This window comes from Triticum urartu, chromosome 4 (assembly GCF_003073215.2).
Source record: "Triticum urartu cultivar G1812 chromosome 4, Tu2.1, whole genome shotgun sequence".
Classification (NCBI taxonomy): domain Eukaryota; kingdom Viridiplantae; phylum Streptophyta; class Magnoliopsida; order Poales; family Poaceae; genus Triticum; species Triticum urartu.
In genome coordinates, this window is record NC_053025.1 from 156,087,048 (window position 1) to 156,157,338 (window position 70,291).

Sequence of the window (70,291 nt, forward strand, 5' to 3'; positions counted from 1 at the left end):
TTATATGTGGATGACATATTGTTGATTGGGAATGATATAGAATTTCTGGATAGCATAAAAGGATACTTGAATAAGAATTTTTCAACAAAAGACCTTGGTGGAGCTGCTTATATATTGGGCATCAAGATCTATATAGATCAAGACACTTAATTGGAATTTCACAAAGCACATACCTTGATAAAGTTTTGAAGAAGTTCAAAATGGATCAGTCAAAGAAAGGGTTCTTACCCGTGTTACAAGGTGTGAAGTTGAGTCAGACTCAATGCCCGACCACTGCAGAAGATAGAGAGAAAATGAAAGTCATTCCCTATGCCTCAGCCATAGGTTCTATCATGTATGCAATGCTATGTACCAGACCTGATGTGTGCCTTGCTATAAGTTTAGTAGGGAGGTACCAAAGTAACCCAGGAGTGGATCACTGGACAGCGGTCAAGAACATCCTGAAATACCTAAAAAGGAGTAAGGATATGTTTCTCGTTTATGGAGGTGACAAAGAGCTTGTCGTAAATGGTTACGTTGATGCTAACTTTGACACTGATCCGGATGACTCTAAGTCGCAAACCGGATACATATTTATATTGAATGGTGGAGCTGTCAGTTGGTGTGGTTCCAAGCAAAGCGTCATGGCGGGATCTACGTGTGAAGCAGAGTACATAGCTGCTTCGGAAACAACAAATGAAGGAGTTCATATCCGATCCAGGTGTAATACCTAGTGCATCTGGTCCAATGAAAATCTTTTGTGACAATACTGGAGCAATTTCCTTAGCGAAGGAATCCAGATTTCACAAGAGAACCAAACACATCAAGAGACACTTCAACTCCATCCGTCATCAAGTCAAGGAGGGAGACATAGATATTTGCAAAATACATACGTATCTGAATGTTGCAGACCCGTGGACTAAGCCTCTTCCACGAGCAAAACATGATCAGCACCAAGACTCCATGGGTGTTAGAATCATTACAATGTAATCTAGATTATTGACTCTAGTGCAAGTGGGAGACTGAAGGAAATATGCCCTAGAGGCAATAATAAAGTTGTTATTTATATTTCCTTATATCATGTTAAATGCTTATTATTCATGCTAGAATTGTATTAACCGAAAACTTGATACATGTGTGAATAGATAGACAAAACAAAGTGTCCCTAGTATTCCTCTACTTTACTAGCTCGTTAATCAAAGATGGTTAAGTTTCCTAACCATAGACGTGTGTTGTCATTCGATGAACGGGATCACATCATTAGGAGAATGATGTGATGGACAAGACCCACCAGTTATCTTAGCATAATGATCGTTAAGTTTTATTTCTATTGCTTTCTTCATGACTTATACATATTCCTTTGACTATGAGATTATGCAACTCCCAAATACCGGAGGAACACCTTGTGTGCTATCAAACGTCACAACGTAACTGGGTGATTATAAAGATGCTCTACAAGTGTCTTCGAAGGTGTTTGTTGGGTTGGCATAGATCAAGATTAGGATTTGTCACTCCGAGTATCAGAGAGGTATCCCTGGGCCCTCTCGGTAATGCACATCATGATAAGCCTTGCAAGCAATGTGACTAATGAGTTAGTTACGGGATGATGCATTACGGAATGAGTAAAGAGACTTGCCAGTAACGAGATTGAACTAGGTATGAGGATATCGATGATCGAATCTCGAGCAAGTAACATACCGTTGACAAAGGGAATAACATATGTTGTCATTGCGGTTTGACTGATAAAGATCTTCGTAGAATATGTCGGAACGAATATGAGCATCCAGGTTCCGCTATTGGTTATTGATCAGAGTTGTGTCTCGGTCATGTCTACATAGTTCTCGAACCCGTAGGGTCCGCATGCTTAACGTTCGATGATGATTTGTATTATGAGTTATGTGTTTTGGTGACCAAAGATTGTTCGGAGTCCCGGATGAGATCACGGACATGACGAGGAGTCTTGAAATGGTCGAGAGGTAAATATTTATATATTGGACGATGGTATTCGGACACCGGAATGGTTTCGGAGTGTTTCAGATATTTATCGGGGTACCGAGGGGTTACCGGAACCCCCGGGGAAAGTAATGGGCCAACATGGGCCATAGGGGGAGAGAGGGAAGCCCACAAGGGGTGCCCTCCCATGGGAGTCCGAATTGGAGAAGGGGAGGGGGCGCGGCCCCCTTTCCTTCTCCCTCTCCCTCTCCTTCCCCTTTCCCCCTCCGAAAGAAGGAAGGGGGCCGACTAGGACTAGGAGTCCTAGTGGGTCCCCCCCCCACTTGGCGCGTCCCTAGGGACGGCCTCCTCCCCTCTCCTCTGTTATATACGGGGGCAGGGGGCACCCCAAAGCACATCAATTGTCTCTTAGCCGTGTGTGGTGCCTCCCTCCACCGTTTACTCCTCCGGTCATATTGTCGTAGTGCTTAGGCGAAGCCTTGCGTGGATCACATCACCATCACCGTCACCACGCCGTCGTGCTGACGAAAATCTCCCTCGACACTTTGCTAGATCAAGAGTTTGAAGGACGTCATCGAGCTGAACGTGTGCTAAACTCGGAGGTGTCGTACGTTTGGTACTTGATCGGTTGGATCGTGAAGACGTTCGACTACATCAACCGCGTTAAACTAACGCTTTCGCTTTCGGTCTATGAGGGTACGTGACCACACGCTCCCCCTCTCGTTGCTATGCATCTCCTAAATAGATCTTGCGTGATCGTAGGATTTTTTTTTGAAATTGCATGTTACGTTCCCCAACAACATGCACTTCACACATGAGGTTTTCAAAGGTTTCTCATTATGCGTCGTCGTGTGGGGAGAGTCCCGCACCACCGGGTCGCTATTGTGTGGGAAGAGCGTCGCGCCGCCGCGTCACCATTGTTGGGCACCAAGGTCCCATCGCATTTGGCGGCGCTACCATGGAGCGAGGCATTTTGTGTGAGCAAGCCCGCGGGGTCGAGTAAATTGAATTGATTAAGAGCATCTCTAGCAGACCCCGTAAAAAGCCCCAACCCACAAAATAACCGCTAAAATACGGGTCTGCACGGAAAATCCTGCCCGAACAGACCCCGCAAACGCGTCCGACCCGTAAAAGTTTTTGCGGAGCGCGGCAAAAGTTTGCCCTCAACCTTTAGATTCACGGGGTAGGAGGCCAAACCGAGCTCGCCCCTTATCCGCGGCGAGATTTGGCGCGAGGGAAATGTTCACGCGACCGTTCCCGCTCCACCCCCCCCCTTCCCAGCCGCCATTGCCCCGCCACCACGCGCTCCGGTCCATCTTCCCCGCCATTCTTCGCCGCCATGGAAGCCTCCCAGCCATCCCCCATCACCGTGGAGGTCGCGCATGCGCAATCCCCTCCGGCGAATCTCGTCGCCGGCCATGTCGGCCCCGCCGTCACCTAAGGCCCCAATGTGCTTGCCCGCAAGTGGCAGGGCAACATTGTCGTGCAGGGCGGCAATCCGGCTGGTCCTGCCGGAAAGACGCGCGCGCCGGGCGCCGCTTACGCTGCGCAATCTGCCCGGCCGCGGGCGGAGAAGGTGAGCAAGGTTTCAGACGTGAAGCGGAAGAAGGTCCCTACGAAAAGGTCGACGCCTTCGTCCACTCCCTCCGCCCCTGCAAGATGTTCCCCGATGATGCCGTTCAACGGCGCTGCTTCCACCGCAAGCGAGGTGTTCGACGAAATGTCCGCAAGATATGCATCTTCGACCTCTTGTTCTTGCTTAGCTTTTTGGCATTGTGGTTGTTCTTGACTTGATGTCGCTCAATGTAGCAGTGGTTCGAACAATGCCATTGCCGAGTTCGTGAACTTGTTGGACACCAACACCGTCGACATCGATAGGGCCCCGTTCGCTAGTTCGATTACAATGAAATGGAGGGTGGCGTGGATGATCACGGTGGTGAAGATGAAGTGGAGGAAGTAGATGAGGGGCGTATGAGGAATCACAAGCAAAAAAAGCGTGAGATCGAAGAAGTACACGATCTTGGAAGATCAAATCTTGATCAAGGCTAGGAGTGTGGTGTCTCCTGATGCTTGCACGGGTAGATCTCAAACCTCCAAGATATATTGGCAAAGAATCGAAGATCAATACTTCCGCATGATGGACAAGCATCCCAATAGGACACCACAGACCTTTCGGTCACTCCAAGGGCGTTGGGACGTGATCAAGCCGATTTGCAGCCGTTGGGCAGCTTGCTTGGAACAAGTATGCAATGCACCTCCAAGTGGAACCGTGGAATTCGACTATGTGAGTTCGTTTTCACGTCCCAAGTTGTGCATATCATTTTGCATCATATGAAGTGATTGCATCATTTGACTTTGTTTAAATTGTGTAGGACAAAATTGCCCAACAAAGATACAAAGACATGGAAGCTTCTGAAGGCAAACTTTTTAAGCTAGAGCATTGTTGGGATATGCTAAAAGGTTGCGAGAAGTGGAAGTTGATTGACAAGGAATCCCCGCCGAAGAGAGGTTCATTTACCAACATGGATGAAGATGAAGATGATGATGGCCCAAGAAACTTGAACAAGCCCGATGGTGACAAGAAGACAAAGGAGAAGATCAAGAGGGACCATGAAGCATCGAGCTTGCGGGACAAGATAGATGCCATGGTGCAATCAAATGAGTTGATGTTAGTGAAGACATTGGAGACAAATAAAGAGTTGGCTGAGAAGAAGGCACGGGAGAAGCAGGATAAGTGGCAATTGCTTAAGGACGAGGGGTTGTGCAATGCGGCCATTGAGGTGAGAAGAGCACGTGCCGCCAAAAACAAAGCCATGTCCAAGCTTCTTGCCGAAGAGAATAGGATTATGACATTGAACCGCAATAACATGGGCGACATCACCAAAGAGTGGCATGATATGACAAGGAGGGACATCTTGAAGAGGAGGATGCTTGTGTCGGCCGATGTGTGTTACACTGTCGGCGATGTTTTCTCATCGGGATTTGGAACCAATATTGTCGATGCATTCAGTGAGCCTGCTGGTGATCTCGGTGCCGGAGTGGGAACAAGTGTCGGCGATAGATTCGAGGGCGGCAATGACCTCGATGGAGGTGGTGCGGAGTGAAGAGCAACAAGATGATCAAGGATGTGGTCGTCGCTTTTGCAAGTCCTTTTGCGTTTGTGCTACAAAACTATGCTTTTATTTGCGCGCGAACTATGTTTTAACATTTGAATTTGAAGTCACTTGTCAGAATCACTGTCAAATTCGCTTATTGAAGTTTTTCGGTTTGCGAGTCGACGCGGCGGTGCCCGAGCAGACTCGGGGTAGCCGATTCGTAAAAAAGCATCTTCTGCAAATATCCTTTATATGTGTCCGTTTGTGGGATCTGACTCCACGGCCGCCCGCCGCGACCCGTAAAGTTTTTTTTCCGCAAATTGCAGACGTGTTTTGCGGGCCGTCGTTTGCTAGAGATGCTCTAATGAGGGGAAGGGGTTAAGTGGTGAGTTAGCAATCTCAGGTTTCATCTCTGCCCTTCGCTATTGATCTAATGACCCATGGCATTAGTTTTCAGATTTTCATCGAATTGCCTTTTCCCAAACAAAAGACATGACCATCACGGCATAAACGGAACAGAAACGCAACCGAACTGTGAGAAACGGGGGCCGGATTCTCCAACCGTATAACCGACAGCACAAGGGAGGAGAAGAGAGAGAGAGAGAGAGAGAGAGAGAGAGAGAGAGAGAGCCGCGCCGGCGGGGCGCCGACGGCGCCGCCCCAATGGTGCCGGCGAGCACGGTGCTCACGCTGCTGGGCTTCTGCGCCAGCGTCCTCTTCATCGTCTTCGTGTGCTCCCGGCTCGTCTGCGCCCTCACCCGCCGCGTGCGCCGCGGCCGCCGCCCCTCGCCGCCTCTCCCCCGCTTCCCCCCCGTCGGGGTCAGAGCCGGTCACTCCTCCCACGTTCCGTTCGACCGCCAGGGACACGCCGCTGGAGGGGGAGGGGTCGACCCCGCCGCCGTAGCCGCCTTCCCCACCCGCGCCTTCTCCGCCGCAGGCTGCCCCCGCGGCGAGGCGGCGGACGCCTCAGCCATGTATGTGCCTCTCGGTTCCCGTCTACCGATCGCGATTCACTTCGCGCCTGCGCCATCTGTAGAACTAATCGCATTTTGGAATTAACTGTAGCGAGGATCGAGCGATCGCGCACTCTTTGGTAGAATCAGATCGGTGATTGGGGGAATCGGGTGTTGCAACACTAGTGATGTTTTCTCTTGGCGTGCTCTCGAAAGATTCTTCCGTGCCAAGGAACAAGTATATATTTGAGTGTTGCTATAAGTGCTAACGTATCTTGATTCTTGAACAAGCAGCGGTACAGCGTCACATTGATAGAAAAATTGGATGTCCTAGTGAATGTTGGTGCCTAAGTCAAACCATGCCACTTTAGTACCAGAGTGTTGACGGCTGTGGTTATCTAGATTTTTGCTACTGAACCATGGGTGACTGAGCTTGCATTGTTACTGAATATAATGGGGCATAACACTAGTTTGATGTGCAGTCTGTCGCCTTAGTTCTTCTACTAGCTCTTCTAGTTTAGCTAGAAGTTGGGCGCGTTCACAGCAATGTCATTTTGGCGTCTGGGGGCGTGCCTCTATGTTCTATAATGGGACATCACACGAATATGAAAGATGGGGGAACTGTTATCAAATAGGTCAAATGCTCACCCGTGCTCGATAAGAAGGAAGCAGGGCTCTGAGTAATATTCTGAATTGCGATTTCTGTTATTTATTGATGCTTGTTTAGCAATTCTACCCTGATTACACAAAACCTTTATCCTGAACCATTTGCATCCTCGTTTGCAGGTGTGTCGTCTGTCTTGCAGAGTACGAAGATGACGACGTACTCCGCGTTCTTCCTTACTGTGGCCACGATTTCCACGTGGCCTGCATCGACATCTGGCTAAAGCAGCACTCGACATGTCCTGTCTGTAGAGTTTCCCTGCGGAATGACCCTGGCAGAAAGCATGCTGCGCCGCCTCTGCCGAGCGCGGTGATAGTAATTCCCCCATGCTTGCCTGAAGTGTCGAGATCTGACCCATGCCGCTGCCTGTTCTCCGGCAGAGGGCATTCGCCAACGACATCGTCACAGGTTCTTACAAACGAACCTGGCCAGGCGAATCAGATTCAGGTAGTATGCCATCCATCGGAGGATCAGGGAAACAATCCGACGCCATCTGAGGTTGGCTCTCCTGGTGAGAATAACAACCAGACAGGGAAGTTGAACATAGAGAGTCCTCGCGTAGTTGGCATGCTGCCATGATGTAAAGCCTAGCTAGAAGCTGCTTGCAGTTCCTTTTCCTGCAGTCTGAGCAGACCTGTAGAATCAGAAACATTTTCATGTGCGCGAGGATGGCTGTTATATGTTACAGTAGTTTTCAGAGAGTTGATGTAAATATGAGAATTCATTCGGGTTTCTTCTTAAAGCACCACATTATCTGTTGATCACACTCAAGCAGTTGACTGTTTATCACACTCAAGTACTCAGGCAAGCATGCACAGTTTCTTCCCGAACATCAACTGTTTGCATCTACTTGGAACTGGGAAGTGCTTAATCAGACAACGCACAGTCTATGTCTAGCGAAGCATCATGTGTCCATTTTTTCTTTTCTTTTGGTAACTAAAATTTCATGACTGGTCTCACCAGGATAACATGTGAATGTCAATGGCCATCAAACAGTAGGCTGATAATACCCGTCAGCGTTAGTAGAATTACATCTACTATTACCTGTTGATAGATTATTTATGCTGCAACAATCACTTGTAACTGCACCACTGTTATTGACGTATTTACATAAGAACAGTCAGCAGTGAAGGTAAGTGGCAACAAGCAGACACTATTGCCCCCGATATCTACACCACCTCATCATTCAACACAGAAGGATCTAAAGTAAGATTTCATCTTTCAACACAGAAGGATCTAAAGTATGATTTCATCATTCAACACAGAAGGATCCAAACTATTGCACACTTTTATGTTGCTGTTCTTTGTTAACTGTACTTGCACACATCACAAGTTATGATTCGGAGAAGAGTAAAATCAACTAGCAAGGGAGATGAAATTTGCCTACACTACACTCACATCAATGTATTCACCTGTTATGTTCATGATCATGTTGCTTGTAAGCTTACTGATCCCTTCGGCTTCAGTGAAACAGGCAGTTTGCTTAATTCCACGAAGTTCGCCGTCCTCTCATTTGAATGGAGTAGCTACATGTATGATCAATGGGCAGGGGCAGATGATAGCCGCCCATCAGCGCGGGACTTGAAGGCCTGGAGGACGAGCGAGAACCCCGGCGCGGCGGTGGCGACCTCCTCCTCCTCTAGCCACAGCCGGCTCTCCAGCGCGCTGCGCGCCCGGAGCATGACCACCGCGCTGCCGTACGGAGGCTCCCGGAACCACCAGCCGTGCAGGTCCCACATGACGTCCACCGGCGCGCCGTCCACGAACACGGTCTGGTTCCCCCGGAAGTTCAGCCGCGGCCGCCGCGCCTGCACCGCGCGCTTCCCGTCGACGCTCACCCAGAGCTCTTCTTCTTCCGCGCCGCCGGAGCACCCTACGCTTACCTCGTGATCCGGGCCGCCCTCGGCGAACCGGACGCGCCGCGCGGTGTGCATCGCCGCCGGGTCCGGCGCAACGACGCGCTCCCTGCGCGCGAACGGGACGGTCAAAGCCGCGGCCTTGGGGATCCGGCCCTCGAACCTCTCCTCGACGAACTCGGCCGCCAGGTCGCCCACGGCCAGCACGACGTCGGCGCCGGCGACGGCGACGAAGTAGTAGCCGGAGTGCGGCTCCGGGGAGGCGTCGTAGCGCGCGGCGGTGAGGTCCCAGAACACGACGAGCTGTGGCCGTGCGGCGTCGTCGACGGGGACGGACTGCGTGCCCCTGCGCCTGCGGAGGACCACGGCGGGGTTGGAGGCGGAGGGGGAGAAGGAGAGCGTGGGGCCGAGCGGGGAGCGGGTCCAGGTGAGCCGCAGGTGCGCGGGGGAGCTCTGCCCGGGCAGGAGCGCGGCGGCGCGGTAGAAGACGGTGACGGAGAGCGTGGAGGGGGAGGCGGGGGAGGTGAGGGTGGAGGAGGGGGTGGTGCAGGCGGCGACGTCGGCGACGACGCAGGAGGCGAGGTCCCGCACGGAGGACGGCAGCAGCAGCAGGCTGGAGGCGCTGACCATTGTAATGAGATCTGAGGTGTCAAGAAGAGAGGAGGAGCAGGAGGAGGTGGTGGCCAGTGGTTTTCAACTCATAGCAGCGACCCGGCGGCGAGGCTCTCCTCCCGCTCCCAGTCCCCGCTGGCAACTGCCGGACCCAAAAGTGGGAGAGGGATGAGAGGCGCGTTCGACTTCGATCGTGCCCATTATTTAAGTGCGTCGGGGAAGAGCGCTCAGCCGTTGGATGAGGAACGGAGAAACCTGAACCATCCGATCGCACTGGCCGAGTAGGACGAGATGAAGTGCCGAGTCATCTGAAAGGCTAAATGGAAGGGCAATCCATGACCCATCCGAGCCATTTTCTGTCCGTGCTCCAAAAAATTCTTCACTTTTTTCCCGTATATCAGAATGTTTATGACATTTCTATGGTCAAAACTCGCGGTAATAATAGAAAAGGCGGAGAAAAGAAGTAGACTGCCCAAGGAAATGACCTGGCTTTGTTCTTAAAGTTGGGCGAGCACCCCAGCTTAGTAGGTGGAACTTGGTCCACTTGGGATTTTGCCTTCACTACTAGCACGTTGGCCCTCGAGAGAGTGGGACAGGCGGCGGTTGCCCGTGAGTCCTACGACCAGGATGGTGCCAACGGGACACAGATCAGGTGACATGCACGTTTGCATGTTACCGTGTGACTTGCGGCCGGAATTTAAATTTAAACATTATGAATTTTTTTGAAAAAGAATCCTGCATCTTCACAGCACATATTAAGATAACTCTTAAAAAATTCAGATCAAAATTCGAAACATACATCGAGAAACAAAAAAGAGAAACTCGACACCTGTGGACTATTCACATCTAAGTTTCTCTTTTTCGTTTTCAAAATTCAAAACATACATCGAGAGAGTGGGACAGGAGTGCGTGCTATTCTCATCCGGTCATCTAACTTTACTCTTTGAAGGTGATTCTAGATCAGGGAGGGAGCGTTTGGGATGAAGATTTTTGCCCCTTTTAGTCTGTTTGTTTTCTTGCGAGTTTGTGGGTTGATCCTTTTGAGGAGCTCATAAAGATTTGCAACATAATGCTATTTTGTTGGCAACCTTGTCCAGCTCTCCACTTCACAAGATCACCGGGGAAATACGATAGTTCATGGGGATCACAACTAATGTCAAATTCAAAATCCTGGCATGCTTTGTTCTAGTTCTGGTGAAAAAAAGGCTGTGGCAATTTGTATGTCATCTGAAAATAAATTTGGTGTAAGTTGACTCCCCGCCCCCCTCTTTTTAAAGGGAACTATTGTTTCTCAACTAGCAAATCCCCTATACTTTTAGCCCCTCAAAAAAACATTTCTAACATAAATTCATGTCAAACACATATTTAACCTAATAAGAACATAATTTGATAGCTTTTAGACAATAATATCATACACACATAACACCATACTCCTACTAGATAGCTCTAAGCCCAAACCAAGAACATCAACGGGCAATAGTTTCCGCCAAACAAGAGCTGCAAATGATCCAAGGATAAAGAACCAAATCATGGAAGCCACTACGAGTGCAGGACAAAGTTTCTTCAATTTTCTTCTTTGGGCTTGCATCGACTTGATTTCGTCTTACATTCTGTTGATTTGGTCTTGCTTCTCATTGATTTGGACTTGCTTTTCATTGATATGATATTGCATCCTTGATTTGGCCTTGCTTCTCCCGAGCATCTAGCAACACATCATCGGCTTAGGGCAGCTGCTAACGGCTGCAGGATGGCTAGGGGGGTGACTGGCAGTAAGGTAGATGGTTGCGGCGTGGCGTGGGGGTTGCGCAGACGTCTCCCTACTTTTACTACAGGGTTGCTAGTTGAACCAAATATAGTCATTTAGGATGGCTTTTAAGGAGCCAAAGTGCTTTAGGGGATCTTCGTTGCTTCGGTAAAGTTAGGTTTAGGGGATATGTTGGTTAAACTCCCTGGAACTCACTTTTTTTTAATATAGGTTTTAGAGGATGCTAGACGTGCCCTCAAATCTTCATCGTATGGTTGTGGTGTGTCTTCTACCTCGAGCCTACTTTCTCCTCATGTCCATCTTCCTTCCCAGGCGAAATCGACTTAGGCCAAAAAAAAGTCAAGCGACTTACATGCAGCTCACCTTTCTTTTCAAATATATGTTTTAGGGGATGCTAGAGGGCCCCTCAAATCTTCATCGTACGGTTGTGGTGTGTCATCTACCTCGAGCCTACTTTCTCCTCATGTCCATCTTCCTTCCCAGGCGAAATCGACTTACGCCAAAAAAAAGTCAAGCAACTTACATGCATCTCACCTTTCTTTTTAAATATAGGTTTTAGGGGATGCTAGAGGGCCCCTCAGATCTTCATTGTACGGTTGTGGTAAATGCGTATAGTTAAATATTTGGTGCACACTCTTGCCAAAAGGAAAAACAAATAGTGGGATAGTTGCATGGTTATTTTTTGTCCTTTTTGTGCAAGATAGTATGTTTGATCCTTCTTTTGCGGTTGTGGTTGCACACACGATATACAAAATCAATTAGTATTATTATGTTATTTGAATATGAATATATCTTGGATGAAAAAGAAATAAAAGCATCGTGAATCACAAATGGATTCACATGGTTTGATAGCACGAAACAGATTGCATATGGCTGTGCAAAGCCAATTAGTGTGAAGCTCGTTCTTCTCATGTGTCCTTTGGGGGGCATTACGTAAAACTGGAACACCATGTTTCTTTTAAACACAGTACAAATGCAGATACCACATACACGCACATACACTTACCTCACAAACACTAGGTTAATTAGCATAACCCCGGGCAAGGATGACATACACACAAAAAAAAGGTGCATGTTTAGGTGGGCATGATTTGAGTTGCAAAAACTGTTCAGGTAAAAATAACAGAAACCAAACAGCACGGTGAAACAAGTGACTAAGACAGGCTGATCCGATCATTGTCTCAGACAGCGAAATGTTGAGGGCGGCCAATGGGAATGGATCACGCAAGTGCCACTCTTCATGGTCCCATGACAACATGTGCATATGAATGAAAAATATGATCCCAGCTGAATACTAACGCATCCTCTCTTGTTACTTTCATTCTTTTAATGCGGAGCAGGAAGTTCCAACCTCTCAATGATTGAGGACCAAGTAACGAAATTACAACATCACACAAGGTGAGATGGGTGGAAAATAAGAGTAGCAAAAGGCTTTCTACCTTGTCACTTACCCCGTATCTTTCCAACAAACACATGGCATGAGATGCGCCGCGCCGAAACGCAACTGCAAAACCCTGCGCCAGCCCCCCCATGGTCCGTCAGTTACGACTCGAATGATATCTGATAAATAAGAATGTTACAAGATGCGCAATCCGCATGCACTAGATTTACGGCGTCTGCTATGTTAATTAGGTGAGAATGCAACTCACTGGCAAAGCGTTGATCCTAGAGCACTGTCAAATGCTGGTACGGCAGATCAGCTAACTTATCAGATGGTAGATGATGATCAAATGATGTGGGCTTCACAAGAGAAATCGGCATACATTAATCCACTTGGCACAAAGATGAATGTACAGACACCACAGGGAGATGCAAATAATATTGTGCAGCCCAAGTACAACTCTGATTAAGAGGGGATTGACACGAGTGCATTCCTTTATGTTTAGAGCAGCAAAATCATTATTTTTTCAGAAATAAAACAGACAGATAGATAGATAGATAGATGAAGTTTTTGCAGTGGGCAATGAATGTCTCTTAATCTTCGTTAAACCAGAGCAAGCCAGGAACGAAAGGTTTTCAAAATGCAGCAGGCACAAGTTGACAAATGAGGCCTTTCGGTTTCAGACCCACTAGGAAACTGATGGACAAGAAGATAACATTATGCAACTGGGGAGAGGATATGTATATGTATATTATTACGCTAGCCGGCAGAAGCAAGGCAGTTGCACAAGGTAAGCATGCATGCATCAGGAAGGAGGAGGGCAGGTTGCTCACTTGTCCTCTTCCTTCCATGATGTGGTTGGGTGTTGGAATACTCCTAGAAGCTATATCTAAGTTGCACCTGCTCAAGAGAATAAGGTTTGTATCAATATCAGGACTTCTGTTCCAACATCAGCCTACTTGGCTCTTGTTTGGCATGGAACACCCAGAAACTGAAGAATCTTTCGCAGTCTCATTAGTCTGCAAGCGACTCATTATCACCGCTGGAGTACGTACAGACATGTCATTTTCTGGCGATCAACACTGCCCAGCAAATTAAAAGATATGCGCTGCTCATGCGAACGATTTGATCATTAGACATCCTCCTGTGAAACCCACAGATTTATAAGGACCTCAACTTAGTTGCCCCCAGCTTCAACAGTTTTGTGCACTTGCAATACAATTAGAACCTTGTACGCAAATAGGACCTCAAACGCACACATTTATTTCTGAAGTGACTGACCCTATCACAAGAAAACATGGAGCTAAGACCATCACATGCATGAGCACTTTGTGCATAGTAAGACATTATGAGCGGACCACCTCAATCTGGCTCTTTCCATATACTAGCACATACACGATTTCCTTGTCATGCAAAATCAGGACTTGAGCATGCATCGGTAAGCCATGATGCCTGCTGCAGAAGAGTTGGCTAAAAATATACTCGTATATGATTAGTTGGCGAAGAAAATGACATGGTAGGTATATGCTTATGTGTACTATGACAGCATGTGCTACATGGTCCACCGCTATAAATGATGACGATGGGAACTTCACTGCTACGAATTTAATTTCCAGTCTCTAGACAACCAACAAATGGATCCTCAAAGGTATAAAATGTTTATCTGTATACCGCAAAAATGATATGGCTCGCTGTTTCTGAAATTGTCCCTGTCATCTTTATATAACTCCTCTCTGAAGGAAGTTGATGATGATTAAAATACTCAAAGGACAATTTTTAACATCAAAGTTACATGATCCCATAAACCGGCAAAATTCATGTAGCTAAGCAAGCGAAGTTGGATTTTCAACCATCTAACTGTACATTATCTGAGTTACAAACTTTATATTTCCCATTTTCATCTCCTAAGTCATACGGCTGAAAAATAATTCACATAAAATGCTTCTGTATTTAAGTGATTCAACTAGATATGAATCCAAACAAAAGAAAACACAATACAATTAGCAGTAAAACAGGTATCACAGGAAAGCAAGTGGTTATAATCTCCATGACTAGAAAGTGTACAAAGACATATAATTGCTGAGAGGCTGACCTGAAAGTCTGAAACGGGAACAAGCTACTACTCCATCCTCATCTATCCAACATCTGTGACCAAAGGAGACCATAGACAGTTCATGTCAACCAAACACTAAAAGCGTGGTACCAACATGAATAAGGAACGCAAATTACGTGACTCCCTGTAGCTTATCGATTAATACATATATATATCTTTGCCATTTATTTGCGTTATTATATGTCGTTCTGCACGGAAGCCCTTCAGATCTCCTACACATGGCGTGTAACAAACTGTGATCGATGGTCAGCATAAACTTTGCAGCCCACTGCACTGACTGAACTAACAGGACTCGGACTCAGACAATGGAGCAGCAGGTGACTCCCCATGATCGTCGTCGACAACTTCATCAGTCTCAGCCACTGCAGAGCTAGAAGACGAGCCCTCATCGAGCTTGAGCTCAACCATGCCACCATGCCTCGTTTTCTGTGCTTTCCTCCTGCCTCTCCTGTCCCTCCACTTCACAGCACCACCACTCGATGATCCCTCATGTGAGCTCTGGCCTGTATCTCCTCCACCCAGATTAGCAGCAATTGTCTTCCCATTGACTTGATGATCAGATAACCCCCTGTGACTGTCCCATGCAGATAGCGCGAGTGGCCAGACCCAACGAACCGCGAGCAGGGAGAGAATGACATAGACCCAGAAAGAGAGCCACACACACATTGTCCATTTCAAGCTGCGCGCCACGGCCTTGAACCATGGAAGCGCCGTTTGCACGGTGATCTCTGCTCTGTACACCTGGGGCAGGTGCACTGTCATGGCTCTTGGCTGCAGAGAGACTCTGATGAGCCGTGTCCTCTTGTGACGGCCGTGGCCTTCCCAGTACTGCAGGAGCTTCAGCGTCGCCGACTGGCTCTCGCTGCGCATGCCCAAGGCGAGCGGCACGATTGTCAGCGCGGACTGTGCTAGCCGCACCGGAGCGCTCTTGTACCGCAGCATGTATGGCTGGGTGGCTGATGCGATGGTGCTTCCACTTGGGGTGATGGCCTCTGTTTTAATCTGAATGTGAGGTTTTAACAGATGGGAAGTCAATAGGTTGCAGATGATCAGGTGAAATTCCAAGAGATTTGGGCTGCGAATTTGGACCTGGAACACGCCAATCTGACGGTTGTGGTCGGAGTCGGGCAGCAGCAGCGATATGGACACCCTGACGGAGTGTCCCGCCGGGGGGCAGAGGGCCACGGCGGCGCTCGGCTGCGGCTCGGTGTAGTCGAAGTAGAGCGGCTGGCGCACGGTGACCGGGTCCTCCACCCAGTGCCGGATAAGGACGAAGCCGAGCAGCAGGGACGCGACTAACGCGACCGCCAGGGCCGCGAAGGTGAAGGCCGCGGCGAGCACGCCCACGGCGGCGCGCCGGGCGAGGGAGGCCGCAGCCGCAGGGACGGCGCGCAGCTCGCCCACGAGCGTCGCGCCGGGGAGGACCACGAGGGTGAGGACCGCGGAGATGACGCGCTCGCCGAGGAAGGCAACCAGCCGGATGAGCCAGCCTGCCGGTACGGCGAGGAGGAAGAGAAGGGTGTCGCCGGCAGCGGTGGGCGGTCCGGCGGCCGGCAAGAAGGGGTAGTGGTGGTGGTGGTTGTACGTGGACGGGTGGTGGGGTCCTGGATCCATCGGGGATGAGCTGCAGGTTAACAGGTGTACACCAGGAGCCTAGCACCGTACTACGTAGGGAATGGAGCGAACTAGGCGAAGGTTCGAGGGCGCATGCAGTAGCCATGTCCAGCTGCTCGAGGATGACGAGGTACACGTGGAAGGAGGGGTCCACGTGTCGCATGCATGCCTCCATGCAGATCGATCATGGGCAACCGCTCTGTCGCCGTCCACGTAATCTCTCACCAGTCAGCAGTTGATAACCACCGAGTTTGGGAGCATACACATCACAACAGGAACATTCTAAACAAATTATCCAGTACACAAATAATACTGTTGAAACAATAGGATAGTAGCATAAATAATGGGAAATACACATGAGCCCTTGGGTGCTCCACCCCTATATAAATATTAAGTTAAAAAATACCAGGAAAATTCAGAAAAACGTGAAATCTTGGGATATCAAACTTGGGTGACCAATCTATTTCCGTGTGAAGTTTCATGAAAAAAATACCATGAAATGTATATATGGCGAAGAAAATACAGTTCAACCTATGATCCATCCAGACAATTCTTTTCTGGTATTTTTTTCAAGAAACTTCACGCTGGAGTTTATTGGGCACACAGTTTGATATCCAAAATCCCAGATTTTTTTTATTTTCCCCGGTATTTTTTTAATTTAATGTTCATATAGGGGGTGCACCCAGGAGCTCCAAATCTTCTTCCCATAAATAATACTCTACTTGACAAATCTTCTTTTGGAAACTTATGCTGTATAGTGAATGAAATAATCTTCACAAATAAAAACCAGGAAGATGCCATTTACATCAGTGTATGATATCTACAAGCTCAATTCATTTTCCTTAAGGATCGTACTCCCACCAAGAAATGGAAGATGTTTCTTTTTACAGCGAAAGAAAGGGAGATGTTAATTACCTCTGTACAAAAATTAATTCAGAATTCATCATTGTTTTCTGTTGATTTTGTGATGGGTAACGACCATCTGCCCAAATGGGCCGTGTAATTCGTGCATCTGACGATACCTCCTCCTTTCGGCCCATCCGGAAAATCGATCACGCTGATGCTGCCGTCGTCCAGATGAAAAGATGGCATGTAATCCATTGTTAGGTTCAGACACCTGCAGAGCAGTCCTAGGTGGATGGCAGGATGGCCGATGGCGACAACGACTTGGTCTGACTCAGCACCATCATCCTCTGGCAATTCGTTTACCAAAGCTTGCCATGCATCCTCTGACTGAGCCCACAATGTCTTTAGCTTTTGGTGTTCCATGCCGCCCATCCAACCAGACTGAACTATCTGTTCAAGGCTCTGCAGAGAACGGGGGGATTGTTAATTTTCAGCCCCGGAAATGTGAAATGTTTATGTTTGGTTTTGTAAAGTTTCCGAGTAACAGTCTAATTTCCCTTAGAGAAAGGTGCCAGCCAATGTGCGCATGAGATAGCTTTAACAATAAAAGGAAGTATATGATCATTGCTAATAGTAGTTCTGAATTACAGATGTCATGGTGTCTTCGTAATGAATTCATCTCAATGACGTTTCAGCCTTTCAGGACATATAAAAGGCCTTCAAAGTAGAGCTAGTGTAATGCCGCTCATCATAACCACAGAAACTGTAAATGGTCTAACCTTTTGCTTTGTTAGAAAGGCATCATCAATTTCGAGTCCGAGCAAATTCTTCATTTCAACGTAACGAGGCACACAGTCAGCACCTAAGCAATCAGCAGCCTCTTGGACCTGCAAGTGACTCCATGAGATCAGATCACACAGGTGAAAAATTGGTACAAATAAGATAGAAAGCAACTAACTAAATGTTGCGGTTAGTGAAACTTATATTTACCTCACATATGGCAGTTGCGGTATCAACAGCTGCGACTTGTGGGCTACAGATAATACTGTTCACCTTCAGATCTAGAAGCAGTTCCGCGGTCTTCTGAGCCTGAAAGTGTGTGACCGAATATGAGCTTAGCTGTTGTACTGGAAAGGAAATAAATTGGTGCTGTACGACAGACAAAATGTGAATTACCTGTATAACACCCAGCATGTTCAGCGGTGCATAACCCACTCCGCCTAAACTACCCTGGAGTTCAAAAGGACATTATATGTAACTCAAAAGAGTACAAATGGTGCGGTGTGCTATTAAAGATATATAGTTTTCACTGCCATAGGTGTCTAGATCATTAATTCTAGGAATTAGAAAATAAGATCCTGGTGCCTTCACGGCTTGATCCCAAGAACAAGTGCAACTTTCTTCATGCATGCGTGCACACAAGGAAAATCCATACCTCAGAACTGCTCTGTGTAGCCCCTTGACAAACTAGAATGATCCGCTTGCTTGACTTTCTACCTGCAGAACTTTCGGCAGAAATAGGAGAGTTCGGGGTCTGTACAAAATACAAACATGAGCAAAAGACTAAACCACATTTTTCATTTGTTTGATTACTTCATCTCTGTTTTCTCTGGAAACATATGTGTTGTCTTATTAAAACAGTGGAAATAAGCCACCATGCTTGCTCATAAGTGCTAGAAACTGACATGACAAATAACACTAATAATTCATCTATTACTTCGCAAGAAGCCTGAAAAAAGAGGACACCTCACAACAAGTCAACATTGTCAAACAATGGTATTGAGACAGATAAGTAATGCTCGGTGGTTGAAATATGTCATTAATAATAATAGCAAGTAAGTGCAGTGGAATCGACAACTTTCATTAACATTAGTTGCATTCCTGCAACTATCTAGAAGCAGAGGAAATATGCTCAATGCAATTTTTCCATACTGAAGATGTATTGTTGCTTCAAAGTTCAAACTTCCCACAACATTTACAATGTTTTATGAACACCTAATTATCCTGCACATTATTCTAAAGCACCTAAGTTGTATCCGCTGATGGCAATAAGATTGCAGCAAATCTAGCAATATAAATTAAGCCGGCTACCCTGCTAGTTCCTTTAATCTCGAAGTTGATCTAAGAATAGAAGATCTTGTGCTAACAGAAACAGGCGAGGAGTAGAAAGTTCATATTAATAGTGTGTTTCGGATTTTCAATAAGCATGAAAGTCAAGTTTCAGCACACTGCGTCAACAGAAATTTTTTGGTTGCAAAGGGAAGTAAAGTTCAGTTATGCGAACAAAGTTACACTCACCTGATTTAAGCGGTTAAGGCACACATTTGGAGGGCGTCCACCGGGCTGTGGGGTGAAATCCAGCACACTAGCGCCACAGTTGCTTTGGAGCAGAGTCCGAAAGTACTCCGTGCCAAGTCCTAAACACAAACACGCCAACTGTAAACACGCCCTAAGCATTATAACATCCAAATCAAAATCTGGTTACACCATACCCAGGGATGTGGCGACGAGCGCTTGGTTAACTGCATTGTGCGCAACCACAAGCACGGACTTGCCCTCGTGTGTCAGGATCCTCTCCCAGCAGCCCTGGGCTCGGTCCCAGAGCTCCCGCACTGGGTAGTGCCCATCGATGCTGCAGTCTGATGGACTCTTCTGCCACTGCTGGAACAGAGCCCCGTACTTCTCCTTCCCTTCATGCTTCAAGAGCCCCTGCAAACAAATCCCGCTCGTCAGTGTGGCATTTCCGCAGGCACCTGCCGGCTGCCAAGCATTTGCACAAACATCAAGCGAGCGAGCGAGCGAGCAGGTGCCCACCTGGAAGGAATAGAGGTCGATCTCGCGGAGGTCGTAGTCCGGGATGAGGTCCTTATCGCGGCTGTCCCAGATGATCTCCGCGGTGCGGCGGGACCGGGCGAGCGGGCTGGTGAAGCAGGCGTCGAAGGAGTCGGCGAGGAGCATGAGGCGGGATGTCTCGGCCTGGGACTCCCCCTTGGGCGTGAGCACGGAGAAGTCGGAGCTCCCCTGGATGCGTCCGTCCGCGTTCCAGGTGCTCTGCCCGTGCCGCACCAGCACCACCCGCTTTGCCTCCGCCAGCGCCGGCAGCGGCGGGCGGCTCGGGGACCTATCAAGCTCTCGCACGCTCGAGCAGCGGATGCACGAGGCAGCGCTGCCACCCGGTCGCCGGTGAGCGGTGGCCGGCGACGGCGGCGGGGTGGGAGCGAGGAGGAGCATTGGTGGGATTTTATCCGCCCCTCTGATTTGGACGGTACCCAGAAGGATGTGTGGTTTGGGTCGAGTTTCCCGCGAAGATGTCCCCGAAGAAGAACCCGTAGGACGCGGATTTTACAAATTACGCCTTCCATTCAAGAAGACGTATGATACAACATAAACTATTTTTGTGTGTTGCAAAATTCTGTCAGAACATACAAGGATTTGGTGAGCACAGCAAAAACTTACATTTCGTCTTCAAACAAAACTCATCGCAACAGTTCCTTTCAGATAATAATATATAGAATGCACTTTGGTTCTTACAGGAAGGGCCTTGTCGCATATTCATCATAAAATTTAAATTCAAATGCGCTACATCAAGGCAAGAGATAATAATCGACACACGAGAATTACATGGAAAAGAAGAAGGCAAAACACTTAGACGCTGACAAAATTGCTCGGTGACCCCGCATAAGTAGAAAGGAATATTGCATCAGGAGTGATTCTGGTCAATTAATTGTCTTAGCAACTTAGGCACCGCCTGTCCACTGTTTGCAAGAACATCAGCCAAGGGCTTTGCATGAGCAGCATCAGTCTTAGAGACGATAACATGCACCTCCCCTGCAACCGTGTGACGAGCTATCCTGGTGAGGATCTCAACATAATCGTCAAATGAAGCAGGCAAGTCCGCGACCAACACAATCTCAAATTCCTCCACGCCTGATGTTGCCAAGCTCTCACAGCCTTTCACAAGGACATTGATAAGCCCCATGCTGCAATTAGATACAAAGGAACACGCAAGTTGTCAATGTCACAGTGCCACAACACAGTTATTAATCAAAAAAGTGGTGCAGCTAAAAATTATCTGAAAGTGAAAACACATTTTCTCAGATTGAAAAGTTTTGAAATGTGGTGCCTTGCCACCAAATATGGCTTCAAATTGAAAAGTTTTTGGGGGGGAGGGGGGGGGGGATTGGCTATGTTTCACATGTTCTCAGTTTGTCTTCTGAGATAGGGAATGTCACAAAAAGAAATATTGAAATGGTTCGCTGTACCTGCTGCATACGGTAAAGGTGCTTCCTTGCGAGCCATCATTCACTGTGAGAATTTCCAGTTTAAGGGATGAAGAGAGTTTCTGCGCTTCATTATCATTCGCGGCCACTAGCAAAACCTTTGCTGTCTTACTAGCATGGTTTTCTAAAACATTCTCAAGAATTTCCTTAACCTGAAAATAAGTAAAGAGCTTGTCAGTGTCCTGAGTAATCAGCAAAATGTTCTAAAGTTTAATCAACTGCAGCTAAAAAACTATGAACCATGAATTCAGGACATGCATGTCAGTAGGTAATGAAGTACGAATGAACGGGACTTCTCCGTCTGCATACTCCAATTACCTTTGATGTCTTTTCCCCTTTAGTACAGAAGTGTACATGCTGTGCTACAAATGCGCTTCGAGAAGTAACAGAATCATTTGTGCTAAGCTTTGTAATTCTCCCATGTAGTAGATTTCTTGCCACTGTTGCCGCACTCTGGTCACATTGACCACTAAATATAGTTACCTGTGCATCACTTGATATGGTACCTCGAATAGAACAAAGTTCTTTGATGATATTAAGGTCCATGAAATCCTTTAGTCCATCAATGACCTGTTAGAAGAAGTTATTCTTGATGTTAGCATAACTAGATTACTGACAATGCTAGGACTTGACAGTAAATAAAATTTGTGAGGCCATTAAGTATACTGGGTTAAGGCTATACTGCTTGCTAAAAGAATTGCAGAGCACATAGCTTTCAAAGTGAAATACTGACAAGCATCAGGATGATAAGTACAAGTGAACTGATATGAAATATCATCAAGAAGACACCAAAATATCAAATTTTCGCACCAGCATTGATACATTCGATATGTCAATTGCCTTTAGTGAGACCAGTTCAAGGAGCCTCTCCGGGGTAGATATAAGAAACTCGGGCTCGCAGCTCTTTAGTCTGATAGAGACAACAGAAAATGAATTAGGATTGCACATACAAATGCATCCATAGGCTCTACAGTCACAAGATATTCACATTCATGATACTGTATCTGAGACTAGTGATTGAAATAAACATACCCAGAAATCTGGTGTTCTATGGAAGCGCCAGGATGCAAGCTCACTGAATGTATTCCAAGAGACTTCAACGGTTTACATATTGAACGGGCCTGTTCAAGCAATGAAGCAATACCAAATAAATCACTAGATCAATTAACCCTTGTTCCTGGTGGTACTACTAGACATTGCAGCATCAAGAACAAGAAGGTGGAGAGAGCCGGATGTTAATACTCACTTGCACCGCCTTTTCCTGGGAAGGGACGAGGTAGAGGAGGAAGGGGCATGAGACGACCACTCCAAGCTTCTCCTTCCTGGCGACGATGTCGCAGGCCGTGGAGACGAGCCACGCCGTCTGCTCCCGGGTGGCGTACTGGTAGCTGGTGTCGAGCACGTCCGAAGGCGGGGACGCCGCGCAGGACTTCCAGAGCTCCATGCCCCAGGAGGCGGTGTCGTGGATGCCGCCGCCGTCCTCCTCGGATGCCCCAGCCCCGTCCCGGATGGCGTTGAGGCAGACCACCAGGAACTTGGACGGCCGGTCATACTCCAGCCGGTCCTCCCCCGTCTCCTTCTTCCGCACGGGTATGGCATTAGGACCGGTGGCCCGCTCCTGCTTCTTGGAACCCTTGCTCTTCTTCTTGTCGTGGTCGTCGTTGGTGTCAGCGGCGTCTTCGGCCTTGCGCTTCTTGCCGTGGCGCTCGTTGAAGGGGTCCTCGGGGCAAGGGAGGGAGAAGCACATGCCCTCGCAGCCGCGGCGCTTGCCGGTCTTGCGGCGGCGCTTGGAGGCGATGATGGCGGCGACGCGCGTGGAGACGGCGTTCTCGCTGCTGCGCATCCGCTTGCGGCGCACCTTCCCGCGCTTCCGCGCGAGCGCGTCGTCGCCCTTTGGCATCCCGCTCGCTTGCTCCGGCCAACCTAACACACAACGGCAGGACCGCGCCGCCGCACCCGCTCTAAAACCTAGCAAAGAACCCCCGTCTCCTCTGCTCTCGCACGAACAGGGCCGGCGAGAATGAGATTGGCCAGAACGGATGGGGGGGTTGGTAGAAGAGAAGAAGCCCGCACGATGGTAAAGCCGTGCAGCCCATTTTGGAAAGGCTCGGGCCCATTCAGTTAGAAGGCCTAGCCCAACGAGCCAGGGCGTAAATGCTAGAAATCGGCAGCCGGGCCATCACTGAGGACATTTTTTTTAACGCCGTACAGATGCAAGCGGTCATATAAACGCGCATACGCTTACCCTTATAAACGCGCGCACACACACTACCCCTATAAACACCTCCGAGAGACTGAACCGGCATATCATCTTGAGATTCACGAAGTCACTGTAGGCGTCTCGTCGTCGACAGGAACGTCTCCTCATCGAATGCATCATCTTGAGATTCACGAAGTCACTGTAGGCGTCTCGTCGTCGATAGGAATGTCTCCTCATCGAATGCACATCGCAGGAAATCCTGAAATAAATCCGCATCGCTGGACGTTGATGCTTACAGTTATTCCATTTGTACGTGTACGTATCCCAAGTGTGTATGTCTCAAAAAAAACATATCCCAAGTGTGTAAACCTCCGAATCTGCTATATCAATGGGAAAATACACAGTGATGTCAAAAGAAATGTAAGATACACAGAATTTTGCGTATTCACGAAAAACTGTGAAACCTCAAAATTTACACAGTACAGAACACAAACAAAATTACAGTACACATATAGTATTACAGTACAAAAACCAGATTAGACACCAACAAGAATACTTACATACAGTACATGGCAACATGAAAAGGGTTGTGCAGTCATCACATAGGCTGCAACATCCAAATCAGACCAACAATATATATATACCAAACACTGGACAGGATTACATCACGCAACAGAGAGAATAAACATTCTAGTCTTAAAAAGACAAGCATATGAAGGTCTTTCACAAACGTGTTGCTATAGACTACCACATTTCATCTGAATAACATCCTTTCAGGTAGCATCACACACGACACAGACACACAAAGTCCCCCGCCATTTCAGATGCAACTAAATGAGCCCACAGGAACTAATACGCCCTGAATCTTCCCAAGCAACTGCAGCATTTTCAGTCAGCATATTTAACATCTGAAAGGTACACTCGGGCCTGTATGACGCTAGTCCCAATCAAGAAACCAGGCATCACCATTAAACCTACTTTAGGCCTGTCGGCACTTTCATCCAAGACCATGTTCTTCACCACACTTTCCATGTGAATCTCCGAGAACTCGCTTCCCTTTTTCACTTGGAAGACCCTGACCTTTGGATCGAAAGAGTATGCCAGCCTATGCAATAACCATATGGACTTCGCCAACTTGAGAAATGCCTGATAGAAAGCTGTCCTTGGATGGCCACCGCTCATGACGTAGTTTCTCTGATCCATGTTACCGAAGAAAGAGCCTTCCATTTTTTGATGCACAAGTAACAGGTATTTGCTTCTGCAGAACTTCCCGAAAACCGAATCTGGGTTCTGGCTCAATACATCAAGAGGATCCATGGCTCGCACTGCAAGGAACTGGTGGAAGAAAGCCTCATTGGACACACTGGCAGTAGCAGCCTTGATGGAAAAGCTCTCTTCATGGAAACCACTGAACATTCTTTGGCAGATATAGGACTCAAATGCATACTTCTTATGAGCTCTCCTTGTGTAAACTACATCAGGTTCAATTGCGTTAGCAGCCGCATCGAGATCCCACCCAGCAGCTTTCATCATGTTGATCAAGGGCTTTGAGAAATCGTGTATTGATTGGTATGCATTATCAGCAGCAGATGTAAATAAACTTGGTGTCAGCTCAATAGAGAAGTAGTTCTCTTCTTCATCAGATTCCTCAGATTCTTTGTTAAGTAAGCCCCTCTGTTTCAATTTCTTCTCCAGCTTTGATTTCCGATGCTTCGCCTCATCGATTTGCTGCTGTAAAAGGGTAATCTCGGTATCTCTATTCTGGATCTGTGACTGGAACTTCTTCACCATGACCTCATATGTCTTTAGCAAGTTCTGCTGCTCCTGTATTTCAGAAAGCAAGCGTGAATCTTGAGGTGATGCTGCTACTGGCTTAGGATTTTTCTCTCTGTAAGTATGCTTGAGTTCTGAAAGCCTCGTGAGCTCATCTATGACAAGCTTATCAGCAGTTTGGATCTTGTCCGGGTCATAAGGGGTGTGAGCTTCCTGCAGCTGAATGTATGCAGCTTTTAAAGAGGATATGTTGTTGAATATCCTTCCAATCATACTGTCCATCGTGTCCATGTTCTGATTCATAGTTTCATCAATTGGCTGAGGATAAACTTTCTGACTATTGTTATCATAAATTTGTGACTCCTTGGAGCCTGGTCGGATCATTACTTCTTGCCCTCAGGAACAACAAAGTTAGTTGTCTTCAATCAAAGTACAGGTGGACATCCACCTGCAAAAGCAACTACTGAGTTCAGGTCATAATTTACAGGACAAAAATATGAACTGCATAAGTGGCCAGAATAGGAATGGCTCAAAAGCGACCTTCGTAAGTATTTCACATCCTATAATAAGAAGAGAAAGAGATTCAGACAAAGTAAACTACAACATGCTCTGGGTTGCTGTAAGACAGAGATTAATACAACCACACCCTCATAATCTCAAGCTTGAACAACAGATGTTCCATAACATGACCTCCATGCCACCCAACCCAAAAACGAAAAAGATCAGAAAAACATTGAGTAATCGAGCAGGACATCTAACAATAGTCAATGATCAGTCGATCTCCCAAGATGAACGGTAAGAACCGCATTTTACGCATTAGGCTGCTGACCTTTAAGGAGTCAAGAGAAGATTCATTTCAAGTCATATGGTCCATGGGACTATGAGTACAAGAAGCTATAATGCAGGTAGCCTATATGGAGAAACCAATGGCAACATTAGATACCAATCACCAGTGGCGGAGCTACGGCTGGGCCAAACCAGGCCATGGCCCGCCCAATCCAGCAAGATTTCAGTCAAGAGCAGCGCTGAATCTGGGCCCTAAGAGCAAAGTTTTAATGGTATTTGTTAACCTGGCCTGTTTTGGCCCGCCCAGAGAAATGAATGTAGCTCCGCCACTGACAATCAGAGTCTCGGCACACCTTATGGCCTATCAACTCCCTGCCTCTTCACAGGTCGCTGAACCAGATTAAAAAGCTTCACTGTCACATATCCTACAGTGATGAAGATTATGTTGATTGCCTCCTAAGCAAGAAGCATGCGAATCCTAATCATACCTTGCTTCCCTCCCAAGCCTTGGCTATAGCGGGGCCAAATTCTATAAAAAGTTAGTATAAATGCACAGAGAAAACCTATAGTCTGAACTATCCTTGAATTTGCCCATTGTGCGCTAACAACCTATTGCAAACTCAATGCAGTAAATGTCATCTTTAGCAAAGGCCGCAGAGGACAAACTCTTGTAACATGTTCATTCAACCATATGATTTGACATGTTGGAGGCTAAAGCTTCTCCAGAAATGGCTTTTGGCTGGCTGCCCAGGGACATGGGTGGGCTGGCTTTTAGTTAGGCTGGTTTCCTGAGCTGTAATTAAAGTCCAAAATTTCTGGAATACCGCTGATGAAAAAGCTATCATGCTTTTTGCCAACTTAAGGGACAGTATGATCTGTGCATCTTTTTAGCATAAATTATTAAGTTGACTTGAAACTGGGAGTAGATGTTGGCATTATAGTAATTAAGACTCTCTTAATGTAAGTATGGAACGGCCCAAAATATGTAGCTTTCTATTGGAAGTAAATAATAATAAGCGCATATATACAATCTACATAAGATCAGTATGTCACCAAAACATTAGCAATACAATCCTGCGACGCTGACATGTCACAACATGGACGTGGATTGGTCTCAGAAGAGCTTTAATAAGAGAATTAGTGGAGTGTCATGTAGGAATGGTCTCCTTGAAATTCTTGTGGTCTCATCTCACCACCTCGTTGGTCTCCGGACTCCTTCCAACCTTGCGGCTAGGCAGCAGCAGCAGCTGACAGATTGATGCCGAAGACCTCAACTTCTACAGAATTTGCCTCCTCAACAGATTCTTGTTCTTCACACCCCGATTCGACCCACATCCCTGCCTCATGCCGTCCAGAATTTTGCCTACCCCACCCAACGTCGGTTGCATAGACCTAAACCTGTGGTTATGGTCGAGTACTAAGAGGAACATGACTACTTGTTCCCCAGCAGAGATAGGATGCTGCTCTACAATAGCTCTCAATCTCTAAACGAAGTACGGCAGTGCACAAATGAAAATTTGGGCCCTTGTTATCCTAAGCTGATTTGAGCAATTTGTGTCCTTGGAGTACTATCTCAAGTTTGATTTCCTATACTAGATATATCTATCGACCAAATGGCCATATGTTATATCATGTGTACTTTCTCTAGCCCTTAAGCTAAACAGCAGGTATGTCCACATTTAACAACTGGTTTGGCTAGTCTCACAATTAGGTGTTGTCGTTTCCTACCAAAATGATTCATCTAAAAAATAGAATCACACAATGTACTATGCTTAGCATTGGTATAAGCGGTGAGCGTTGAGAAAAGCACTGAGAATTTAGGGGCCGTTCGGAATCACTCCGCTCTGTAACTCCGCCGCGGAGCGGAGCGGCATGCAGTTCAATTTTAGCGAGCAGCGAAAGGGGTGCTCCGCCCGCTCCGCTCTCTGGCGGAGGAGCAGAGGATTCCCGGACACAGCCTTAGTATGGTTGTTTACTGGCCATATAGTAGTACCTTTTCAACATTGTCTGCGCTAATGAACGGTGAAAAGAATGCTAGAGAGAAGAAAAGCATATCAATGCCAGCAAAAGGAAGGCCGGCATTAAAAGTGCACATGAATCTGGTCTTGGCAGCATAATCCCAAAGATGAAAAACAGGGACAAATTGCTAGCATACAGAACATGTTGTGATCAGGAAACTAAAGGTTAAGCAGCACTTAATGTATTAATCAGCAAACTGAAATGTGGTGCATCAGTTATATGTAGTTTCAATCATTACGATACATCATAGTAGCACATGAAGGGTCAGATGAACTTTCGGATCAACCCGTATAAAATTAACACAGAGAGTCAAATCTACGGTATACAATTCGAGGTAGGCATGAAGTTGCTGATCCACTAGAACCAACCTCACCCCATGGCAAACAAGCTAACCTGATCCCGAGAGTGACGAGTTGGCGAGGTAGCACGCGGCGGAGGGGGTCCCGGCGGTGAAGAGTGAGCTGGGCGGGGGAATAGGCGACAGAGGTTGGGTCCGGCGGTGAGGACGCCAGCTACTCCAGAGGGGGGCGTCTCGGCGATCTGGATGCGGAGATCCGGGACGGCTAACAGCGGCCAGGTAGGAGGGGGTCGGGTGGTAGGGAGTGGGAATTAGGGAGGTGTGTTGTGGGAAGGGGGGGCGGTGCTCGCGTGGGATAGGAGACTGCCGACTGCACGCTTGGTCCTCAACTTTTTTATTTTGCGTATTAATTTGGGAGCTTTATTCAACATCAACCATCCCAGCAGAATCGCAAGTTACAAGAAAACTGGGAGTAGTAGAATCTATCCAGCACTCTGTCACCTCCAATGTGCTAGCCTACTTCGCAAAAAGATGGACAACAAAGTTTGCTGGTCTAAATACATGTTGAATAACAAAAATTTAAACAAAGATGCATGGGCGCCGTGACAGCTGGAAGAACCTGGCGCGAGTTGCAGAGATTGACAATCTCCAAACAGTCCGTCTCGACGACGACTTTATCATAGTCCCGAAGCTTTGCAAAAATAACACCATCTCGGACTGCAAGAGCTTCGGCAATAAGCGGGTCCGTGATGCCGGCATATGGTTTACACCATATTGCGTGTAGGGAAGTATAGGAGCGAGCCACCCTCCCACACCTCCACGACGCTCGTCCATAGAAACACTACCATCAGTGTTAATCTTCATCCTTTCGTCCTCTGGAGGTCGCCAGCCATGCCCAAGCATAATGCGTACATGCTCGCGAGGTAGATTAAGAAGCGCCAGTGTTTCTCTCATCAGCTTCATAGACTGAACATGATCAATCCGACCATTGTCATGGGTAATATTATTTTGAGATGTCCAGATAGACCACATGATTGGTGCAAGCTTTGCCCTATCAACCTCTGAAAATATAGGACCACAACTGTTTATCTGTCTCTGAAGATTTCGTTATCGTCCCTTCTTCTAGAGCATGTTGCTTGTTCTGAATCATTAGAGATTGATACACCGACTTTACAGTATAAGTCCCATTCCTCTCACCCACCCAAGCCAAAAAATCATCTCCCCCTCCTATGCGCAAAGAAATATTAAGAATTGCATCAACGTCCGGGGTATAAAAGAAGCTTTCACAAGATCACTTTTCCAAGTCCAGTTCTCATTATCAATAAGATCCGAGACAAGAGAAATTTGAGCATTACCAAGCCTTGCTACTGGGGTCATTTTTAGTATGTTTGGGATCCACTTATCATCCCAGATCGACACAGTTGTTGAAAGTGCTACTTATCGACTAGAGGGAGGTGAATAGGCGATTTTTATGAAAGTCTTCAAAACCCGAGGTCTTTGAAGACAAACAAGTAATTGAGCCTATATGATATGCAGCGAAAGATGAACTACACTAGACAAGCCATAGTCAAGTAAGCAATATAAAGAAAGCACGAAGACTAATAGCAGCTAGGTAGTGCGGAACGGAATGGAAGACAATATGAAGCCAAACAGGTAATAGTCTTCGCACAGTGAAGTCAAACAGATCAGGCAAACAAGCAATGACTTCACAAAGACAAATTGAAATGTAAAGAATGTAGGGGATAGAACCAGTAGCTTGGTGAAGACAAGGATTTGGTAGACCAGTTCCAGTTGCTGTAACAACTGTACGTCTAGTTAGGGAGGCCGAGATTGAACTCAGAAGACTGTGTCTTCACCTTATTCCCCTTGAGCTAAGGACACCCAGTCCTCGCCCAATCACTCTGGTAAGTCTTCAAGGTAAACTTCTAAACCTTCACAGACTCCGTTCACTGGCGATCCACAATGCTTGGATCCTCGAAACGTGATGCCTAACCGACTGGAGGATGCACAGTCCTCAAGTGTAACATGTCTTCAGGTCACGCGGATAGAAAGACTTCAGTGATGCCTAACACTCTTTGGCTCTGGGTGTTTTGGGCTTTGTCCTCGCAAGGATCTCTCTCTCAAAGGCTTCGGAGGTGGGTTGCTCTCAAACGACAAAAGCCGTGCACTAAGAGAAGCCACCAATTTATGGTGTAGGGGGTGGGCTATTTATAGTCAGGATGCAACCCAACATGATATGTCTGAAATGACCCTGGGTCACTACGGAACCAACACGTGTCCAACGGTCGGATTTCAAACACACGCGGCAGCTTGACTTGGGCTACAAGCAAAGCTGACTCATCCAACTCTGGACAAGATTTGCTATCATTGTCTTCGCTCGAAGACATAGGATTTTGGTTGAGCATCACTTTAGTCATCTGACTTTGTTCACTTGGACCCCACTTAACAGTACGGTGGTTCCTATGACTCGAGAAAGAAGAAAAGGAAACTACGAAAGAAACTATGTGTTCGCACTCCATAGTCTTCAAGTGAATGTCTTCATCGTCAGTATCTTCAACGTGAATGTCTTCACGAACCAGCATTGTCTTCAATGTCTTCATACATTTTTAGGGGTCATCTCTGGTAGGTAAACCGAATCATTGAGGGACTACTACCTATGTTATCCTGCAATTCTCACAAACACATTAGTCCTTCAACCATGTTTGTCGTCAAAACTCCAAAACCAACTAGGAGTGGCACTAGATGCACTTACAATCTCCCCCTTTTTGGTGATTGATGACAAACTGGTTGAAGTTTTCAACGGGGATAAAAGTATGTGAAAGTTAAAGTTCATAGGCATTGTCTTCATAGGTTGTAAGAGGCTCCCCCTCAAGATGTGCATATAAGTAGTTTGCCTTTGAATGCAAATGCACATGGCAGATTTTGCTTTATGGAGATCTTCTTCAACACATGAAGACAATTCATCATGCATACATAAAAGTAATGAAGATAATGAAATGCATAATGCAAAATGGGCGTCTGCAGAATGACTTCATGTGGGATTTATCATCGCATCATAAGGTAGCAGCAAAAGTGGCAGACGACCATCAAGTTTAAGTGTTACAACTCAAAAATGCAATAGTTTCAAGAACGAGAGTTGTAAGAACTTAGCAAAAATAAGCACCCTGAAGGAAATATGCCCTAGAGGCAATAATAAAGTTGTTATTTTATATTTACTTATTCATGGTAAATGTTTATTATTCATGCCAGAATTGTATTGATCGGAAACCTAAATACATGTGTGAATACATAGACAAACAATGTGTCCCTAGTGAGCCTCTGTTGGGGAACGTAGTAATTTCAAAAAAAATCCTACACACACGCAAGATCATGGTGATGCATAGCAACGAGAGGGGAGAGTATGTCTACGTACCCTCGTAGACCGAAAGCGGAAGCGTTTATCAACGCGGTTGATGTAGTCGTACACCTTCACGATCCATCCCGATCAAGTACCGAACATACGACACCTCCGCGTTCAGCACACGTTCAGCTCGATGAGGTCCTCGCCTTCTTGATCCAGCAAAAGGGGCGAAGTAGTAGATGAGTTCCGGCAGCACGACGGCGTGGTGACGGTGTTGGTGAAGAACAATCTCCGCAGGGCTTCGCCTAAGCACTACGAAAACTATTACAGAGGATAAACTATAGGGGACGGGGTAGCCGACACATGGCTTGGTGTTTCTTGATGTGTCTTGGGTGCTAGCCCTGCCCCTCTATTTATATGTTGAGCCTTGGGGGTCGAAACTTGGAGTAAAAGCCTCCACAAAGTCGGTTTCACCCGAAAGGCAAGAGTCCTTCTCGGACTCCAGGGCCAGACGCCAGGGTTTCTGGCGTCTGGACCCAGACGCCAGGGACCCTGGCGTCTGGTCCCTGGACTCCGCAAAACTTCCTTTTGCGCTTTCCAAAAACCTTGTGGGCTTTCCCCTTTGGCCCAAATAAAGTGTTCTCGTACCCAAACATTTCGGGAAACATCTGGAACCCCTTCCGGTGACCAGACACTATTATCCCATATATCAAACTTTATCTCCGGGCCATTCTGGAGTTCCTCGTCATGTCTGTGATCTTATCCGGAACTCCGAACAACATTCGGTTACCAACATACATAACTCATAAATACTATATCGTCAACAAACGTTAAGCGTGCGGAGCCTACGGGTTCGAGAACTATGTAGATATGACCGAGACATTTCTCTGGTCAATAACCAATAGCGGAACCTGGATGCCCATATTGGCTCCTACATATTCTACGAAGACCTTTGTCGGTTGAACCGCATAACAACATACATTGTTCCCTTTGTCATCGGTATGTTACTTGCCCGAGATTCGATCGTCGGTATCTCAATACCTAGTTCAATCTCGTTACCGGCAAGTCTCTTTACTCGTTCCGTAATGCATCATCCCGCAACTAACTCATTAGTTACATTGCTTGCAATGCTTATAGTGATGTGCATTACCGAGAGGGCCCAGAGATACCTCTCCGACAATCGAAGTGACAAATCCTGATCTTGATCTATGCCAACTCAACAAGTACCATCGGAGACACCTGTAGAGCACCTTTATAATCACCCAGTTACATTGTGACATTTGGTAGCACACAAAGTGTTCCTCCGGTATTCGGGAGTTGCATAATATCATAGTCATAGGAACATGTATAAGTCATGAAGAAAGCAATAGCAGCAAACTAAATGATCAAGTGCTAAGCTAACGGAATGGGTCAAGTCAATTACATCATTCTCCTAATGATGTGATCCCGTTTATCAAATGACAACTCATGTCTATGGTTAGGAACCACAACCATCTTTGATCAACAAGCTAGTCAAGTAGAGGCATACTAGTGACACTCTGTTTGTCTATGTATTCACACATGTATCATGTTTCCGGTTAATACAATCCTAGCATGAATAATAAACATTTATCATGATATAAGGAAATAAATAATAACTTTATTATTGCCTCTAGGGCATATTTCCTTCAGTCTCCCACTTGCACTAGAGTCAATAATCTAGATTACACAGTAATGATTCTAACACCCATGGAGTCTTGGTGCTGATCATGTTTTGCTCGTGGAAGAGGCTTAGTCAACGGGTATGCAACATTCAGATCCGTATGTATCTTGCAAATCTCTATGTCTCCCACCTGGACTTGATCCTGGATGGAGTTGAAGCATCTCTTGATGTGTTTGGTTCTCTTGTGAAATATGGATTCCTTTGCCAAGGCAATTGCACCAGTATTGTCACAAAAGATTTTCATTGGACCCGATGCACTAGGTATGACACCTAGATCGGATATGAACTCCTTCATCCAGACTCCTTCATTTGCTGCTTCTGAAGCAGCTATGTATTCCGCTTCACACGTAGATCCCGCCACGACGCTTTGTTTAGAACTGCTTCAACTGACAGCTCCACCGTTCAATATAAACATGTATCCGGTTTGCGATTTAGAATCGTCTGGATCAGTGTCAAAGCTTGCATCGACGTAACCATTTACGACGAGCTCTTTGTCACCTCCATAAACGAGAAACATATCCTTAGTCATTTTCAGGTATTTCAGGATGTTCTTGACCGTTGTCCAGTGACCACTCCTGGATTACTTTGGTACCTCCCAGCTAAACTAATAGCAAGGCACACATCAGGTCTGGTACACGGCATTGCATACATGATAGAGCCTATGGCTGAAGCATAGGGAACATCTTTCATTTTCTCTCTATCTTCTGCAGTGGTCGGGCATTGAGTCTTACTCAACTTCAAACCTTGTAACACAGGTAAGAATCCTTTCTTTGCCTGATCCATTTTGAACTTCTTCAAAACTTTGTCAAGGTATGTGCTTTGTGAAAGTCCAATTAAGCGTCTTGATCTATCTCTATAGATCTTGATGCCCAATATGTAAGCAGCTTCACCGAGGTCTTTCATTGAAAAACTCTTATTCAAGTATCCTTTTATGCTATCCAGAAATTCTATATTATTTCCAATCAACAATATGTCATCCACATATAATATTAGAAATGCTATAGAGCTTCCACTCACTTTCTTGTAAATACGGGCTTCTCCAAAAGTCTGTATAAAACCATATGCTTTGATCACACTATCAAAATGTTTATTCCAACTCCGAGAGGCTTGCACCAGTCCATAAATGGATCGCTGGAGCTTGCACACTTTGTTAGCACCCTTTGGATCGATAAAACCTTCGGGTTGCATCATATACAACTCTTCTTCCAGAAATCCATTCAGGAATGCAGTCTTTACATCCATTTGCCAAATTTCATAATCATAAAATGCGGCAATAGCTAACATGATTCGGACGGACTTAAGCATCGCTACGGGTGAGAAGGTATCATCGTAGTCAACTCCTTGAACTTGTCGAAAACCTTTCGCAACAAGTCGAGCTTGGTAGACAGTAACATTACCATCAGTGTCTGTCTTCTTCTTGAAGATCCATTTATTCTCGATGGCTTGCCGATCATTGGGCAAGTCAACCAAAGTCCATACCTTGTTCTCATACATGGATCCCATCTCAGATTTCATAGCCTCAAGCCATTTTTGTGGAATCTGGGCTCATCATCGCTTCCTCATAGTTCGTAGGTTCGTCATGGTCTAGTAACATGACCTCCAGAACAGGATTACCGTACCACTCTGGTGCGGATCTTACTCTGGTTGACCTACGAGGTTTGGTAGTAACTTGATCTGAAGTTTCATGATCATCATCATTAACTTCCTCACTAATTGGTGTAGGTGTCACAGGAACCGGTTTCTGTGATGAACTACTTTCCAATAAGGGAGCAGGTACAGTTACCTCATCAAGTTCTACTTTCCTCCCACTCACTTCTTTCGAGATAAACTCCTTCTCTAGAAAGGATCCATTCTTAGCAACAAAAGTCTTGCCTTCGGATCTGTGATAGAAGGTGTACTCAACTGTCTCTTTTGGGTATCCTATGAAGACACATTTCTTCAATTTGGGTTCGAGCTTATCAGGTTGAAGCTTTTTCACATAAGCATCGCAGCCCCAAACTCTAAGAAACGACAACTTTGGTTTCTTGCCAAACCACAGTTCATAAGGAGTCATCTCAACGGATTTATATGGTGCCCTATTTAACGTGAATGCAGCCGTCTCTAAAGCATAACCCCAAGATGATAGCGGTAAATCTGTAAGAGAAATCATAGATCACACCATATCTAGTGAAGTACGATTACGACGTTCGGACACACCATTACGCTGTGGTGTTCCAGGTGGCGTGAGTTGCGAAACTATTCCACATTGTTTCAAATGAAGACTAAAATCGTAACTCAAATATTCTCCTCCATGATCAGATCGTAGAAACTTTATTTTCTTGTTATGATGATTTTCTACTTCACTCTGAAATTCTTTGAACTTTTCAAATGTTTCAGACTTATGTTTCATCAAGTAGATATACCCATATCTGCTCAAATCATCTGTGAAGGTGAGAAAATAACGATACCCATCGCGAGCCTCAATATTCATCGGACCACATACATCAGTATGTATGATTTCCAACAAATCTGTTGCTCGCTCCATAGTTCCGGAGAACGTCGTTTTAGTCATCTTGCCCATGAGGCACGGTTCGCAAGTACCAAGTGATTCATAATCAAGTGATTCCAAAAGTCCATCAGAATGGAGTTTCTTCATGCGCTTTATACCAATATGACCTAAACGGCAGTGCCACAAATAAGTTGCACTATCATTATCAACTCTGCATATTTTAGCCTCAATACTATGAATATGTGTATCTCCACTATCGAGATTCAAAAAGAATAGACCACTCTTTAAGGGTGCATGACCATAAAAGATATTACTCATATAAATAGAACAACCATTATTCTCTGATTTAAATGAATAACCGTCTTGCATCAAACAAGATCCAGATATAATGTTCATGCTTAACGCTGGCACCAAATAACAATTATTCAGGTCTAATACTAATCCCGAAGGTAGATGTAGAGGTAGCGTGCCGACTGCGATCATATCGACTTTGGAACCATTTCCCACGCGCATCGTCACCTCGTCCTTTGCTAATCTTCGCTTAATCCGTAGTCCCTGTTTCGAGTTGCAAATATTAGCAACGGAACCAGTATCAAATACCCAGGCACTACTGCGAGAATTAGTAAGGTACACATCAATAACATGTATATCACATATACCTTTGTTCACCTTGCCATCCTTCTTATCTGCCAAATACTTGGGGCAGTTCCGCTTCCAATGAACAGTCTGTTTGCAGTAGAAGTACTCAGTCTCAGGCTTAGTTCCATACTTAGGTTTCTTCTCTTGAGCAGCAACTTGTTTGTTGTTCTTCTTGAAGTTCCCTTTCTTCTTCCCTTTACCCTTTTTCTTGAAACTGGTGGTTTTGTTAACCATCAACACTTGATGCTCCTTCTTGATTTCTACCTCCGCAGCCTTTAGCATTGCGAAGAGCTCGGGAATTGTTTTATTCATCCCTTGCATGTTATAGTTCGTCACGAAGCTCTTGTAGCTTGGTGGCAGTGATTGAAGAACTCTGTCAATGACACTATCAGTAGGAAGATTAACTCCCAGTTGAGTCAAGTGGTTATGGTACCCAGACATTCTGAGTATATGTTCACTAACAGAACTATTCTCCTTCATCTTGCAGCTGTAGAACTTATTGGAGACTTCATATCTCTCAATCCGGGCATTTGCTTGAAATATTAACTTCAACTCCTGGAACATCTCATATGCTCCATGACGTTCAAAACGCCGTTGAAGTCCCGGTTCTAAGCCGTAAAGCATGGCACACTGAACTACTGAGTAGTCATCAGCTTTGCTCTGCCAGACGTTCATAACATCTGGTGTTGCTCCTGCAGCAGGTTTGGCACTTAGCGGTGCTTCCAGGACGTAATTCTTCCATGCAGCAATGAGGATAATCCTCAAGTTACGGACCCAGTCCGTGTAATTGCTACCATCATCTTTCAACTTTGCTTTCTCAAGGAACACATTAAAATTCAACGGAACAACAGCACGGGCCATCTATCTACAACAACATAGACATGCAAAATACTATCAGGTACTAAGTTCATGATAAATTAAGGTTCAGTTAATTAAACTATTAAAGAACTCCCACTTAGATAGACATCCCTCTAATCATCTAAGTGATCACGTGATCCATATCAACTAAACCATGTCCGATCATCATGTGAGATGGAGTAGTTTTCAATGGTGAACATCAATATGTTGATCATATCTTCTATATGATTCACGCTCGACCTTTCAGTCTCCAGTGTTCCGAGGCCATATCTGCATATGCTAGGCTCGTCAAGTTTAACCCAAGTATTTTGCATGTGCAAAACTGGCTTGCACCCGTTGTATGTGAACGTAGAGCTTATCACACCCGATCATCACGTGGTGTCTCGGCACGATGAACTTTCACAACGGTGCATACTCAGGGAGAACATTTGTACCTTGAAATTTAGTGAGAGATCTTCTTATAGTGCTACCGTCGATCTAAGAAAAATAAGATGCATAAAAGATAAACATCACATGTAATCAATATAAGTGATATGATATGGCCATCATCATCTTATGCTTGTGACGCACCGTCATGATCACCATCGTCACCGGTGCGACACCTTGATCTCCATCGTAGCATCGTTGTCGTCTCGCCAACTATTGCTTCTACGACTGTCGCTACCGCTTAGTGATAAAGTAAAGCAATTACAGGGCGATTGCATTGCATACAATAAAGCGACAACCATATGGCTCCTGCCAGTTGCCGATAACTCGGTTACAAAACATGATCAGCTCATACAACCAAATATAGCATCATGTATTGACCATATCACATCACAACATGCCCTACAAAAACAAGTTAGACGTCCTCTACTTTGTTGTTGCAAGTTTTACGTGGCTGCTATGGGCTGACCAAGAACCGTTCTTACCTACGCATCAAAACCACAATGATAGTTTGTCAAGTTAGTGCTGTTTTAACCTTCTCAAGGACCGGGCGTAGCCATACTCGGTTCAACTAAAGTTGGAGAAACTGACACCCGCCAGCCACCTGTGTGCAAAGCACGTCGGTAGAACCAGTCTCGCGTAAGCGTATGCGTAATGTCGGTCCGGGCCGCTTCATCCAACAATACCGCCGAACCAAAGTATGACATGCTCATAAGCAGTATGACTTGTATCGCCCACAACTCACTTGTGTTCTACTCGTGCATATAACATCTACGCATAACCAGGCTCAGATGCCACTGTTGGGGAACGTAGTAATTTCAAAGAAATCCTATGCACACGCAAGATCATGGTGATGCATAGCAACGAGAGGGGAGAGTATGTCTACGTACCCTCGTAGACCGAAAGCGGAAGCGTTTATCAACGCGGTTGATGTAGTCGTACACCTTCACGATCTGTCTCGATCAAGTACCGAATGTACGACACCTCCGCGTTCAACACACGTTCACATGAGGTCCTCGCCTTCTTGATCCAGCAAGAGGGGCGAAGTAGTAGATGAGTTCCGGCAGCACAACGACGTGGTGACGGCGTTGGTGAAGAACAATCTCCGCAGGGCTTCGCCTAAGCACTACGAAAACTATTACAGAGGATAAACTAGAGGGGACGGGGTAGCCGGCACATGGCTTGGTGTTTCTTGATGTGTCTTGGGTGCAAGCCCTGCTCCTCTATTTATATGTTGAGCCTTGGGGTCGAAACTTGGAGTAAAAGCCTCCACAAAGTCGGTTTCACCCGAAAGGCAAGAGTCCTTGGACTCCAGGGCCAGACGCCAGGGTTCTCGGCGTCTGGCCCCTGGACTCCGCAAAACTTCCTTTTGCACTTTCCAAAAACCTTGTGGGCTTTCCCCTTTGCCCAAATAAAGTGTTCTCGTACCCAAAAATTTCGGGAAACATCCGGAACCCCTTCTGGTGAATTCCGGAACCCTTCCGGTGACCAAACACTATTATCCCATATATCAAACTTCATCTCTGGACCATTCTGGAGTTCCTCGTCATGTCCGTGATCTTATCCGGAACTCCGAACAACATTCAGTTACCAACATACATAACTCATAAATACTATATTGTCAACGAACGTTAAGCGTGCGGACCCTACGGGTTCGAGAACTATGTAGACATGACCGAGGCACTTCTTTGGTCAATAACCAATAGCGGAACCTGGATGCCCATATTGGCTCCTACATATTCTACGAAGATCTTTATCGGTCGAACCGCATAACGACATACGTTGTTCCCTTTGTCATTGGTATGTTACTTGCCCGAGATTCGATCGTCGGTATCTCAATACCTAGTTCAATATTGTTACCGGCAAGTCTCTTTACTCGTTCCGTAATGCATCATCCCACAACTAACTCATTAGTTACATTGCTTGCAAGGCTTATAGTGATGTGCATTACCGAGAGGGCCCAGAGATACCTCTCCGAGAATCGAAGTGACAAATCCTAATCTCGATCTATGCCAACTCAACAAGTACCATCGGAGACACCTGTAGAGCACCATTATAATCACCCAGTTACATTGTGACTTTTGGTAGCACACAAAGTGTTCCTCCGGTATTCGGGAGTTGCACAATCTCATAGTCATAGGAACATGTATAAGTCATGAAGAAAGCAATAGCAGTAAACTAAACGATCAAGTGCTAAGCTAACGGAATGGGTTAAGTCAATTACATCATTCTCCTAATGATGTGATCCTGTTTATCAAATGACAACTCATGTCTATGGTTAGGAAACATAACCATCTTTGATCAACGAGCTAGTCAAGTAGAGGCATACTAGTGACACTCTGTTTATCTATGTATTCACACATGTATCATGTTTCCGGTTAATACAATTCTAGCATGAATAATAAACATTTATCATGATATAAGGAAATAAATAATAACTTTATTATTGACTGTAGGGCATATTTCCTTCAGCCTCTACATGACTAGCTCGTTGATCAATGATGGTTAAGGTTTCCTAACCATGGACATGAGTTGTCATTTGATAACGGGGCCACATCATTAGGAGAATGATGTGATGGACAAGACCCATTCGCTATCTTAGCATATTGATCATTCAATTTTATTGCTATTGCTTTCTTCATGTCGAATACATATTCCTTCGACTATGAGATTATGCAACTCCCAAGAGGCAATAATAAAGTTGTTATTTATATTTCCTTATATCATGATAAATGTTTATTATTCATGCTAGAATTGTATTAACCGGAAACTTAGTACATGTGTGAATACATAGACAAAACAGAGTGTCCCTAGTATGCCTCTACTTGACTAGCTCGTTAATCCAAGATGGTTAAGTTTCCTGACAATAGACATGTGTTGTCATTTGATGAACGGGATCACATCATTAGAGAATGATGTGATGGACAAGACCCATCTGTTAGCTTAGCATTATGATCGTTTAGTTTTATTGCTATTGCTTTCTTCATGACTTACACACATTCCTATGACTATGAGATTATGCAACTCCCGAATACCGGAGGAACACTTTGTGTGCTATCAAACATCACAACATAACTGGGTGATTATAAAGATGCTCTACAGGTGTCTCCGATGATGTTTGTTGAGTTGGCATATATCAAGATTAGGATTTGTCACTCCGAGTATCGGAGAGGTATCTCTAGGCCCTCTCGGTAATGCACATCACTATAAATCCTTGCAAGCAATGTAACTAATGTGTTAGTTATGGGATGATGCATTATGGAACGAGTAAAGAGACTTGCCGGTAACAAGACTAAACTAGGTATGATGATACCGACGATTGAATCTCGGGCAAGTAACATACCGATGACAAAGGGAATAACGTATGTTGTTATTCGGTTTGACCGATAAAGATCTTCGTAGAATATGTAGGAGCCAATATGAGCATCCAGGTTCCGCTATTGGTTATTGACCAGATATGTGTCTCAGTCATGTCTACATAGTTCTTGAACCCGTAGGGTCCACACGCTTAACGTTCGATGACGATTTGTATTATGAGTTATGTGTTTTGGTGACCAAAGTTTGTTGGGAGTCCCGGATGAGATCACGGACAAGACAAGGAGTCTCGAAATGGCCGAGATGTAAAGATTTATACATTGGACGAAGGTATTCGTACACCGGAAAGGTTTTGGGACGTTTCAGATATTTATCGAGGAACCGAGGGGTTACCGAAACCCTCCTCGGAAGTTATGGGCCCTAATGGGCCATAAGGGAGTAGGAGAGGGCAGCCTATAGGGTGGCGCCCCCCCCCAAGGGCAGTCCGAATTGGACTAGGGGGAGGGGGCGCGGCCCCCTCTTTCCTTTCCCTCTTCCTCTCCTTCCCTCCTTCCCCCTCTTGGAATAGGAAAGGGAATCCAACTAGGATTGGGAATCCTAGTTGGACTCCCCCCTTGGTGCGCCCTCCTTGGCTGCTGGCCTCCTCCCCCCTCCTTTATATACGTGGCCAGGGGCACCCCAAAGGCACATCAATTGTTCCTTAGCCGTGTGCGGTGCCCCCTCCACAGTTTACCACCTCGGTCATATTTGTCGTAGTGCTTAGGCGAAGCCCTGCGCGGATCACATCACCAACACTGTCACCACGCCGTCGTGCTGACGGAACTCTCCCTGGACCCTCTACTGGATCAAGAGCTCGAGGGACGTCATCGTGCTAAACGTGTGTTGAACACGGAGGTGCCGCATGTTCGGTACTTGGATCGGTTGGATCATGAAGACGCTCGACTACATCAACCGCGTTACTAAACGCTTCCGCTTTTGGTCTACGAGGGTACATGGACACACTCTCCCCTCTCGTTGCTATGCATCTCCTAGTTAGATCTTGCGTGATCTTAGGAATTTTTTTGAATTACTATGTTCCCCTACAGATGGCGGTTCATGAAGCAGGCTTATTCATGGCCCAAGACCCAGAGGCGACTTAAGGCCCAAAGGGATGAGCCGCCATATGTTTAACTTGTATTGTAATGCAAGCTTATTAGAAACTGAGCCAGTTACATTTTGTGTAAGCCGGTCGGTACTCTGTAAGCCGCCGGGCATCAACCTATATATAAAGGGGTGACCCGGCAGTGGGTTAACTCAAGAAACAACTCATCGAGAACTAGGCCAAGTGTATTCGCTCCCTGGTAATCGAAACCCAAGCAATACAACCTAAAGCAGGAGTAGGCTTTTACCTCGTTGAGAGGGGCCGATCCTGGGTAAACTCTTTGTGTCCTTTATCCCGTTTAACCCCTTTAATCTAACCTAGCCGCGATGGCTCCACACCTAAGTCCTTTTGCTAGGACATCTGCCGTGTTAAGTCCACGACAGTTGGCACCCACCATGGTGCCAGCGCATGGTGGTTTCGAGTTCTTGATGGGCAGCTTCACAGGGATCAAGGGATACGCCGTCGGCCGGATGACTAAAAGCCGTTGTGGCAAGCTCTGCATCGACGATGCTGGCTGGGGCCCCGAGGCCGGCTCAATAGAGTATGGGTACCGGGTCCCCTTCGACGGAATACACATCTTCATCAGCAAGATCAGTGAGTCAGAGCCTGAGTCGGACACCTGCACCAACATCGTCGAGACGGCTCGGCGTGCACGACCCGCCAAGATTCAAGCCGCTGTGAAGCATGCTTTTGTGGGTTTTACTCACGGAGTGGATCTTGAGGAAGGGTCTGTTTCTGGTGGAGAGATGACCATCTATTCTGGTGATGAATCCTCAACTGGCAAGACCAATTCCATATATCAATTGCAAGATGGTGGGCTTGGGGGTTGTTCCGATGGCGATAGTATTTCGGACTCCTATGAGCCGCCGAATAGGGTTGCGATCTTCATGGCCGTCACACAACCCGTGCTCGGTTCAACAACTACTACAGCTATGACCTCCAGTTCAATGGTTGCGGCGACGGCCGGGGCGAGCGGCTCTGCGCGCACGCCGGCTCAAGTGTTATCCGAGCTTTTGGAGGCTTTAACGACCTTATTGGCTGCAGAGGTGACACCAGAAAATTAGGCACATCATAAGGTGGATGTTGCGAGACTGCAAGATGAGATAGCTCAAGCCAAGGAGGAGTTTAATGTTGAGAATGCTAGGATGGCAACAGAACAAGCCGCTTTGGACATTGCAACACAACGGATTTAGGCCGAGTCGTTCCGGCTTACCTTGGACCAGAACGCTTCAAGCGCCGTCATGGGGAGGAGGCACCAGACTCGTCTACCCATAGAGTTTGAGGCTAGGAACCTTTTCAACACACCTGGGGCAGGAACCAGTGACCTGCCCATGGTAAACCGGGTTGTCGAGGCGCCGTGACCAGAGCGACGGTTCAACCATGTGTGGCGGACCCGCCTCGTTTGAATTTGACCCCGCCTCAGCATGTTCTGAAACCGCCGGGTCATTATTCTAACCCTCTGGACAATATGATCGTGACAGCCACGCGATTGGCGGCTCTCCCTGTTGAAGACGAGTCCCCAGCCGTGATGGAGATATGGAGGGCCGGAGGGCTTCTTTAGACAACGGTGGCTCAACAGGCGGCTTACTTGTATAGTCGTGATCGGATTCATTCAACCCCTCGTCCAAGACGGAGCTATAGCAAGCATATTGACTCGCCGGCGGTTTCAAGCAGTGAGCGGCACCATAACCAGCCTCGTAGGCATGACCCGCCGCATGCTGATAACAATGCTCAGGCTTTGGTGGATCAGGGCAGGGCATGTTGGGAGGCTGAGTTGGCGGCTCAGTTGGCAGCTCATCAACATTCTCCGGTTTACCCATCGGTGTCTGTGGAGGCAGGAATAACCTCTAGAACCCTTGGTGTGTCGTGCTTAGTGCCGGCTTTACGTAATGAGCGCTTGCCCAAGGATTTTAAGGGCCCCCGCAAGGTGCCTAATTACACGGCGGATCAGCCCCCAGAGGCCTGGATTGAGAGTTATGAGATGGCCATGGAGATGTTGGACGTCAGCGATGCTGCGTACGCTAAATATTTCACCATGATGTTGGATGGGCCGGCACATACTTGGCTAAAAGGATTACCCCCTAATTCCATCAGATCATGGGCTGAATTGAAAACATGTTTTATCCAAAAAATTAAGGACACGTGCAAGCAGCCTATGTCAATTCTTGATTTAGACTGTTGTATGCAGGATGAAGGCGAATCAACAACCAATTGGGTGCGCCGGATCTCGGCCGTTATCCACTCATCGGACAGTCGGTTCAGCCGTCCTTATGTTGGAAAAGAATTGTCGGTTCCTTCCCCTTAAGAAAAAACTGGGGCGGCTTAAGCGCCATTGCAATGATATGGGAGAGCTCATGACGGCTCTCGTCAAATACGCCGACTCTGATAGTACTAAGGACCCTGAGTCTGATGAGGAGAAAGCTGACAAGGGGAAGAAGAATGGCAATGCAAAGGGGCATCAGCACAATAGGGTGGGTCAAGGTAATAATGGTAAGCGCAAGCAGATGGACGGCGGTTCAGACTTTGTGGCCAATACCAACAAGCAGAGTAATAATCAGCATCATAAGGGGAAATCGTCAACACCCCGGTTTGGCAGGCCAAAGTTCAAAATTGAGGCGATTCTGAATCAACCTTGCCCAAAACACGGTACGCAAGAGATGCCGGCCTATCATCTATGGAAAGATTGCTTCATCGCGAGGGAGTATAGAAATTCTGGTTTTTTCAGAACAATCATGGCCCGCATGGCGGGTCAGGATCCGGCTCTCATGGACCTGGCTTTGGAGGTGGCGGCTCAAGCTTCAGTTTCAGGGTCAAGGCAATCAAGGTGGTTTTAATCATCAATCTAGTCAAGGGAATCAGCAGCAGCAGTCTGGCTATCATAGTAATCCGAAGCAACTGAATAGTGGTCAATATCATGTGTTTACCACAAGCTTATGCAAATGAGACCAGAAGATTCATAAGCAGGCGGTGAACGCGGTTGAGCCGGCAATCCCTCGATACTTGTGATGGTCTGAGCAGCCTATTGTATGGAGCCGTGAAGATCACCCGCCCCGGGTTGACAATCCGGGTTAATTGGCTTTGGTGGTTGCCCCTCAGGTTGGAGGATACAAATTTACAAAAGTGCTTATGGATGAAGGCAGCAGTATCAATATCCTTTATTATGATACTTTTTGCCATATGAATTTAACTGACAAAGATCTTAAGCCGTCTTCTACTGTTTTTCATTGGGTGGTGCCTGGTAAGTCGACGTATCCGGTGGGTAAGATAGCTTTGGAAGTAGCTTTTGGTGATGAGCATGCTTACAGGGCTGAAACATTGACCTTTGAGGTGGTCAAGATCAAGAGCCCTTATCACGCCTTGTTTGGACGGCCGACTTATGCTAAATTTATGGCACGACCTTGTTATGTTTATCTGCAGCTTAAAATGCCAGGTCGTACAGGTACTATCACGGTGCATGGCAACAAGAAGATAGCTTTGGAGTGTGAAGAGGGCGACGCTGCTTACACTGAGTCTAGTTGTGCAACAAAGGAGTTGAAGTTCTACAAAGATAATGTTGACTCGACGGATATGACCCCCTTGAAGAAGCCAACGACAGAGCATGACCCTTTGTTGAAGTTTAAGTCGGCGGATGACCAAACAGGTTGATTTTGTTCCTGGCAACTCATCCAAACAGTTCAGTATCAGTGTTAATATGGACCCGAAATCGAAAAGCGCGCTCGTCGAGTTCATCCATGAGAACTGGGACATCTTTGCATGGAGGCCTTCAGACATGCCAGGTGTACCGAGGGGAACTCGCTGAGCACACGCTTAATGTTGATCTAAAGTGTTTAAGCCGGTCAAGCAATTTCTTTGTCGTTTTAATGAAGAGAGGCACAAGGCCATCGGTGAAGAAGTGGCCCGGCTCTTGGCGGTTGGGTTTATTATTGAAGTTTTTCACCCTGAGTGGTTGGCTAACCCGGTGCTGGTACTTAAGAAGAACGGCACTTGGCGTATGTGTGTGGATTGCACAGACCTTAACAAGGCATGTCCGGCTGATCCTTTTGCTCTCCCTCGTATTTATCAGATCATTGATGCTACAGCGGGTTGTGAGTGTTTGAGTTTTTTAGATGCTTATTCTGGTTATCATCAGATCAAGATGGCAGTTAAGGACTAGGAGAAGATAGCCTTTATCACTCCGTTTGGAGCCTTCTGCTATGTGTCTATGCCCTTTGGGCTTAAGAGTGCCCAGGCAACTTATCAGCGTTGTGTTCAAAATTGCCTTCACAACCGGATTGGACGCAATGTTCATGCTTATGTGGATGATATCATTGTGAATTCCAAGAAGAAGGAAACCTCGTTAGATGATTTGAAGGAGACCTTTGACAACCTCCAGGTCTACAAAATGATGCTTAACCTGGCCAAGTGTGTTTTTGGTGTACTAGCCGGCAAGTTATTGGGCTTTTTGATTTCTGAGAGAGGCATTGAAGCTAACCTAGAGAAAATCAAGGCTATTAATTCTTTGGCTAAACCGGCATGTATCAATGACGTCCAGCATTTGGCGGGTCGTATCGCAGCTTTGAGCCAGTTTATAAGCCGCCTGGGAGAGAAGGCTATCCCTTTGTACCAGATGATGAAGAAAACGGATCACTTTGTATGGAGTGATGCTGCTGATCAAGCTTTTGAGGCACTGAAAAAGCAGTTGGCTAAGCCGCCAATTCTGGCAGCTCCCATTGATAAGGAGCCCTTGCTTTTATATGTGGTTGCTAATAGCCAAGCCGTCAGCGCATCGGTTGTTGTGGAAAGAAAAGAATCAGGCAACGAATATCCGGTTCAGAGGCCGGTTTACTATGTCAGTGAGGTGCTCATTGAGACTAAGAAAAGGTACCCACATTGGCAAAAGCTGGTTTATGGAGTGTTCATGGCTAGTCATAAGTTGAAACAATATTTCCTTGGTCATCCCATCACTGTGGTCAGTTCTGCTCCTTTGGGGGATATTATTCAAAATAGAGAAGCAACAGGCCGGGTGGCCAAGTGGGCCATTGAGCTTGGACCCCGTGGTTTGAAATACATGCCTCACACATCTATCAAGTCTCAAGCACTAGTGGATTTCATCAATGACTGGACAGAGCTACATATGCCTAAGGAAAAGCCTGATAACACATATTGGACTATTCATTTTGATGGGTCCAGGAAATTGGAGGGCTCGGGGGCTGGAGTTATTTTGACTTCCCCACGAGGTAATAAATTTTGTTATGTTTTAAGGTTGATGTTCCCTTGTACTAACAATGCAGCTGAGTATGAGGCCTTGCTCCATGGTCTTTGGATGGCTAAAGAGATGAATATAAGCCGAGTGAGGTGCTTTGGTGACTCGGATTTGGTGGCTCAGCAAGTTTCATGAACTTGGGATTCCAAGGATCCACTCATGGTGGCTTATCGCCGAGAGGTTGATGCTATTTCTCGTCATTTCAAAGGTTATTAGGTGGAACATGTTGATCGTAGGAAAAATGAGGCGGCTGATGCGTTAAGTCAGCTGTGCTCTTAGTGTAAGTCGGTGCCACCCAATGTTTTCCTGGATATTTTGAATAACCCTTCAGTCAAATTGCCTACGGAGGAGGATCTTGCTATCCCTGACCCGGAGGCACAGTTGGTGGCGGCTCTTCATGTTATTCCTGATTGGACAGTTCCATATTTGGCTTATATGACCCGGGGTGAATTACCTGAAGATGAAACCTTGGCTAGGCATATAACCTGGCGGTTTAAGTCAATGACTATTGTCAATGGTGAGTTGCACAGGTGCAGTGTCACAGGGGTGTTTCAGCATTGTATTTCTCCTGAGGAGGGTCGTGAGATTCTACGAGAGATCCGTGAAGGAGATTGTGGTCATCATGCCGACTCTAAGTCTCTCATGGCTAAGGCTTTTTGTCATGGGTTCTATTGGCTGACGGCTCATGCTGATACAGAGGATCTGGTTAGTAAGTGTGACAACTGTCAAAATTTTTCCAGATGAGATCACTGATACTTCTCCAACGTATCTATAATTTATGAAGTATTCATGCTGTTATTATATCATTCTTGTGTGTTTTACAATCATTTTATAGGAACTTTATATCATTTTTTGGAACTAACCGATTAACCTAGTGCCTAGTGCCAGTTGCTATTTTTTGCTTATTTTTTACATCACAAAAAATCAATATCAAATGGAGTCCAAACACCGCGAAACTTTATGGAGATTTTTTGGACCAGAAGGAACACATTGGGCCAGAGCTGCACCTAGGGGGTGCCTCGAGGGGCACAACCCACCAGGGCGCACCAGCCCCCCTTGGCGCGCCCAGGTGGGTTGTGCCCACCTCGGTGGCCCCCCGCACCCCTTCTTTGCACTATAAATTCCCAAATATTCCAAAACCCTTCGGGGTTAACCTAGATCAGAAGTTTCGCTGCCGCCATAGGGCTTCGTAGCCACCGAAAACCAATCTAGACCCGTTCTGGCACCCTGCCGGAGGGGGAATCATCTCCGGTGGCCATCTTCATCATCTCGGTGGCCACACGATGAGGAGGGAGTAGTCCACCCTTGGGGCTGAGGGTTTGTACCGGTAGCTATGTGTTTAATCTCTCTCTCTCTCATGATCTATATCATGGGCTTAGTTAATATAGTCGGATCATATGATGTTTCTCCCCTCTGTACTCTTGTTGTGATGAATTGAATATTTACCCTTTGAAGTTTTGTCTTGTCGGATTGAATATTCAGAGATGAGAACACATGATATATGTCTTGCAGTATGAACACTTGAGGTGACAATTGGGGTATCTTATTGATTCACTTGATATATGTTATGGCATTCAACTCGCGGATTCCCGCGGTGATATTGGGGTAATCTATGCATAGGGGTTGATGCATGTTTTTCTCCGATGGAAACTTCGGGGTCTCTTTATAGTTCTTTGTGTGGATTGAGTATTATGAATATGAATATGCTTTGGTGTTACTCTAGTACGAACTCTAGGATAGATCGAACGGAAACAATAGCTTTGTGTTATTTTAGTACGAACTCTTGAATAGATCGATCAGAAAGAATAGCTTTGAGGTGGCTTCGCACCCTACAAACATTTCCTATCTTTCGTTCTCCGCTAATAGGAACTCGAGAGTGATTCATTACTGCACTTTGAGGGATAATCATATGATCCAACTATGTTAGCATTGTTGAGAGATTGCACTAGCGAAAGTATGGACCCTAGGCCTTGTTTTTAAGCATTGCAATACCGTTTTTGTGCCCATTTACTATTTGCTACCTTGCTGTTTTTATTTATTCGGATTATAAAAAAAATATTTCTACCATCCATATTACACTTATTTGAGGATAGGAGTATTAAATGTGCAGAGGCTTTTAGTATGCAATGTTGAATAATAATTTCAGTGATTTTCTACAGTAGAGAATGATAAGGTTTTTGCATTGGTTTATACTAACATATCACAAGAGTTCTTGTTGAGTTTTGTGTGGATGAAGCTTTTGAGATTTAGGAAAACCGTGATATGAGAAGAATTAAGGAGACACAAAAGCTCAAGCTTGGGGATTCCCAAGGCATCCCAAGTTAATATTTCAAGAAGTCTCAAGCATCTAAACTTGGGGATGCCCCGGTAGGCATCCCACCTTTCTTCTTCAACAATTATCGGTTAGTATCGGTTGAGCCTAAGTTTTTGCTTCTTCACATGATGCGTGCTATCCTTGGATTGTCATTTTATTTTCATTGCGCTTGCTGTTTTAATAAAGTACTTAGATCTGAAAGTTTTTAAATAAAATAGAGTCCTCAAATAATTTCCAGGGAGGCCAAGTAAACGACATTCACATCTCGTCAACAAAGCTCTTTTCTATGGAATTACTCTTGTGCTTCACTTATATCCTATGAGTAAATTGTTGAATGAATTAAATGTCATGAAGTTGAAATCATATCATGTCTAGTGGTAGCTTCACATTGGGTTTAGAAAGTGAAATCTTTTGAGGCTTGACAATCACAATATTTGTCATACAAGCAATTCACGAATAATTAGTATAAGGAAGAGAACTTTCACATATAAATACACTATCATGGAAATCTTTTGTGATTGTGAGCCCCCATCAAAATATTATATGCCAAAATTGTTAACGTTGGACAAGGAACACAATGTAATGGTTTATGTTTGTTCATATTCACATAGAAGTTATATGTCATAGATCCTTCAACATGTGGTGTTTGCCCCCCATCTTTGCTAGCCAAAAATTCCGCACCAAGTAGAGATACTACTTGTGCATCCAAAAACCCTTAAACCCAAATCTTATTTTCAAGAGTCCACCATACCTACCTAAGGATTGAGCAAGATCCTTCAAGTAAGTTGTCATCGGTGCAATAAGGCAATACAAATTGCTTCTAGAAGTGTAAGATCATTTAGTGTAAGAGAAAATCGAGCGTTGTACGAACTTGTGATAGCAAAGTAATAAAAGTGACGGACTGCATAATAAAGGTTGCTACCATGAGGGGAAATATAACCTGACATTCTTTTGCACTAAGGGGTTGAGCATACAAACAAATAAGCGCATGGCAACCTCTGCTTCCCTCTGCGAAGGGCCTATCTTTTACTTTTCAGTATTTACTTTTATGCAAAGAGTCAAATTATTCCTATCTATTCCTTTTTATTTTTCTCTTTTGGCAAGCATCATGTGGTGAGGAAAGATCTAGGCACATATATCCAGTTGAATATGGGTAGCATACGTTATTATTGTTGACATCACCCTTGAGGTGAATACGTTGGGAGGCAAAATTATAAGCCCCTATCTTTCTATGTGTCCGGTTGAAACGTTTGGCTCATGTGTATGCGGTGAGTGTTAGCAATCATAGAAGACTATATGATGGTTGAGTATGTGGAGCTCTTACTTAAACTCTGTTGAATAAGTTGAATTGCAATTGCTTGGTGACTAAGAACATATGTTGTTGGGTTTCAAGAGAATTCATTGTTTGAACCTTAACATGTGAATTGGTTGCCACTATAACATGAGAAGTTTCATCAGAAAGAATTGATGTTATGATGCTAGGAAAAGTGATTGAAATTATCATTGATCAAACTTATGCACTTTGCTAGCATTCACACTTCATAAATTATTTCTTTTATCATTTACCTACTCGAGGACGAGTAGGAATTAAGCCTGGGGATGTTGATATGTCTCCAATGTATCTATAATTTATGAAGTATTCATGATGTTATTTTATCATTCTTGGGTGTTTTACAATCATTTTACAACAACTTTATATCATTTTTTGGGACTAACCTATTGACCCAGTGCCCAGTGCCAGTTGTTGTTTTTTGCTTGTTTTTTACATTGCAGAAAATCAATATCAAACGGAGTCCGAACACCGCGAAACTTTACGGAGATTTTTTTGGACCAGAAGGAACCCATCGGGTCAGAGCTGCACCTAGGGGTGCCCCGAGGGGGGCACAGCCCACCAGGGCGCGCTAGGGCCCCCTGGCACGCCCAGGTGGGTTATGCCCACCTCGGTGGACCCCCGCACCCCTTCTTTGCACCATAAATTCCCAAATATTTTGAAACCCTTTGGCGTTAACCTAGATCAGAAGTTCCGCCACTGCAGGGCTCCGTAGCCGCCGAAAACCAATCTAGACCCGTTCCGGCACCCAGCCGGAGGGGGAATCATCTCCGGTGGCCATCTTCATCACCCCGGCGGCCACCATGATGAGGGGGAGTAGTCCACCCTCGGGGCTGAGGGTTTTTACCAGTAGCTATGTGTTTAATCTCTCTCTCTCTCTCGCGATCTATATCTTGGGCTTTGTTAATATAGTCGGATCTTACGATGTTTCTCCCCCCTGTACTCTTGTTGTGATGAATTGACTCTTTACCCTTTGAAGTTTTGTCTTGTCGGATTGAATATTAAGAGATGAGAACACATGATATATGTCTTGCGGTATGAATACTTGAGGTGACAATTGGGGTATCTTATTGATTCACTTGATATATGTTATGGCATTCAACTCGCGGATTCCCGCGGTGATATTGGGGTAATCTATGCATAGGGGTTGATGCATGTTTTTCTCCGATGGAAACTTCGGGGTCTCTTTATAGTTATTTGTGTGGAGGATAGGAGTATTAAATATGCAGAGGCATTTAGTATGCAATGTTGAATAATAATTTCAGTGATTTGCTACAGTAGAGAATGATAAGGTTTTTGCATTGGTTTATACTAACATATCACAAGATTTCTTGTTGAGTTTTGTGTGGATGAAGCTTTTGAGATTTAGGAAAACCGTGATATGAGAAGAATTAAGGAGACACAAAAGCTCAAGCTTGGGGATTCCCAAGGCATCCCAAGTTAATATTTCAAGAAGTCTCAAGCATCTAAACTTGGGGATGCCCCGGTAGGCATCCCACCTTTCTTCTTCAACAATTATCGGTTAGTATCGGTTGAGCCTAAGTTTTTGCTTCTTCACATGATGCGTGCTATCCTTGGATTGTCATTTTATTTTCATTGCGCTTGCTGTTTTAATAAAGTACTTAGATCTGAAAGTTTTTAAATAAAATAGAGTCCTCAAATAATTTCCAGGGAGGCCAAGTAAACGACATTCACATCTCGTCAACAAAGCTCTTTTCTATGGAATTACTCTTGTGCTTCACTTATATCCTATGAGTAAATTGTTGAATGAATTAAATGTCATGAAGTTGAAATCATATCATGTCTAGTGGTAGCTTCACATTGGGTTTAGAAAGTGAAATCTTTTGAGGCTTGACAATCACAATATTTGTCATACAAGCAATTCACGAATAATTAGTATAAGGAAGAGAACTTTCACATATAAATACACTATCATGGAAATCTTTTGTGATTGTGAGCCCCCATCAAAATATTATATGCCAAAATTGTTAACGTTGGACAAGGAACACAATGTAATGGTTTATGTTTGTTCATATTCACATAGAAGTTATATTGTCATAGATCCTTCAACATGTGGTGTTTGCCCCCCATCTTTGCTAGCCAAAAATTCCGCACCAAGTAGAGATACTACTTGTGCATCCAAAAACCCTTAAACCCAAATCTTATTTTCAAGAGTCCACCATACCTACCTAAGGATTGAGCAAGATCCTTCAAGTAAGTTGTCATCGGTGCAATAAGGCAATACAAATTGCTTCTAGAAGTGTAAGATCATTTAGTGTAAGAGAAAATCGAGCGTTGTACGAACTTGTGATAGCAAAGTAATAAAAGTGACGGACTGCATAATAAAGGTTGCTACCATGAGGGGAAATATAACCTGACATTCTTTTGCACTAAGGGGTTGAGCATACAAACAAATAAGCGCATGGCAACCTCTGCTTCCCTCTGCGAAGGGCCTATCTTTTACTTTTCAGTATTTACTTTTATGCAAAGAGTCAAATTATTCCTATCTATTCCTTTTTATTTTTCTCTTTTGGCAAGCATCATGTGGTGAGGAAAGATCTAGGCACATATATCCAGTTGAATATGGGTAGCATACGTTATTATTGTTGACATCACCCTTGAGGTGAATACGTTGGGAGGCAAAATTATAAGCCCCTATCTTTCTATGTGTCCGGTTGAAACGTTTGGCTCATGTGTATGCGGTGAGTGTTAGCAATCATAGAAGACTATATGATGGTTGAGTATGTGGAGCTCTTACTTAAACTCTGTTGAATAAGTTGAATTGCAATTGCTTGGTGACTAAGAACATATGTTGTTGGGTTTCAAGAGAATTCATTGTTTGAACCTTAACATGTGAATTGGTTGCCACTATAACATGAGAAGTTTCATCAGAAAGAATTGATGTTATGATGCTAGGAAAAGTGATTGAAATTATCATTGATCAAACTTATGCACTTTGCTAGCATTCACACTTCATAAATTATTTCTTTTATCATTTACCTACTCGAGGACGAGTAGGAATTAAGCCTGGGGATGTTGATATGTCTCCAATGTATCTATAATTTATGAAGTATTCATGATGTTATTTTATCATTCTTGGGTGTTTTACAATCATTTTACAGCAACTTTATATCATTTTTTGGGACTAACCTATTGACCCAGTGCCCAATGCCAGTTGTTGTTTTTTGCTTGTTTTTTACATTGCAGAAAATCAATATCAAACGGAGTCCAAACACCGCGAAACTTTACGGAGATTTTTTTGGACCAGAAGGAACCCATCGGGTCAGAGCTGCACCTAGGGGTGCCCCGAGGGGGGCACAACCCACCCTAGCGCGCCCAGGTGGGTTATGCCCACCTCGGTGGCCCCCCGCACCCCTTCTTTGCACCATAAATTCCCAAATATTTTGAAACCCTTTGGCGTTAACCTAGATCAGAAGTTCCGCCACTGCAGGGCTCCGTAGCCGCCGAAAACCAATCTAGACCCGTTCCGGCACCTAGCCGGAGTGGGAATCATCTCCGGTGGCCATCTTCATCACCCCGGCGGCCACCATGATGAGGGGGGAGTAGTCCACCCTCGGGGCTGAGGGTTTGTACCAGTAGCTATGTGTTTAATCTCTCTCTCTCTCGTGATCTATATCATGGGCTTTGTTAATATAGTCAGATCTTACGATGTTTCTCCCCTCTGTACTCTTGTTGTGATGAATTGACTCTTTACCCTTTGAAGTTTTGTCTTGTCGGATTGAATATTCAGAGATGAGAACACATGATATATGTCTTGCGGTATGAATACTTGAGGTGACAATTGGGGTATCTTATTGATTCACTTGATATATGTTATGGCATTCAACTCGCGGATTCCCGCGGTGATATTGGGGTAATCTATGCATAGGGGTTGATGCATGTTTTTCTCCGATGGAAACTTCAGGGTCTCTTCATAGTTCTTTGTGTGGATTGAGTATTATGAATATGAATATGCTTTGGTGTTACTCTAGTACGAACTCTAGGATAGATCGGAAGGAAACAATAGCTTTGTGTTATTTTAGTACAAACTCTTGAATAGATCGATCGGAAAGAATAGCTTTGAGGTGGCTTCGCACCCTACAAACAGTTCCTATCTTTTGTTCTCCGCTAATAGGAACTCGAGAGTGATTCTTTACTACACTTTTAGGGATAATCATATGATCCAACTATGTTAGCATTGTTGAGAGATTGCACTAGCGAAAGTACAGACCCCAGGCGTTGTTTTTAAGCATTGCAATACCGTTTTTGTGCCCGTTTACTATTTGCTTCCTTGCTGTTTTTATTTATTCGGATTATAAAAAATATATTTCTACCATCCATATTACACTTTTATCACCATCTCTTCGCCGAACTAGTGCACCTATACAATTTGCCATTGTATTGGGTGTGTTGGGGACATAAGAGATTTCTTGTATTTGGTTGCAGGGTCGTTTGAGAGAGACCATCTTCATCCTACACCTCTCACGGATTGATAAACCTTAGGTCATCCACTTGAGGGAAAATTGCTACTGTCCTACAAAACTCTGCGCTTGGAGGCCCAACACGTGTCTACAAGAATAAAGTTGCGTAGTAGACATCAATCACGTTTCGGCTCAAGAATTGAGGATGATTCCAATTACTTGGCTGTTTGTGGTCCGGGGACTAGATATGGTTGGGCCTTTCAAAAGATCCAAGGACAAAAAGACTCACCTGTTGGTGGCGGTTGACAAATTCACAAAATGGGTTGAGGTAGAGACGGTCAACAAATGCGATGCGGCAATGGCGGTTCAATTCCTGAAAAGGGTGATTTTCCATTTTGGCTACCCTCATAGCATTATAACTGATAATCGTACTAGTCTGTCTAAGGGTGCTATGAAGGAATTCTGTCAATGAGAGCATATTTGTCTTGATGTTTCATCTGTGGCTCACCCCCAGTCCAATGGTCAAGCTGAAAGAGCCAATCAAGAAATCTTGAGAGGTATCAAGCCCCGGCTTATGGTCCCTTTGCAGAGGACGCCGAGTTGTTGTGTTGAGGAGTTGCCCTCAGTGCTATGGATTATCAACACTACCCCCAACAGATCTACGGGTTATACACCTTTCTTCATGGTTTATGGAGCAGAGGCGGTTCTTCCCAGTGACATCCGTCACAACTCGCTTGTGTGGCGGCTTATGTTGAAGCTGATAATGAAAAAGCACGCCAGGATGATCTTGACCTTCTAGATGAGGAGCGTGACCTTGCGGCGGTTCGTTCGGCAATTTACCAGCAAGAACTGCCTCGTTATCATAGCCGCCGGGTTAAAACCTGAACCTAGAAGGCGATTTAGTGCTCCGGCTCATCCATGATCAAACAGATATGCACAAGTTATCCCCACCTTGGGAAGGACTTTTTGTGGTCAAAAAAAATTTGAACAACAAATCCTACTACCTCATTGATGTTCGAGACCACCAGGACTCACGCACGTCAGAGGAGGAGACCTGCCGGCCATGGGACATTGCTCGCCTTCGGCCTTATTACACCTGAGCCACCGGCTCTTGTGCTGTACATATTTCTACCAATGTATATATTATGATTAGTATAATAAAGGCGACATCCCTGATAATTCAGGGCCTCTATCATTTCATTTCTGAGTATCTGAGTCTTTATTGTCAATTTATAAGATCACTTGGGGGCTTCCTGCTCATTGAGCATAACTATGACTACCCTCTTGACCCGGCTTGCACGCCTTGTTACAAATAACATGGGGGCTTCCCGCTCACTGAGCATAGCTATGAATAACCTTTAATCCGGCTCATACGCCTTATTGCAAATGACTTGGGGGCTTTTTCCCAAAGTTAAAAAGGTTACCAAAGAGAACTTGTTACAATGTACAGTTCAAACATAGGTAACCTGCCTTGATAGCTTATTATAGGTCACTTGGGGGCTTCCTGTTCAATGAACATAGCTATATTTACCCTTTTGATCGGCTTGGACGCCAGGTGTATTCACCAAAACTCCGGTTTATCCTACCTTTGTATGTCTGCCACTCCGTCTAGGTAATCCTGGAATGACCCGCCGTACTCTTGATAGTCAATCTTATAAAGACCCTGAACTTGTCAAAGTTAAAACGATGGTTGGTCATGTGAGGCCCGACTTACAGGTTTGAATAAAGGATTAACTCAGTGGCTGTGCGACCCTTGAACAACACTTGATATTGAGGTGTGGCAGCCTATGAAAGCCTTGTTTTTCTGGTTTGTTCTTTTATTTGAACATTATTTGGGTTCATATTTTTGTACCATATTGACATATGGTTTAAAATGATTCGGGCCATGTAGCCTCAATCTTTGTCGCTCATATTTGAGCGTATCCGAAGTTTTGATAACCCGACCTGGCTTTGGACGATAAGTCGCCATTATGCTTTGATTGTGCACATGGAGATCTGCGCTCTAAGGTTTTTGGGCTGTTACCCTTGCTGCATCTGGTGTTGTAAGCCGGCAGTATGAACAAATCTCGCATGTATGTTATTTACTTGTTATGAGTATGCGAGGTTTTGATAACCCGCCCTGGTTATGGACTATACAGTCACCAGCAACTTTTATATGGGACATTATGACCCGCCCTGGGGTAAATCGCCAGGGCACATGTTATCTGCTTGTGTGCAGGGAATATGATAAATATGACTTATATGATTGATAATAGTGTGAGCACAAAACGACAGATCTTCCCATATCAAGATCGGTAGTTTAAAGTGTTATGAAGATAAAACATGCACGATGGCATGGCAGATCATGTTTTCAGCTAGCCTATTACAAGGCGTCATATGGCCCAAAAGATTAAGTGTCTTTGCTACACACAACTTCTATGTGGTAGGCTGAGAGCCGCCTCGTGATTTAGTGGCCCTGGTCTTGGCGTGTTGAAGATTCTGGGTCATCTTGCAACGGTTCTTCTTCTTCTTGTTCACCCATTGCCTGAAAGTCAGATGTGGCCCAACTTCGTCATCTATAAGGCTTGACGGATCAATATTAGGAGCGAAGGTGTGCTTACGTGTTGGCAGGATAAGGTCCACGGCCTCATGAACCGGCGCCTTCACTTTTGCGTTTTCAACATCATAAACCACATGATATTTGGAGAGATCCGTCTCCTCGGCCAGTTTGCTTACCAAAGGACGCATCTCCCTTACTATTTTGGTGAAGTCATCGACACTGAAGGGAGACCCATCTTGTTTTAAGCTAGGGCAGCCGGTGGCTAGCTCTTCCGAGTCAAGTTCTGCTTGCCATGCCTTTGCCCGGCTCAGGGCGCTGATGGCACCAGCTCTGGCGACTGATCGCTTCAATTCTTCAAACCTTTGCGGTAGCACAGACAATTTGTCCAACACTTCCTTGATGAGGGAAGGTGGTTGCTTCTTATGGGAGGCAGCAGAAATAGCCCGTTGAGCACCAGTGTATAACTGCTCCACATGGGTATATACAGCTTTAAGCCTTATGCGCATGTCTTGACCCATCTTGGAGCTTCTGGAGCCCGCATCAGCAAAGATATTGGTAAACCGGCTAATGATTGTGATACACTGATGATACAAGTTGGAAGTATTTTTTTACTTACCGAAGATGGCAGCTGTCATGTTGTTGATTTGATGCTTTAAGACGGATAACTCGTCAGCCACCGGCTTAAGAGCAGCCTCAGCATCTTCTGCTCTTTTTAACAGAGCCGTCTTCTCGGTCTCCCAACCGGTTCTTTCAGCACTAAGGTCCCTTTTCAATTTTTCAATGTCTTCCAAACCGGCCTTCAGCTCCGATTTGGCCTTAGAAGTCTCAGATTGCTGGGTATGGATGTTCTACCTCAGATCAGTGACTTGAGATTCCTTCATATTCAATTCAGCCTGCCACACAAAAAGACAGGCAGTATGACGTTATGATAACCATCTTATTTAAAGTCCCAAGCATAATATAAGTATTTTACTCGGCACTTGGGGGCTAATGTACATTGCTCTTTTGAAGACAAATCTCTGATGACCCGGCTAAATTCTTCAATTAAAGCCGGTTCATGGGGCTACATATTTGGATTTTATTCATATATATGGTGATAAGTCCTGACTTAGCCATGCTGATTATGCCGGCCCTTGGGGGCTACATATGCGAAGTTGAGAACTACAATTTGAAGTCCCAGCTTAATCTATGTAGCTTAAGAAGGCCCTTGGGGGCTACTCGTTTTGATTCTGCAGCTACAACATGCTATGACATAGATATAAGATTAAAAAGGCTATCTAAAGTCTACAACATATTCAATTCTATCATATTCAGTGGACTTGGCGGTTGGTAGACATATACTTACAAGGAGAAGATTGTAGTGTTTACCTCAAAACACTCCTTCATGAGGTTGACCAGGCCGGCCTCAAAGTCACGGCTGGTGTGAAGGCGGTTTAGATAACCAGAATGAATCTCCTAAGCATTGAACTGGGCGTTGATGGTGTCCTGGACTAGGGGGTACTCACCACGTCGTCTCCCAACCAGCTGGATCGGGCCGAGGAGCCCCATGGCAATTTACTCATGGGCCACTTCGGGCAGCCCATGCCGCATACAAGGGAGATCCCACAAGACTTGGCGCCCAAGACGAGGACTCTCCGAAACCCTAGGCCTTTGGTGTGTTATATAAACCGAGGCCAGGCTAGTCAATAGACAATCTAATATTCATTAGAACAATCTCGTGGTAGATACATGTACTCTGTACTACACCCCATATGAATACAATCAAAAGCAGGACGTAGGGTTTTACCTCCATCAAGAGGGCCCGAACCTGGGTATAATCCCGTGTCCATGTTACCATCGTTCCAAGACGCCTAGCTTAGGACCCCTACTATGAGATATGCCGGATATAGAACCGACATTAGTGCTTTCATTGAGAGCCTACTGGCAGTCGCCACAGTGCGATGGGAATTCGGATCGTCTCCGGCGTGATCTACGCATGCTTCATGGTCGATGTCGGCATCTTTGTCGTCGGCTCGACTGCTCAGCTCGGCTAGACCAAGGACCGCGCTCCATGTCAGATCATCAAGATCAGACATATACTTTCATCATCATTAGCTCAAATCTCAATCAAGACCATGGAAAAGTCATCCATGGAGCTTGGGGGCTCATCATCAACATTGCCCTCGTGCAATCGCACAATTTTTTCTATACAACAGACTTGTTTTCACTGCCATCGTCTCCTCGGAAGTCTATTTGACGAACCCATTGGTAGAATTGTGAGGAATTGAGTATAAAACAACCTGTAAAATTTCGTTGCCTTCCGATGGAGGAATCTCCGGCGATATGTGATATACCGGAGGCCTGTCGAGTCTGGACGGAAATCCAGACGAGTTTAGGGCGTGATCTCTAGAGCCTAGCTCGGAGGGTATTTGGAAGATCCAACCATCTATCTTCTACGTAATTTCCATATCTAACACCTCTCAAAAGTTCAGCTCGATCCGACCATTCAAACTCCGGGAACCTTTCGATTAGTGCATCACTTTTCGGATCTGTTTTCTGTGCGAATACGAATCCAACCTGAGTTCATTTTTCTTCGTGAACGGGATATTGGACAACCTTTTTGGAAGAATCTATTTCTAGGGTATTGTACATTGTTCTTAAACACATGCCGATAAAATTTTAAGCCTTCTCTGAGGTATTCTTCACCATCACACTGGTGTCAAACTAGTCCAGCAATATTGCTCCACGGCTGCCGACCTGCGCTAGACACGTCGTCGCTTTGTTGAGCCGAGCTCAACTTCTTCGGATCATCATCTCGGCGAGCCAAACAAGAGTTCGACATCATGAAGGATAAATCATCACCAACACCACCGCCCCACGGATTACACGGAGTGGGCACACCGGCATCGTCGCACGGTCACTTCATCAAGCCGACATTGACCGCGTCACAAGTGACGACATGCGTTGGCTTGGCCACATTGTTGCTTCTTCAAGCCGATGTCCATCATGCCGAACTGCTTCAACACCTCGGCTGACATGGCAGCTGAAACGTCTCCTTACCGACCCGCTCCATCACCTCGGCTAGACCGGGGGCTTCGCCATCTCTTCATCAACCTACCCCGGAGACTTCGGCGTCACCAGCTAACCAGCTTCGTCACGTTAGCTGCAGGGCGGACGCAGACTAAAAATTACCCGGTGTCCACATAGAAGAAAACATGCCTACATTTGAAATAATCAATGACCTACACACTAAATCAATGGATTATATTAAGTAAGTGCAAATTGGACCCGATGCCAGTGACACCGGCTAGCTATACGTAGCTACACCCCTGGTTAACTGGACTGGGGGCTTTGCCTCGGCGAGCCAACCTTTGCCAGCATCGCCATGTCGTTGCTTCATCGCCCATCAGGCAATGGGTGTGCGGATTAAGTCCCAATTTTGGGAGTAACCTTTCTTCAGATTGCTACAACAGATAAACCAGGTGCTATTAATCCTAGTAATTTTTTCTTGCCTGGGTTTACTTTTTCCGAGGAATTATTAATCTAGTTTGTTCCATCATTTGTACACAGGTCTGTCAATTGATGGCCACATTAACGATGTTTGCGTGATGGTTCAGTCAGTTTCCCGTCCGTAGTTCGACGAACGCCTCATCGGGGACTCGGACCGCCCTGAGAATACAGGCTTTGTCACGCCAGTGCCCTGCATCGACATTGACTTCAAAGCCAGGCCACATCTCTTAAAAAATTATTTTGCGTAAATTAATTATGCGAGGTTTTTCTTCTATATTTATATTATTATTTTTTGGACTGCACTATTTTACATGTGTAGGTAATCGACTTCGACTGCGTCACGTGGTCACTTCGGCAAGATGACGCCGTCGTCCCAATCGGCTCGCGTGATCACCTTGTTGGTCGAATTGCCATATCGACATGTTCGGTTGCCTCAGGGTTGGCATCCCTGAGAAAGCTCTAGCTCATCGAGTGTTCGGCACACGAGCCATATATCTTTTATTACTCACTTTGCATAAACTATTAATTATGCAACGGATTTTTATTTTATTTTATTATTATTACCATCATCTCTGGCTTGCACTACTTTTCTGTGCACAGGTAAATGATCTGGGTTGGGCAGCGCTATCACCTCGGCGTACCGAGATACCACGTCACCTCGGTTGGACCGGGGCTTCGTCATCATATCATTAACCCACACCACGGACTTCGGCATCATACTGCTGGCCTGCTCCGTCGCCTCATTCGGACTAGAGGTTCCACCCCGCCACATCAGCCGTGCTATGTCGCCACTTCGGAGTGCCGAGCCCTTCACTCCGCCACCTCGGGACCGGCTTGGGGCTGGGACCTCGTCGCGCCGTAAACTCGGGCCGCGCATCGACACCGAGCACATTAACCAGCTAAGTCGCTTCCATGCTCAGTTTTTTAATTCTTGTTCGGTTCGACCAAATATTATATTTATGCTAAAATATGTTTGTCAAAAAACGAGGTTCGTTCACTTTTCTTTGCCCGTGTTAACTTGGGCTCTTAAATTTATATGAGCCATTTTATAATAAGTGTCCTTCTTCTAAGTCGTTGCAAAGTCTTTGTCTACCACTCCTTTCTCGACTCGAGTGTGTGGTCAATAGTCGGATAGCCTGTTTTCTCTCTAATGCCGCTCGAGTTTAGTTCGCTAAACTGGTTCAACGAGTAGTACTCTACCTTCGGGATAGGAGGTTGTAGCCGTAGGCTGACCCGCTTGAAGTCTTGAGATCGGATGTGTCATATTAATGCATGACAGAAGCACAAAAGTAAGACCAATTTTTGGATTGGCACCAAATGAATCAATTTAGTTCGGGCGTAAAGTTTTTACTAAAGTTTTTTTGGTTTTCCAAGCCTATGGCACTTTTAAACTATTTGTGTGTTTCTAGCATAAGTCTCACAGTGCAACACCGGACACCTTTAGAGATTCGGCAAAAACATTCTCGGATATTGCTATATGTGCATTGGTTTCAAATTGTGTCTTCGGTCAATAGTTGGGTTGCCCGGCTCCTGTGGTTGCCTCCTACGTTCCATTTTGTTCGGCTAGGTGTGCAAAGGGAGAACCACTGCGATTGTGCTTCCAGCTTGAATGGTTAAGCACGTTAGTGGAGAAAGTAGAAAACTGACTGTCACAATGGGCGTAAACTGGTCAGCGATCCGATGACGGTATCAAACAATAGATCGATACCGATTACCCCATGTTAAACGATGGGCCTTTCATAACATTGGCTGAAGTGTTAATGGCTAGACTTCGGTCGGTGCCGAACACTAACTGGGGGCTCGTAGCTAGCTCCCCCAGTTTAAAGCTCCTATGACTAAGTGAAAGTTATAAAGCCTGCATATCTGATTGCATCGTTTCCGCTAACACAACCGCCTTCGGGCACCGAGACGTCAGCTAAGGGTTGTTTTGTTATTGCAGAAACACCCTGTGTAGCATCTACAAGGGGGTGGAAGCCGATGATGGGCCACTTTCAACTGATAAACGGTTGCAATGGAGTCAAAATAAACATATCATCGACATTTGTATTTAATACACGAGGCTGCCTTCCGTAATCATCGTTATAAAGCCATAAATATGCATCAGTTTGACTTGAGATTTTGGGGAAGCTGGGTTGCCTGACTCCTATACTTACCCCTACGTTCCCGATTGTTCGGCTAGGCGGTAAAGGGAGCACCTCTGTGATTGTTACTACCGGGTCATCCAAGTTAGTACCTCAGACTGGGTGAAGCCGAAAGCTAGCGATCTTAAATGATATAATTGGTCGGCAACGACGGAAGCGAAAATTTTGGTTTATTAAGACCATAGAGTTCGGGAACTTTCCCCACACTAAATCCTCAATATTTTCCTCCCACATTGATCGGAGGTGAGGTTTTATGATCATGATCAGCATGACAACCCAAAGAAAGGAACCGATAGCGGGACTATTTTCGACCAATAAAGATCTTCGTAGAATATGTAGGAGCCAATATGAGCATCCATGTTCCACTATTGGTTATTAACCGGAGAGGTGTCCCGGTCATGTCTACATAGTTCTCGAACCATAGGGTTCGCACGCTTAACGTTCGATGACGATTTAGTATTATATGAGTTATGTGATTTGGTGGATGAATGTTGTTCAGAGTCCCGAATGAGATCTCAGACATGACGAGGAGTCTTGAAATGGTCGAGAGGTAAATATTGATAGATAGGATGATAGTATTTCGATGCCGAAAGTGTTTCGGAGTGTATCGGGTATTTATCGGAGTACCGGGGGGTTACCGAAACCCCTGGGGGGAAGATATGGGCCATAAGAGGGGAGCACACAAGCCCACAAGGGGTGGTGCCCCCCATGGAAGGAGGCCGAGTGGGAGAAGGGAAAGAGGGGGTTCGCCCCCTATCGGTGTCAAAACCGGCGGATCTCGGGTAGGGGTTCCCGAATTGTGCATCTAAGGCGGATGGTAATAGGAGGCAGGGGACACGATGTTTTACCCAGGTTCGGGCCCTCTTGATGGAGGTAAAACCCTACGTCCTACTTGATTTATTCTTGATAATATGAGTAGTACAAGAGTTGATCTACCACGAGATTGGAGAGGCCAAACCCTAGAATCTAGTCTATGGTATGATTGTATGTTGTCCTACGGACTAAAACCCTCCGGTTTATATAGACACCGGAAGGGGCTAGGGTTACACAAGGTTGGTTACAAAGGAGGAGATATACATATCCATATTGCCTAGCTTGCCTTCCACGCCAAGTAGAGTCCCATCCGGACACGGGACGAAGTCTTCAATCTCGTATCTTCATAGTCCAACAGTCTGGCCAAAGGATATAGTCCGGCTGTCCGGAGACCCCCTAATCCAGGACTCCCTCAGTAGCCCCTGAACCAGGCTTGAATGACGATGAGTCCGGCGTGCAGTGTTGTGTTCGCCATTGCAAGGTGGGTTCCTCCTCCGAATACACCACGGAAGAATTTGAATACAATGATAGTGTCCGACCCTGCAAAATAAGTTCCACATACCACCATAGAGAGGATAATATTACCACAAATCTAATCTGCCGACACGTTTTGGCAGCATGACATCACGCCACGGCCCGGTAATTATTTGAACCGTTTTTATTTAACCAACCCCGCACATAACGCGAGGCGGTTTCTTGACACGTCTTGTCAAAGCAGAGATCGTGTTCCCCTTATTACGGGATTCTCATCAATACGGACGTGGGTAACCCAACCATGCCTAGGACTCCTAGATTTTAGGCAAGTCCCAAACAGTCATGAGGAGGAGGCTTGATATTCACCCTCTTTATAAAGGGACAAGGCTGTTACTTTTTCCCTCCCGTGCTCAATCGAATCCCTCCCCCGCCTCGAGTTCTAACACCCAAATCCAAGGTTAGGTGCTTTGGACCTTCAATCATGTCCGAATCCAGCCTTCAAGGCCAGTGGATGTCTTCCTCCGTCACGGAGGAGGACATCAAGAAGTTGAGGGAGGCCAGATATCTGACCGTCGAAATTTCGCATAGGTTGCCCACCCGAGGGCAGGTCGTCCCTACTCCTGAACCCAACGAGAGCATTGTGTTCGTCTCCCACTTCCTCCGAGGACTAGGCCTCGCTTTGGATCCCTTTGTCAGGGGTCTTATGTTCTATTACGGGCTGGATTTTCATGATCTGGCCCCGGACTCCCTTCTTCACATCTCGTCAGTTATTGTCGTTTGTGAGGCCTTCCTCCGCATTACCCCTCACTTCGGTTTGTGGCTCAAGACCTTCGATGTGAATCCGAAGATGGTCGAGGGACAGTACGCAGCGTGCGGAGGTGCTTTAATAAGCAAAATTGCCGATGCTCCATGGCCAAAGGGTTCCTTTCGAGAGGTGTCCGGATTGTGGCAACGGGAGTGGTTTTACATCACAGCTCCCCGAAGTGCCAAGTGGGTAGCCGCCCCCACCTTTCGCTCGGGCCCTCCACCACAACTGATGTCATGGATCAGCAGGGGACTGAGCTAGGGTCCAGCCAAGGACGTGCCAATACTGCAGAGCCGTATCCGAGATCTCTTAAAGGGAGATTTCAGTCTGGTTATGGTAATGCAAGTCATGCTGGTTCGTCGAGTCCAGCCTTGCAAACGCCGGCCCCTCCGCATGTGGGAATTCAACCCAGAAGGACCGCGCACTATTCAGAATTTCCTCGGTATGACGCACGAGGAGATGTACAAATCGTTCTTTGGACCCCAAATAGAGTGTCCGGACACTACCGAGGACGTGGGCCTGAGCAGCAACCGCACCGCTGCCCAAGTAAGTAATCCCATGGCCGAATACACCGTCCTTTTATTTATCATGAAAACATTCTGAAGAATCGCTCTTTGACCAGGACTGGATAACAAAGGCGAAGATGATCCGGTGTTCGGCCCCCCTTCCTGAAGGCTTGGACAATCCGGTGCTGGAAAAGATGCTCGAGCCAGCACCTTGTCCGGTGCCCTCAAAGGAAGGTGAAGGGGGGAATAAAGAGGGCGAAAGCGGGCCTCCATCGCTACCTATTCCAACCGAGGGAATGAGCGCCTCCGCGAGGGAGGATAACAGAGGGGAAGAATCTGACATTCTCTCTCCCCGGGGAAGGAAGAGGACTACCTCCGAAGATTCGGAAATCAAGGTTTCCAAACGGGAGAAGAAATCTCCGCCAGAGGGTCCTGCCTCGGAGGGTGTTCTTGCCGCACAATGTCCGCGCGGGGATCAGCCCTCTACTGAGCTGTAAGTAAAAGGGCATTCAATAAGAAAATATCTTGCTCTATTTCTGAGGAAAATAATTGAAGCATTTATCTTGCAGTTTGGATCTTAGCCCTTCTTAGCTGAGCTCGTCTTCGGGGGATCTTCTTCCGGAGATGATGGAGAGCGAAACGCCTCCACCTGCCACACCGCCTTACAAAGCGGGCGACCCCGAGGTGTCATCGCAGAGGGCTTCTCCTGATCTGGCAAGGCCAGAAGGTAATCCTATGACCACCCGGAGTCCTCAGTATCCGGCTCTCGAAGAGAGTAGTTAAAAGAGTCCGGCACCGTATGGTGTGCGTTCGGACGTACGGAGGGATTTGCTGGAGAAAGCGGCTATCTCAAACGAGCGCCGCACATTGATGGGTATGGTGATTGAAAGGATTTCGTCCGCCGAAAGCGGGCTGCATGAAGCCTTTATGAGTCTACTGACGGGTTTTGAGGTACGTGAAATGATGTACATTTTTGAAAGTACCGCACGTTTTTAGATGTGCCATGTGTAGATAGTAGCCCCTAAGACTCTGGTTGTCGTCGAAAACGGCGGCAAATAGAAGATCATAGTCCCAGGTAATAACCAGACTACCTTTATGTGCAAGTGGTGGAAGCTCCGGTGGCTAGCCGGACTGATGGGTATGCCGAACTAAAGCGGCAGCTGGATGCGGCAGATGCCGACATCGTGCTTGTCAACAAGCGGCTTGACGAGGCACATGGTGAGTGGCCTTTCTGGTGATCGTCACATAATAAGAGCAGCATGATGCCAGTATCTTTAATATGTTGTGACTGCAGATGGAGCGGCCACCGTGGAGACCCTTCGGGTGGAGCTTGCCCGAGCCAAGGAGCAAGCAAGGAGTAGCAATGCGGCTGCTTTGCAAGCGGCCGAAGAGTTAAGGGCCGAACAGGCCGCACATTGCGAGAGCAAAGAGAAAATGGCCAAGATGGCGGTAAAGTTAAAAGATACTGCTGACCGTTGCCAGCTTCTTGAAGAAGAAAACCGGGCGAAGGCGACGGACCTGGAAAAGGCCACGATGGCGGCCAAAGGCACCCGCTCTGTGATGAGAGCGAAAAAGGAGGAGCTGCGTCAAGCCGGGGATATCACGGCTGGGAAACCCTTTATGCTGCGGAGGAAGTTTGGAGATCTTCGGTATGCCCCTCTGGACCGGCTGTGGAGTTTGGCGGACGCAAATCTGGACTTGGCGGCGAGTGCTGTCGATGCGGCTGAATACTTCCGAGATCAAACAAATCATGAAGTGGACAAGCTATTCTGGTCACAATTTAACGTTCCAGAGCGTCCGCTTCCATTGACTGATCGGCTTGCCGAATGGGCTGAGCTGAATAGATTTTCCAGACTCGCCATGAGGTCTGTTGTGGATCATCTGTGGCCAGAAAGGCCAAAGCCGAACAACTATTTTAGTTTGGTGCAACAGTTCCTTGATGCGGTGCCGTGCATTAATGCGATGAAGAGGTCGGCGTGCATGGAAGGCTCATGGATGGCCCTTGCCCGTGTCAAAACATACTGGGCGGAGATGGATGCCACCACTGTTGTGGCGCAGGGTTCGGCCATAGGCCGAGTGGCCGCCGAGCACTATTTTGAAGAAGTTCTTGAAGGCGCTCGTTCGATAGAGGCCCAGTGCTCGAAGAATATTATATTTGAGTGAGATGTATTCCCATTGTAAAAACAATGTTTTATTAAGTTTATCAAGGCTGTATTTATACTTTTGCCCGAAAGTATTATGATGCCTCCAGTGCGGCCGTTTATGTATATATGTATATAACCTGAAATATTGCAGTCGTCGGCTTCAGCCCCCACGCATATAATGTGGGGGTGTTCGCAGAAGACGCATGTTCACACTTGATCCAACGTCTTGGTCCATTAAGGAGGTGATAGCGCAGCGAACTAGGCAACCAAACTATAATGCTTTAACACTTTCACTTAGCTAGAGGAGTTTGACAGTGGGGCTACTATATAGCCCCTGGTGGCTCCGCACTCATCCAAATTCAGGGTGCGTACATGCCTGGCCGGGAAACGGCCCTTCGTTAAGGCAGAGGAATCCCGAAGATTCCGATAGGTCATCGAGTGGTTGACCAGTCTCACGCTATATCATGACAGTCCGTTTTCGGCTTTCTCTACTGAGGTGCTCGTCCAGATGAACCAGGGCACAATCGCAGTAGTTCTCCTGGTGCCGCCTTAGCCGATAGAGCGGAACGTAAGGCAGCAAAACATAGGAGCCGGGCAAACCCAACATTTGACCAAAGACATGATTCGGAGCTGATGCATATAAGGCCAAACTCGCGATGCCGAACACTCCCTAAGGTATTCGGTCTTTATGGTGTAAACCGGGCCTAAATAATGCCCTTTGTAATAAGCCCCTGGTGTCCAGGTACGTGCACTATTCTGATGTGGCCACATGCCAATACGTCAACATCCTTCTCAATTGTACTGAGAATCCGAGGGATGTGTATCAACAAGAGACAGTAAAAAAGGTTTACGCAGGGTCTTAATCTAAAAAGAATCCTTGGAACGGGTCCCTGCTGCACGTCTGTGCCTGTGTCTCCGTTGTGCCGTATTCTTGACGGGTGTAGCACGATGGTCATCTGAAAAAGAGAGGAACTTAATTGAAAGGTTGCCGTTCAAAAGGTAAGTTATACTAAATAAACAATATGAGTAAAGTTGAGCCTGATTGTCACTTGTGCGCGCGCGTTGAGCCCCTTGTATTGTAATAGGGGTATAGCCATCAAACCTGTATCGATTACATATAGCGGTACTGGACTCGTCCAACCGTGTCCGTGGTCTTAACGACCTGTCAGATGCTTTAGTTGGTGAGGCCGTTTAGTGTGCGACTGCCAAGGTAGCTGCACGGTCTTCCGCACGCAAGGAGCGCTCAATATTTCCATTTACTGTAATGATGCCACGTGGACCGGGCATCTTAAGCATGAGGGAAGCGTAATGCGGTATTGCGTTAAAGCGAGCGAAAGCTTCGCATCCGAGTAGTGCTTGATAGCCACTTTGGAACGGAGCGATGTGGAGGGTTAAATTTTCATTGTGGAAGTTATCGGGGAAGCCGAATATAACCTCTAGTAGCAGGGAGCCCGTGCAATGTGCCTATGGGCCTGGCGTTACTCCTTTAAAGGTAGTATTGCTGCGGCTAGTTTTTGTTGGGTCTATCCCCATTTTGCGGACTGTATCCTGATATATCAGGTTTAAACTGCTGCCACCGTCCATCAGGACTCGTGTGAAGTGGTATCCGTCAATTATTGGGTCTAATACCAAGGCAGCCCATCCTGCACGCCGGATACTTGCCGAGTAATCTCGATGGTCGAAGGTGACCGGTTGGGACGACCAGTGGCAGGACTCCGCGGTGATAGGCCCTGGGGCATGTGTCTCTAGGAGTGCCGCTTTGTTTCTCCCCTTTGTCACGTGTAATACGTTTACTGTTTTGACTTCTGGTGGGAACTTCTTCTGTTCCCCAGTGCTTTGCTTGCGAGGCTCGTCCTCGTCTTCGCTTGGTGTATCCTGCCCCTTGTGTTCGGCGTTGAGCTTGCCGGACTGCTTGAAGACCCAACATTCTCTATGGTATGATTTGCAGGTTTATCGAGGGTGCTATGGATCTGACAT

At 46.0% G+C, this 70,291-nt stretch overlaps 6 protein-coding genes across 8 annotated transcripts; 1 reads left to right on the top strand and 5 right to left on the bottom strand.

Annotated features, from left to right (window-relative positions):
- Positions 1–5,558: 5,558 nt before the first annotated feature.
- LOC125551189 (E3 ubiquitin-protein ligase EL5-like) lies at positions 5,559–7,408 on the top strand. Its single transcript, XM_048714351.1, has 2 exons — positions 5,559–6,001; positions 6,767–7,408. Exons 1-2 carry the CDS (start codon positions 5,691–5,693, stop codon positions 7,221–7,223), a joined length of 768 nt encoding a protein of 255 aa, XP_048570308.1. The 5' UTR covers positions 5,559–5,690; the 3' UTR covers positions 7,224–7,408.
- A 438-nt stretch (positions 7,409–7,846) lies between these two features.
- LOC125551188 lies at positions 7,847–9,297 on the bottom strand. Its single transcript, XM_048714350.1, has one exon. It carries the CDS (start codon positions 9,128–9,130, stop codon positions 8,183–8,185), a length of 948 nt encoding a protein of 315 aa, XP_048570307.1. The 5' UTR covers positions 9,131–9,297; the 3' UTR covers positions 7,847–8,182.
- A 3,241-nt stretch (positions 9,298–12,538) lies between these two features.
- Positions 12,539–16,501, bottom strand: LOC125551193 (seipin-1). The gene is made up of 2 exons (XM_048714355.1): positions 15,461–16,501; positions 12,539–15,373 (listed from the first exon to the last, which is right to left on the bottom strand). The coding sequence occupies exons 1-2, from the start codon at positions 15,983–15,985 to the stop codon at positions 14,654–14,656; spliced, it is 1,245 nt and encodes a 414-aa protein (XP_048570312.1). The 5' UTR covers positions 15,986–16,501; the 3' UTR covers positions 12,539–14,653.
- Positions 16,502–16,740: 239 nt separating this feature from the next.
- On the bottom strand, positions 16,741–20,129 carry LOC125551192 (2-carboxy-D-arabinitol-1-phosphatase). The gene is made up of 8 exons (XM_048714354.1): positions 19,646–20,129; positions 19,324–19,540; positions 19,130–19,248; positions 18,267–18,365; positions 18,008–18,061; positions 17,822–17,920; positions 17,611–17,718; positions 16,741–17,293 (listed from the first exon to the last, which is right to left on the bottom strand). Exons 1-8 carry the CDS (start codon positions 20,060–20,062, stop codon positions 16,919–16,921), a joined length of 1,488 nt encoding a protein of 495 aa, XP_048570311.1. The 5' UTR covers positions 20,063–20,129; the 3' UTR covers positions 16,741–16,918.
- Positions 20,130–20,307: 178 nt separating this feature from the next.
- On the bottom strand, positions 20,308–23,145 carry LOC125551190 (probable ATP-dependent RNA helicase ddx5). Of its 2 annotated transcripts, none has more exons than XM_048714352.1 (6): positions 22,358–23,145; positions 22,144–22,232; positions 21,922–22,021; positions 21,430–21,681; positions 21,094–21,263; positions 20,308–20,811 (listed from the first exon to the last, which is right to left on the bottom strand). In XM_048714352.1, exons 1-6 carry the CDS (start codon positions 23,009–23,011, stop codon positions 20,532–20,534), a joined length of 1,545 nt encoding a protein of 514 aa, XP_048570309.1. In that variant the 5' UTR covers positions 23,012–23,145; the 3' UTR covers positions 20,308–20,531. The 2 variants fall into 2 exon arrangements, with proteins under 2 accessions (XP_048570309.1, XP_048570310.1); XM_048714353.1 differs by having other exon boundaries at positions 22,144–22,229; positions 22,355–23,145.
- Positions 23,146–23,826: 681 nt separating this feature from the next.
- LOC125551194 (protein GRAVITROPIC IN THE LIGHT 1-like) lies at positions 23,827–28,542 on the bottom strand. Of its 2 annotated transcripts, none has more exons than XM_048714358.1 (2): positions 28,283–28,542; positions 23,827–25,544 (listed from the first exon to the last, which is right to left on the bottom strand). In XM_048714358.1, exon 2 carries the CDS (start codon positions 25,466–25,468, stop codon positions 24,200–24,202), a length of 1,269 nt encoding a protein of 422 aa, XP_048570315.1. In that variant the 5' UTR covers positions 25,469–25,544; positions 28,283–28,542; the 3' UTR covers positions 23,827–24,199. The 2 variants fall into 2 exon arrangements, with proteins under 2 accessions (XP_048570315.1, XP_048570314.1); XM_048714357.1 differs by having other exon boundaries at positions 23,827–25,532; positions 28,283–28,540.
- Positions 28,543–70,291: the final 41,749 nt, after the last annotated feature.

What these genes read in the sequence shown, in the direction of transcription:
- LOC125551188 (XM_048714350.1), bottom strand. Translation starts at nt 9,130, where the DNA reads ATGGTCAGCGCCTCCAGCCTGCTGCTGCTGCCGTCCTCCGTGCGGGAC.
- LOC125551194 (XM_048714358.1), bottom strand. Translation starts at nt 25,468, where the DNA reads ATGATCCGACCAGGCTCCAAGGAGTCACAAATTTATGATAACAATAGT.
- LOC125551192 (XM_048714354.1), bottom strand. Translation starts at nt 20,062, where the DNA reads ATGCTCCTCCTCGCTCCCACCCCGCCGCCGTCGCCGGCCACCGCTCAC. An exon ending in ACATGCTGGGTGTTATACAG is followed by an intron (nt 17,921 to 18,007) that starts GTAATTCACATT and finishes ACACACTTTCAG; the next exon opens with GCTCAGAAGACCGCGGAACT. An exon ending in CCGCAACTGCCATATGTGAG is followed by an intron (nt 17,719 to 17,821) that starts GTAAATATAAGT and finishes AGTCACTTGCAG; the next exon opens with GTCCAAGAGGCTGCTGATTG.
- LOC125551193 (XM_048714355.1), bottom strand. Translation starts at nt 15,985, where the DNA reads ATGGATCCAGGACCCCACCACCCGTCCACGTACAACCACCACCACCAC. An exon ending in GTCAGATTGGCGTGTTCCAG is followed by an intron (nt 15,374 to 15,460) that starts GTCCAAATTCGC and finishes CCTCACATTCAG; the next exon opens with ATTAAAACAGAGGCCATCAC.
- LOC125551189 (XM_048714351.1), top strand. Translation starts at nt 5,691, where the DNA reads ATGGTGCCGGCGAGCACGGTGCTCACGCTGCTGGGCTTCTGCGCCAGC. An exon ending in GCGGCGGACGCCTCAGCCAT is followed by an intron (nt 6,002 to 6,766) that starts GTATGTGCCTCT and finishes CCTCGTTTGCAG; the next exon opens with GTGTGTCGTCTGTCTTGCAG.
- LOC125551190 (XM_048714352.1), bottom strand. Translation starts at nt 23,011, where the DNA reads ATGCCAAAGGGCGACGACGCGCTCGCGCGGAAGCGCGGGAAGGTGCGC. An exon ending in TATCGAATGTATCAATGCTG is followed by an intron (nt 21,682 to 21,921) that starts GTGCGAAAATTT and finishes TTCTTCTAACAG; the next exon opens with GTCATTGATGGACTAAAGGA. An exon ending in AAGGGGAAAAGACATCAAAG is followed by an intron (nt 21,264 to 21,429) that starts GTAATTGGAGTA and finishes ACTTATTTTCAG; the next exon opens with GTTAAGGAAATTCTTGAGAA.